The sequence below is a fragment of the Odocoileus virginianus genome, unplaced genomic scaffold, assembly GCF_023699985.2.
Source record: "Odocoileus virginianus isolate 20LAN1187 ecotype Illinois unplaced genomic scaffold, Ovbor_1.2 Unplaced_Scaffold_2, whole genome shotgun sequence".
Lineage (NCBI taxonomy): Eukaryota > Metazoa > Chordata > Mammalia > Artiodactyla > Cervidae > Odocoileus > Odocoileus virginianus.
Window position 1 is genome coordinate 4567277 of NW_027224264.1, and position 72089 is coordinate 4639365.

At 42.1% G+C, this 72089-nt stretch overlaps 1 non-coding gene and 1 pseudogene across 1 annotated transcript; both read left to right on the forward strand.

The window, feature by feature from the left end:
- The first annotated feature begins 13130 nt into the window (after window positions 1-13130).
- On the forward strand, window positions 13131-47886 carry LOC110134968 (formin-2-like; annotated as a pseudogene).
- TRNAC-ACA (transfer RNA cysteine (anticodon ACA)) lies at window positions 24409-24480 on the forward strand. Its single transcript has one exon. It is a non-coding gene; the product is annotated as a tRNA-Cys (tRNA).
- Window positions 47887-72089: the final 24203 nt, after the last annotated feature.

Sequence of the window (72089 nt, forward strand, 5' to 3'; positions counted from 1 at the left end):
TTTCTTTGTTTGGATGCCCCAAGATTTAGCTGTGGGATCTTTGTTGAGTCATTCCAGAACTTCCATTGCGGCACAGGGACTCTTGGGGCGTGGGTTTATTTGCTCCAAGGCATATGAGATCTTGGTTCCCTGACCAGGGATTGAACCAACGCCCCCAGCATTGCAAGAAGGATTCTTAACCACTGGACCACAAGGGAAGTCCTGATCATTTAGATTTTAGATATTGGAAATCAGTTTTCTCTTGGTAGTACAGTCTCTACCCCAAGGACCACATCTTCCCCCAGCTCCGTCACTTCAGCAGTTCATTTCTTCAGGGTGGGGTAACACCAAATAAAAGCAAGGAAAACAATCTTTCAACCTTAGTGTCCAAAAGATTAGGGTCTGAGGGCACTAAAGAGGATAGAGGGTAAAGAAACATGTTTACTGAAGACAGAAGTATTTCTATTTCCTCATACTAGAAAAGACCCTTCACTGTGATAAGGGAAGAGGCAGAGAAATATTAAAACTAGACTCTTTAGAGTCCCTTGGACAGCAAGGAGATCAAACCAGTCAATCCTAAAGGAAATCAAACCTGAATATTCACTGGAAGGACTGATGCTGAAGCTCCAATACTTTGGCCACCTGATGTGAAGAGCCAGCTCATTGGAAAAGACCCTGATGCTGGGAAAGATTGAAGGCAGGAGGAGAAGGGGATGACAGAGGATGAGATGGTTGGATGGCATCATCAACTCACAATGGACATGAGTTTGAGCAAACTCTGGGAGATGGTGAAGGACAGGGAAGCCTGGCATGCTGCAATTCATGGGGTCGCAAAGAGTTGGACACAGCTTAACTACTGAAGGACAGCAGCAGAAAGCTAAATTTGTGGGCTGAGATTTGAACATACCACCTGAATATGTAGAAGTTGACTACATCCCTGAATTCATCAACTTTATGGGTTCCTTAAATTTAGCTGATAATTGATTCTTTGGTGGTGGGGGTATCAGTGAATGGAGTCAACTCCCAAAATTATATCATATAGTTGATTAGGAAAACAGAGGTCCCGAAATGGAGCCTCACAGTTGCACATAATATCAACTTCTAGCTGCATGTAAAAATCAGACAGCAATTAAATGAGGACCACAATGCCTGTGGATGGTAAAACTTTCCACAGGAGAAGCTGTCGTATGGAGGTGACCTCAGATACTTGTACAGTGTAACTCATTTTCTTGCCAGTCAAATATCTGATCTTAGGCATACAGCAGTATGTAACTTATAGTTCTAAAGACACAGAAGCCCCAAAACATGTGTGCATGTCACATAGCTCAAAATCAAAGCCTCAAACCAATAAGGACCTACTGTAGGGCATAGGGAACTCTGCTCAACATTCTGTAATAATCTAAATGGGAAAAGAATTTGAAAAACAATAGATACATGTATAACTGAATCATGTAGCTGTACACCTGAAACTAACATAGCATTGTTAATCAATGATACTCCACTATAAAATAAAAACTAAAAAACAACAACAACAAAGCCTTCAGATGACGGCAAATATCCTCTCCTCCAGATCTGAGCTTATGCAATTCCAGGTATACTTTTAACATACTAACTTCAACAGCAATCATAAGTTTGTCTGTTGATTAGACATACGACTCTCTGTTCAATGTTTCTCACAAAACCTCCTCCCAGAACGATTTTGAGGGGCTGCCTGCTGTTGTCACACTGTCATTCTCCCTCTTCATGGCTTACCTCAACCAAACTCTCTCAAGTTTTGTCACCTTCAGTCTGGAAGTGACTCAAGGCAGACCACCCCCAACTTCTGATGAGACTGCCCTACTTTTCATTTCCTCAATTCTGAAAAGGCCACTTTTCCATACATTCCTCTTCTGACCATTTGTCAGTCTTCCCCCACAAAACAACCAGCACTGGGCATTGGGATGATTCATAATGCTTCCGCCATGGCTTTCAGATGTCTGCCTCTTATTTTTTCTGATTGATAAGGTTCAACTTAAGGAGGCAGCATAGTGTAATGATAAAAAGCATAAGACTTGAAGTGCTTACACTCTAAAAGCCTCAAGTTCAAGTCTCTTTCCGCCATTGACTAGCTGGGAACCTTCTGACCAGTCACTTCACAGTTCTCAGGCCTTAGCTTCCTCATTGATAAATTTGAGGGGTGAACTAGATCATGAGTCTGAAAGCTCAAGACCTGAGTGATGAACTGTGTGTAGTGCTTCATATTTTTTAAATGACTGTAGAAGGATAACACATGCTCTATTTTCCCAAAACACCCATAACTCTTTAATGCCTTCCACCCATGGGCTTCACCCATGGGCATTTGCATTCAGGAGTGCTTTGTACCTAATATTCTTTCCACTCTGATGGCTCCTCATGCCTTATCATTCCTTCACTCTTCCAAAAGACACCTCCCACTCCACAGCAAACTAGGATCTGAACTAGGTTTTAACAGATGATAGTTAGGACTGCAGATGACTGTCTGGCCATCATTCACAAAGAACATATCCCATCCACACTGACTCACAACTCCATTCCATCTCCCACCTCCTCTAGACCACCAGTCTGTCTCTCTGCATGGCACAGGCCATCCCAGAACACCTACTATCTCAGAACCCTCTGGAATTCTGAAGCCAGAAACAACAGGGAATATCACACAGGTTTCAATCTCTTCAAAGAGAAAAGCTTTGAAATGTTCACAAAAAGCAGCTCAGCAGGCTTTTCAGATATCAAATCTCTCTTACAAAACAACATTTTGATGTGTTAAATGTAAATCAATTGGATGCACATGGATTCAATAGGTCCTAAAATGTGCCCAGGCTTAAAAACGAAGGCAAACATCTTAGTGCAGCATCTGGGGACATTTGCTAGCTGAGAAATATCAGAGGGTCGAGTGTGTCTTAATAGTCCATAGAATCACAACCGCAATGAGGTTTCTGGCCCCTATCTGGTCCCATACCTTTGCTGCTCAACAATAATACAAAGTCACTAACCAGTAATAAAAGGGAGGGTGCTGATGCTATCTATGTCCTTGGGGAGACCTAAAGTCCAGTGGCAGAGACTTATAGCCACCTATCAGATAGCCCCATGTTGGATGGCAGACTCTCCTATAGAGCTGGGAAGACATTCTCTTCGATAACAAGTTTCATATCTAATGGAAAGAAATTCTTTCTCTCGGGAACTCCCTATCCAGCTAGTAAGACAGAAAACAATATCAAGAATATAGTCGATAAGGAGATCATATATATTATGCTCCTAAAGCTGGTACTGACAAAGAAAATGTAAACATAATTCAGACTGTCTTGAGATTCATATTCTTTGATACTTAAAACAATATAATTTAGGGATAACAATAACAATACTAGTACTACTACTACTAATAAGGTCTTCCATTTTTCAGTGCCCTTATGTGATAGGCAATGAACTAGGCATTCACCAATGCAACGGACATGAACTTGGGCAAATTTCAGGAGATGGTGAGGGACAGGGAAGCCTGGGGTGCTGCAGCCCATGGGGTTGTGAAGAGTCAGAAAAGACTTGGTGACTGATTAACAACAACAAATATACATTTTCTTATTTAATCCACCCAGTAATGCTATAAGGTAGATTTATTAATAGCACTATTCAGAAGGTATGGAAACAATCTCTAATGACAAGCTTATATGCAGTTCATAGACATTTAGGTTCTTTCTGGTCACATACTCTGTTGAGTACTGTATTTTGATTCCCCTTTCTTCACTGACAAAGCCAGATAAATACCATGTGTGTCACCTATTCTATATTCCCTTTCCAACAAAAACTTATATTCCTTACTTGGCAGAAAGCCAAGCCACAGCAGACTCTAATCACCCTGGGTGTTCAATCCATAGTGGTAACTAAATGACTTTGTCATTCAGGCTTGACTCTGTTAGAGCCATACTTAAGCTGCATTGCTGGTGCTCAGGTGTCACATGGAGTTTTACATGAACCAGTGCTCTTGATTTTGTGTGTACCTCCCTCCTAGTCTCCACAGCACTGAGGCGTGAGTCCATGGTTGTCTTGGCCAGGAGACAAATCTGGGATAAAGACAACCGTGCCGCACAGTGCTTAGTTTCCCTCCCATCTGACGACTGCAGCTTTCTCACTGGTGTGGCCCTGCTTCCCTGGGAAAGAGTCCTCCCCAGGAGGCCCACATGTCCCACCGGTTCATCAACTGTGTCCAGCAAACCCTAATCCCAGTTGATGCTCAAACTGGGTGGGAGCAGGGGATGAGCTGGTTTCTGTGTGTAGAAATGGTGTGGGAAGAGAGTCAAGGGCCAAGGACTTAGGTAGGGAAGGGGGAAGGTGAAAGTGTTAGTCACTATGGTGTGTCCGACTCTTTGTGACCCCATGAACTGCAGCCTGCTAGGCTCCTCTGTCCATGGAATTTTTCAGGAAAGAATACTGGAGTGGGCTGCCATTTCCTTCTCCAAGCTACCACTTACACTATCTGTGTGACCATGGACAAGTGTCTTCACTTCATGCCTGTTTTCTACCACCTGTAAAATGGCTAATAACAGTACCCACCTCAGAGCACTGCTTTGATAATTAAATGAATGAGCAAACAGGAAGCTTGAAAAACTGCCTGGCAAATGCTTAATAAATGTTGGCTATTGTTATCATAACAGATGGCCACTGAGTGGCTCAGATTAAAGGCAGGGTAAGTATGAACATCCCAGAGCCCACTCCCTCACTCGGCACACTTTGAAAATCATCACTTCACTACAACCTTCCACCCAGTTCCAGAGCCCCCTCTATAGCATCTGACATCTTAACACTTTCAAAGATGAGGACCTCATTACCTTAAAAATATGCTACCATCTCTAATTATCTCAGACATCAAAGTCTTCTCACAGTGTCTCAAAATTTACAACCCAATTGTGTGGGAGGTGCCACTAATGCAAGAGGCAACTGGATACAGCAGAAAGCAGTTGCCCTTTCATCACATAGACCTAGGATCCCATCTCTGCAATTTCTTAGCTGGGTAACTTTGGAGAAGTCACTTAACCTCTCTGAGCCTCCGTTCTCTCATCTGAAAAATGAGAATAACATCATCTAAGGCACAGGCTTGCTGCTATGGACTGAATTGTCTCCCTCTCCCTCAAATTCATATGTTGAAACCATAATTCCCAATGTGACTGCATGGGAGACAGTGTCTTTAGGAGGTAATTAAGATTAAATGGGTGGCTCAGTAGTAAAGAATTCGCCTGCCAATGCAGGAGACCCAGGTTCCATCCCTGGGTTGGGAAGACCTCCCTGGAGAAAGGAATGGCAACCCACTTCAGTATTCTTGCCTGGAGAATCCTATGGACAGAGGAGACTGGCAGGCTACAGTCCATGGGGTTGAAAAGAGTCAGGGACAACCGAGCATATACACACATACAAAAGGTGAAACGAGGTCATAAAGATGGCATCCTAACCTGGTAGGACTGTGGCCTTACAGGAAGAGGAAGAGAGAAAGTCCCCTTCCTCCTTCCTTCCCTCCCTCCATGAGCATAGAGTAAGTAAAGGTCAAGTGAGCACACAACAAGAAGGCCACTCACTGCCTCAAGCCAAGAAGAGAGCTCTCACCAGGAACTGAACTGACTGGCGCTTTTGATCTTAGACTTGCCAGCCTCCAAAACTGCAAAAAAATAAATACTATTGTTTAAGCCATCCAGTTATGGCAGTCCTAGCTGACTGATACCATTTCTGTGAGGATTAAATGGGGTAATATGTGTAAAGTCCCTGGCACAAAAGCAACACTCAAGAAGTGGACTTATTGTTAGTTTTAGTTCTCAGTTCTACTTTGGCTGGATAATTAAAGGCAGATGGCGTGAAGGACCCACCACAGTGGTTTGCCAGAGGCAGTCAGTACTTGCCTCTTAATTTGGACTCATTACATATGCCTGTCTCCATGACGACTGTAAGCTCCCTGAGGGCAGAGAATATGTTTTAGTCCTTTCTGTAGTTCCCTGCCTATAATAGGGTAGATGCTAGGGGTAAACACCAAGGTGATGAATGGATGAACACTAGGGGGTAAACAGCAAGGTAATGAGTAGATGAACACACAATCATACCTAATAGTGGGTATTTTGGAAGCTTCCTTGCCACAGAGACCTTGATTCACACACAGAAGCCTGAGAATGATTTGTTCTTACCTGAGGCTCTTTAACTGACAGCAAGCTTGCTGTCCCTCAGCCACAGAGAACACTGTAGCACTGAGCAGAAAAAAAATAGCCAGCCACACTTACCAGGCTCCTTTAGCAACAGAGCTCACAAGATTCCCACAATATTGATCCCACGTTTGCTAGTTTTCTCAGTTACTGGGAGACATAACGTGCTCCTACTTAGGAAACGTCCCCCGTGTCAAAAGTGGCAATTCCCAACAATGAAAAAGGATTGAGTTAGTTCAACGCTAACTTTGCAAGGCAGGTCTCCTCAGATTTATCATCTTAATCCATTACGTGAAATAACTGCAGCTGTTTTGTTTTTTTTTTTTAACAGACTTATCTCAGAGTTGATGGGCAGCATATTAGGAATAATTGTACTAAATGATTTTCTAAATCTTTTGGAAGAACGGAAGTCAACCGGGACCCTTATTATTGTTTCTGCATGTGTGTGTCGTTAAATTAGTCTTCTTTGTGTGAAATGAAGTTTGATTTGGAATGGTAGGTAATGAAGTTTGGCCCAGCGGGGCTTAGTAATAGAATGCAAATCCTTTAATAATAAAATGTGGCACTATAAGGCAGACACTGCCTTAGACCTCAGAAAAGTTTTCCCTGAACACAACAGGCAGAAGGGAAGGAGAGAGACAGAGAGAAAACATTAGAATGAAAACAGCAGTTTGATACGAGAAAAGCCATCCAGCACCTAGAAAAAGAGAGAGGACCTATGACCTGGACATGAATATTTTTATCCAACAGCAAGCAGTGGGTTTTCCCAGAGCCAATGACATTCCTGCCCAACTGCCCATGGGATCTATGGCAAACCTGGGAGTAGAATAATGATAATATAAGTAACAACAGCAACAGCTAGCATTCATCAAATGCTTATGATAGAGCAATCACCTTGCAAAAGTTAGTTCATTTAATCCTTAATATCCTTGTGAGGCAGGTGTTATTCCCGAGTTGGAGACAGGGAAACTGAGGCTCAGAAGGGTTATGTGAACCAGTCCAAGGTCCAACAGCTTAGGCACAGAGCCCTGATCTGAACCCACATTTGACAGACTAAAGGGAGGTGGTCTATTCAACTGCCTCTCACCTTATCTACTGATCAGGCTGAGGCCAGTACAGCTCTTGTCTGTCTTTCTCCAATCCCATCAGCGAGTGTATAAACTCTGACCATGCCCTTTCTTTCTTTGCCTTTAAAAAAGAGGCAGCTTCTGCAGTCTGAAATCTGTTTTCATAAGGCTGGGCTCATCCCTTTGAACATTTCCACTAAATGTGCAGCTCCATGGGTGTGGATTGGGGGGTGCTGTGTGGGAGACAGCAGTAGCGGAGGGAGGGAAGAGTGGGGTGGGGGTTAAACAAGGCTTAAACAAGGGTGGGAGTGGGGTGGGGGTTAAACAAGGCTTAAACAAGGGGTGGGGGTTCAAAGGCAGGGTTGGAAGCAGATCTCTGTAGCTAGATGTGGCATGGCATTTCTCTTTCTGTTAGTCAACTTTCAACCTACAGACTCCAGAAGCCCCCAGGGCCTGCAATCAGGGAAAGAGGAGGCTGAAATGGTCTTGCAAGCGCCTGATGCCTGCTCCACCGTATGGTAGACTGGGATTCAGGGCAACTCTGAGGCTTCCTTGGAGCCCTCCCAGGGAAGAGGCTCCCTTTGGAAGAGAGCTTGCTTCACTGTAGGTCGCTGGCTCCCCCTGCAGGCTGGTCCTAGGAATGACCTCTGTTTTGAGCTCTGCCGGTCTGTTCTTTCCAGTTGAGATGAAAGATCAACCTGGGGCTATCACCCTCCCCCTCCCACTTCTGCTCCCCTTCTAAGTGGGCGGAAGAAGAAAGAATCATCGAGAAAAGGGCCTGCCCCCCTTCCGCTCATGGCCAATTACTCTGAGCCTAAGCAGCAACCCTGTTGGAGGAAGGTTTGATGAACTATTCATCACACTTCTAAATAATTCATTTCCCTTTGAGATCCAGCAGCCCACAGGAGTTGTAAGGTTTTCTTTAGTTGACACCTTTTGAGAGATGAAAAATAAAGCAAAAGCCCACTTTTAGAGAAACCACAGTTGCTTTATATGCCATTTCCTGCATCTCCCTTCTGCTGTTTCAGGACTCCTCAGCTCTGCCCTAGTTCTCCAGATTGGTCTCCTATTGTGTTCTTTGCTTTTTGTTATTCAAACAACTCTACTTTGTAGGGGCCCCTGTGCAGACCCCTTCTAGCATTCTCTCTCTCTCTCCAGGCTCTTGGGCTTGCAGTGTGTAACAACTCAACTGCCTTTCAGTTGAGGATAGGGTACAAGATTGCGCGGGGGGTGGGGGTGGGGGTGGGGAGTGGATGAGTCAAATGAGATGTGGCCAGAGCATTTCAGGAGCTCTCCTTTGTTCTGACTCTGGCTGCCCTGACACAGCTTCACTACTTTCATTCTGCAAACATCTTCCCTCCCACATTCCTTGATTTTCAGCAAAACTTCCAGAGGGCTCTTCTCTGGACCGGCCACGGCCAAACGCATGGTATGCAGCTTCTCTGCCTCTATCCCCAGCCACTCATGTACTCCAGAGACCTATTTTATACAAGGGAAGCAGGCTGCAGGGGATTGTGAGGGTGGGTGATGGCAGGCTGAGACTGATTATCTTCTCTGGTACTGACCCTTGACTCCTCCTCCTGGCCTTACGGTTCTGGGGCTCTGACTGTGCCCTGACAACCAAGGTACCTGTCCTAATTTGCCTCGCTCCAGAGGAGACTGAGCAGAGCAGTTCTGAGCAGGAGTCTGCAGGCTCCCCAATCCACACTGACCTTTGCCTAGTATCTTTCTTTTTTCTCTTACCTGCACTTTTTAGATAAAATGTAACAGATTTGGAACCAGAGCAGATTAACAGGATTTAGGATGAAAAATGAAATGGACACATGCCCTGAAATAGTTTAACCTTCAAACTCACCCTGCTTCAACCAAACAGCACCCAAGAAAATTAATACAATTAGAAATATTGCTTACTGAATGAACAGACATCCTCACTGACCAGGGTGAGCAAGCAGAGAGCTTGAGAGATGCCTCCCTTTAAGCAAAGACAATAAGGAAATCCAGCTTTCGCAAATGCTTGTCTCAGTGTCCATTGCTCTAATTTTTTTCAAAAAACCATTTCAAAAATGCTTGTATTCATCAGCAAGATTTCTGTTTAAGACCAGGATTGTTTTAGTAACAAAAGTGGATTGATATAAAAGAAAGTTCATAAAAACTGAAGCACTAAAAGCACATAACAGTATAGAGTAGGTAGCCCAGGACATAGAGAGTGGCTTGGGGCATGCTATGAGCAGATCGAGAAAGTTGTAAATATTGGATGTCCACCAGCACCTCAGTGTTAGAGTTTACACGTCACCATCCATGTAAGACTATAATTTCATAACAGCACAGAGGACAAAACAGATTTACCTAGTAAGAGATATCCTGCCAAGTGATGGGTAATTTTATGTATCAACATGACTGGACCACAGGGTGCCCAGATATTTGGTCAAACAGTATTCTGGGTGTGTCTGTGAGGATATATTTGGATGAAATTAATGTGAGACTGAGTAAAGCAGATGGCATGCATTAATATGAGTAGGCCATGTCTAATCTGGTGAAGGTATACTAAGAAGAGAGAACTCCTATCTGACTGCTTAACCTAGAGTATTGGTCTATTCCTACCTTCAGACTTGAACTAAAATACTGACCATTCTTGGGGCTCAGGCCTGCCAGCTTCTGGACTGGAATACATCACCATCTCTCCTGGTGCTCAGACCTTCAGACTTGAATTATATGTATACAATCGGCTCCTGGATGTCCACCTAGCTACAGAATTTGGACTCCTTAGCCTCTGCAATCATGCAAGCCAATCCCTTACAACAAATCTTTTTCTATTATATATACATCCTATTGGTTCTCTTTCTCTGGGGAACCTTATCACAGTCTCTATGTTATAGATCAGAGCTCTCCACACTGTGATCCCATCCCCCATATGGAAATATTTTCAGTATGTTCAGTGGGTGGATATTTGACACTGAACTGCCTGTAATCAAATCTTGACTCTGTCATTCATAAGCTCATGATGTTAAACACGTTTTCCAACCTCTCTTTACCTCAGTTACCTAATCCAAAACTGGAAATACTAATAATATTATTATTAACACCAGGAGTCACATAAGTGTCATTATAATGATTACATGAGATTACAAAACTAGAAAATCTTAACAAATATTAAGTAAATAGAAATAAAAATTTAACATTATATTCCCATACGTCTCTTGACAGACCACTGATCAAACCATGTATAAGCAAAAACTATAAGCTAGGGGCCAAATCTGGCCCACAGCTTATTTTTATATAGCCTATAAGCTAAGAATGGCTTTTATAATTTAAAATGGTTGGAAAACAATCACAAGAAAAATATTTTAGAGGATTGTTTCAAGATGGCAAAGTAGAAAGACCATGAGCCAATCTACTGTCATAGTGCTGTCACTCAGTTGTGTCCGATTCTTTGCGACCCCATGAACTGTAGCCTATCAGGCTCCTCTGCCCATGGAATTCTCCAGGCAAGAATACTGGAGTGGGTTGCCATTTCCAGTTTCATAGGCACACCAAAATTACAACTATTTACAAAAAAACTTTTGATGAGAAAGATCTACCAGAAAATATCTTCTACAACTAAAGATATAAAGAAGGAATCACAAGGAGACAGGTAAGAGGGGTGGAGGTACAGTACAGTCAAGACCCACAACCCTCAGTGGGCAAACCACAAATGCGAGAATGAGAACAATTGCAGAGGTTCTCCCCAAGGAGGAAGGGGTCTGAGGCCCTCCTCGGGCTCCCCAGCTCAGCCTAGCAGTCCTGCACCAGGAAGATGAGCCCCAGAACATCTGGCTTTGAAGGCTATGTCTACTTTCAGGAGACCCAGGAGCTATGGGAAATAGATTCTACTCTTAAAAGTTATGACCAACCTAGACAGCATATTTGGAGAAGGAAATGGCAACCCACTCCAGTATTCTTGCCTAGAGAGTCCTGTGGACGGAGGAGCCTGGTGGGCTGCCGTCTATGGGGTCACACAGAGTTGGACATGACTGAAGTGACTTAGCGGCAGCAGCAGCAGACAGAAAATTAAAAAGCAGAGACATTACTTTGCCAACAAAAGTCTGTCTAGTCAAGGCTATGGTTTTTCCAGTAGTCATGTGTGGATGTGAGAGTTGGACTATAAAGAAAGCTGAACACAGAAGAATTGATGCTTTTGAACTGTGGTATTGGAGAAGACTCTTGAGAGTCCCTTGGACTGCAAGGAGATCCAACCAGTCCATCCTAAAGGAGATCAGTCCTGGGTGTTCATTGGAAGGACTGATGTTGAAGCTGAAACTCCAATACTTTGGCCACCTGATGCAAAGAGCTGACTCATTTGAGAAGACCCTGATGCTGGGAAAGATTGAGGGCAGGAGGAGAAGGGGACGAGTTGGTTGGATGGCATCACCAACTCAATGGACATGAGACTGAGTAAACTCCAGGAGTTGGTGATGGACAGGGAGGCCTGGTGTGCTGCAGTCCATGTGTTCGCAAAGAGTTGGACTCAACTGAGCGACCAAACTGGACCTAAAGGGTACACACAAAATATCACACACTCTAAGTCTCAGGGCAGAAGCAATAATGTTAAATGAGCCTGGTTCAGACCCACCTGCTGATCTTAGCCTCTCAGAGAGGAAGGAGGTAACTGAAGCCTCACCCTGGGACATAGATACTGGCAGCGCCCATTTTGGGGAGGTCCTCCTAACACACAGCACTGGTGCTGGCAAATGCCCTTTTGAAATCCTCCCTCTGGCTTGATAGCCTCAGGACCCAGCCCTGCCCACCCCCACCAACCTGTAGATACCAGTACTGGGATGTCTCAGGCTGAGCATCTAGCTGGGCAGGGACACAGCCCCACCCCTCAACATGGCCCAATCCACCAGAGGGCCCAGGACTCAGCCCCGCACACCAGTGCACAGGCACTACACCTGGGACCCTCTGGGCCCTACAGCCAGAGACCCCAGGACCCAGCTCCACCCACCAGTGGGCAGGCACCAGCCCAATGACCACCATAACCCTGCAGTCAGCCATGGAAGGACACAACCATTTCACCAGCAGGCCAATACCAGTTCTAAGCCCAGGATCTGGCCCCACTCACCAACCAGCCAACACAAGTATCGTGACATCCTGGACCCCACATCCAGCTGTGTCAGGACATAACCCCACCTACCAGTGGTCTGACACCAGATCTGGGACTCCTGGACCCTGGAACCAGAGATCACAGGACCAGGCTTCGTCCACCTGGCACTAGCCCCAGGATGCATGTTGACCTACCAATGGGTGGGCACCACCCATTGGATCTCTTGGACCCAGATCCACTAGCAGAAGGACCCTGGCCCAAGGAACACTGAAGCTCAGAAACCTGCCTTGTCAATACCCAGTCAACACACCAGAGGTGTGGCACCAGTCAATCAAGTGGGTATAGAGGAAGCATATCTCAACAAAATAAAGGCCATATCTGGTGAGCTCACATCTAACATCATACCTAACAGGGAAAATCTGAATGCATTTCCTCTAAGATCAGAACAAGGATGCCCATTCTCATCACTTTCATTCAACATAAAACTGGAAGTCCTAGCCATAGCAATCAGACCCAAAAAAGGAATAAAAGAAATTCAAATAGGAAAGGAAGAGGTAACTGTAGACAGTAGGATTCTATACATAAATCCTAAAGACACCAGCAAAAAATGACTAGAGCTCATCAGTGAATTCAGCATAAAGTTGTATGATACACAATATACAGAAATCTTTTGCATTTCTATATATTAAACAACAAACTATCAGATAGAGAAATTAAGGAAGCAATCTCACTTAGAATTGCATCAACAAGAATAAAATAACTAAGAGTAAACCTCCCAAAGAGTTGGACATGACTTAAGTGACTTAGCATGCAAGCATGCAAGGAGGTAAGAGCTGTGCTTGCAAAATGATAACACTGATGAAAGAAATCAAAGATGACACAGACATATGGAAAGATACACAGCGTTCATGGTTTGGAAGAATTAAGATTGTTAAAACGACCACATTACCCAAGGCAATCTACAGATTGAATACAACCCCTATTAAAATGCCAATAGCATTTTTCACAGGACTAGAGTAATATTAAAAGTTGTATGGAGACATAAAAGATCCCAAACTGTCAAAACAATCTTGAGAAAGAAGAACAGAGCTGGAGGAATTATACTCTCTAACTTCAGACTATGCTACAAAGCTAAAGTAACTGAAACAGTAAGGCACAGGCAGAAAAATAGACACACAGATCAATGCAACAGAAGTGAGAGCCCAGAAATAAACCCACACATTTATGGTCAATTCATCTATGACAAAGCATTCAAGAATATACAATGGGAAAAGACAGTCTCTTCAATAAGTGGTGCTGGGAAAACTGAACAGCTACATGTAAAAAAAAAAATGAAATTAGAACATTTTCTACATCATGTACAAAAATAAATTCAAAATGGATTAAAGACCTAAGTATAAGACCAAAGACCATAAAGCAGCTAGAAGAAAATATACATAGAACACTCTTTAAATAAATTATAGCCATAGTTTTTGGATGTGTCTTAAGGCAAAGTAAATAAATAGGATCTAATTCAATTTTAAAGCTTTTGCAAGGGAAACCACTGACAAAATGAAAAGACAACCTATGAACAGGATAAAATATTTGCAAATGATATAACAGATATCCAAAATATATGAACAGCTCATACAACTCAATATCAAAACAACAATTCTATTAAAAATGGGCACAAGACCTGAATATACATTTTTCCAAAGAAGGCATACAGATAGCCAATAAGCATATGAAAAGATGCTAAACATCACTAATCACCAGAGAAATGCAAATCAAAACCACAATGAGATATCACCTCACATCTGTTAGAATGGCTATCATCAAAAAGACCACAAATAACAAATGTTGATGAAGATTTAGAAACAAAAGAAGTCTTGTACACTGTAAGTGGTAATGTAAATTCATGCAGCCACTGTAGAATACAATATGGAGGTTCCACAAAAAACTAAAAATAAAATTACCATATGATCTAGCAATTCCAATCTTGGGTATATACTGAAAGAAAATTAAAATAGTAATTCAAAAAGATACATAAACCCCAATATTCACAGTACCATTATTAACAGCAAAGATATGGAAGTAACCTAAGTGTCCATCAACAGATGAATGGATAAAGAAGATACATGATTTGTGTGTATACACACAGTGGAGTACTATTCACCCCTAAAAAAGATAAAATATTGCCCTGGGCAGCAACATGAGTGGATCTGAAGGGTGTTATGCTTTGTGGAACAAATCATACAGAGGAACACTGTATTATATGTGGACTCTTCAAAAATAAAAATGAATATTCAAAACAAAAGAAAATATTTTATGACATGAAAATTATACACAATTTAAATTTCAGGTTCATAAATAAAATTATTGGGACACAGCTGTGGTCAAGCATTTATATGCCATTTACACTTCCTTCCCTGCTACAGTGACAGGGCTAGGATAGAATATATAGTTCAGAAACTAAAATATTTACTATCTGGACCTTAACATAGGTTTGCCAAACTCTGTCTAGATCTCTTTCTCAGTGTCAAAATCATCACCCAGATCATGTGATAGAAACTGCAGAGTTCCATATCCTGCCCTAAATGTTCTGAATATGTGATAGAGCCTAATAATATCCATTTTTCTAAATCACCTTAAGAACTCCAGTTTCACCAAGTCCCAGGCTTTAGACATCACTTAAATTCTAATGACAAGTCTGTCTCTGGTCCAGAATTCTCTCATAACTTCTAGACTCATAAATCCCAGACTTTTTCACATTCCACTTAGATGACTAATTGACATCTTTGACCTGGCATATCTAAAGCTAGACTTTTGGTTTTCTACCTCATATGCTCTGCCAATCTTTTCCACCTCCAATCTTCCCCACTTCAGTTAATGGCACTAGCAGTTACTTAGGCAAAAACCCCAGGAATCTTTCTTGATTACTCTTTTCTTGATCCTGTGTCCCATCAATCAGAAATCCTATTGCCTTTGCCTCCAACATATAAGGAATCCAATCACTTCCACTTATGTTCACACACCAGCACCCTAGTCTAAGACATCGTCAAGGCTCACCTAGATTACTGCAATTGCCCCCTAACTGTTCTGCCTGCTTCCACTTGTTAAAGTTTAATATTCAGTAAGATAAACCTGTGATTCAAACAAACATGTGTCAAAGATTGAGCAGTGCATTAATTAATGCAGGAACCAGTAAGATCTTAAATCTGATCCAAAGACCATTTGAGAAGCTAATTATTTCTAGTAATGTCAGGATATTATTCATGGATTAGGTGTAAAACTAATTACTATCTGATAAAGCCATAACTGTAAACTTTGGAATTTTTTTTTTTACAGTGGGAATTAAATCATTTGCCTCTGCAGTAGGCAACAACCTACAAGTTATACTCTGTTTCAAAAGGTTATACAATAGTCTAGACAATAGAAAGTCAAGTCCAGCACTGTACTGAAAAAAGTCTCAGTAACTTATTTTACCAAGTTCCAAGTCTTTTATAAACTTTTCTGACACACCCTCATCCTTCTCTGTATAGATTATTATTCCACACAACAGCCCAAATGATCATTTTAAAGTGTAAACAGGGTCATAAAACTAAAATACAAACTTCTTAGTACAGCCAAGAGATGGCTATGTGACTAGACCCCAGCCTAGCCTTCTGATCTCAAGTCCTACCACTCTCACCGGTGCACTAGGTTTTGGTTTCTCTGGCCACAGTTTCACTTCCTGGAATACATGAGGCTTATTCCTACCATAGGGCCTTTGCAGTTACTCTGCATCATACCTGAAACTATCTCTGCACAAATCTTCTGCTGGTTGTTTCCTCATCACACAGGACTCAGCTTGACTATCACCTCAGAAGACCTAAAATACCTACCTAACTCACCCTATTAGTCCTTCATTCACCCTACTTCCCTCATAATAATTATCCCTTTAGTTTTGTTTGTTTGCCTATACTTTTGTCTATGTCTCACCCCACCATTAAAAAGTAAATGGCATGGAAGGATCAGACTCTGTCCTGGTAATAGATATGTCCCCAACAACCAGCACAGTAATTGACACATAGGTGCTCCATAAACGTTTTAATTCACTGATCTGGAATACATTCCAGGTTCTGCTCCTGTATCTGTCACTAACTGGCAATTCTGGATTTGGGCAAGGCCTTCCCTCTCCCTTGAACCCCAGTGTTACCATCTAGAAGATGATGCTGTGGAACTAAATTATCTGCAAGGTACATACCAGCTTTACAATGCTACAAAATATTTTGCAAACTGATATATTGCAGCCACTTTCCAAAAGCAACCAAGAACAGAGCAGCAGGCATCATCACCACCACCATCACTGATATACACAATAAGCATTTATTCAGGCCCTCTCTCAGCTAGACTCTCTGCTAAAAGTTGCAAGATAGCAACTGATTTAAAAAAAAAACATATTCTTCCCACATAGAGATGGTAATCTAATTTAATTAGGGAAATATTCCATATATATGCAAAGCAAAGTAACAATACAAAGTACTATGTGTGTGTGCGCTCAGCTGTGTCCAACTGTTTGGGACCCCATGGACTGTAGCCTGCCAGGATCCTCCATCCATGGAATTTTCCAGACAAGAATACTGGAGTGGGTAGCCATTCCCTTCTCCAGAGGATCTTCCCAACCCAGGGATCAAACCTGCATCTCTTGCATTGGCAGGCAGATTCTTTACCATTAGTGCCACCTGGGAAGCCCCCACAAAGTACTATGGGTGCATGGTGCTAAGTCACTTCAGTCCTGTCCAACTCTGTGCCACCCTATGGACTGTAGCCCATCAGGCTCCTCTGTCCAAGGGATTCTCCAGGCAAGAATACTGGAGTGGGTTGCCATGCCCTCCTCCAGGGGATCTTCCCAACCCAGGGATTGAACCCACATCTCTTATGTCTCCTGCATTGGCAGATGGGTTCTTTACCACTAGCACCACCTGGGAAGCCCACAAAGTACTATGCAATTGCCAAATAAGTTGTAGTCATAATAATTTTGATAGCTAAAATGTATTGAGAGCTTACTATATACCAAGTATTAGTGTTAAAATGTATATTTATTAAGTTATGTAAACTTTATAGCAAACTTACATGATTATAATTTTTAAAGCCCTAGGAAATAGATACTAGTTATACTATATCTAGTCATAGATAGCAAGTGTTAATAGAATGTATAAGATCTCACCAAGGACTGAGTAACAGGAATTCTCAGAAAACAAACCAAAACAGAAGCTAAGCTGAGAATGGGACTTAGACCACTGAAGTGGAAGAGAGAAACCATCCCAAGAAGAAGGAACAACTTGAGGTAACACATTGAAGGGGAAAAGCATTTACCAGTTTTAGGGCATGAGGAGCTGACTGGTTTCACTAGAGTAGAATTGTCCGGTAAAACAACTGAGACACAAGTTTGAAAAGTAAGGTGGAACGTGAATTGTAGACGCCATGCTAAGAAGTGCGGCCTTGTTTCTGGAGACACTGAGGATTCACTGGCATTTTTTGAGAGTAGAGTTTCATTTTCAAAGTAACCACCTCGGAAGATTAATGGGACCATTAGGAGGCTAGCCCTAAGTTCAGGTGTGAAGTGATAAAAGGTCTATGTTAGGACGGTTACAATAGGAGAGAGGAAATTGGGGCTGTAAAGGAAATCAGAAGAAAAATTAACTGTAACTGGTGACTGACATGACATTAGGTGACAAGATAGACATGACAAAAATAACCCCAGTTCTTTTTTTTCTAGTGAGAAGAGGAGGAACAAGTGTTTTTAATTGAAATAATAGTTGACTTACAATGTTGTATTAATTTCTGCTGTACAGCAAAGTGCCTCAGTTATACATACATGTGTGTGTGTGTGTAGTTGTTGTTTAGTCGCTAAGTCATGTCTGACTCTTTGCAACTCTATGGACTGTAGTCCACCAGGTTCCTCTGTCCATGGGATTTCCCAGGAAAGAATACTGGAGTGGGTTGCCATTTCCTTCTCCAGACCCTAGTATTCTAGTCAGGGTGTTTCTGACAGAAATGAAAATGTCTTGAGGAGTGGGAGATAAAAATGAGAAGTTAGAGAAAAACTTTGGACACATTCATATAATGTCTGATGACCCTGAGAAGACACAGTAATGTAAATAAGTGCCAAGTTACTTGACTTCAATTCAACAGAATAAAGAAAATAGTGACTGCATTATCAAGTGCTCAAGAGACATTCAATAATAACTGTTATCAGCGTCTAGAAAGGCATAAAGCCCTACTGGAGACGGAGTTCATGTTTCCTGCTTGGCTGAAAACTGTGAAAAGCTATCTGAACCTAATCAGAGCACAGTGAGAGATGAGGACATTCTATTCATACTTGGAATTGTGGGATCCTCCCTTTGTCCCTCTTGATCTACTCTCCAGTCTTCATCCTGTTCTCTGCCTTCAGAAGGTGACCTATATGGACTTTAGCAACTGGCTCCCTTCCCTCTGGCTTCTGGATGGACTTGTCCAATATGATCTCCAGTTGGAGATCAAAAGGAGAAGAAAACAAGATCAGGATGTTAATTCTCTGGCTTCCTCCCTGCAAGGTTGCTCTGACCTGGCTGTGTCCCTTATCCAAAGGTCATTGCTCCTCTCAAGACTTTACACAAGTATTCCTTTTCAAGATCTAGTAACTGCTCCCTCCCTTCATTCATTCCATGGGTCTAGGACCGGTAACGTCTTCACTGCCACCATCCTTGAATTGTTACACAGTCCCCTGCAGCTTCTCCACACCTGCACCTCTATAAATAGTCCTGTTATAAATAAATCTTCCATGAATGATGCTAATTTTCTACTTTCTTGCAGTTGGGATCTTACCAATACAGTAACTATTCTTTAAGTGGCCCCCTTGAAACAGATTTTCACAGTGAGATTCTGAGATTAACTTGGTCATATTGAAGAATATTGGAAAAATCTTCTTGCTGAGGGGAAAAATAGGAGTAGGTAATCTACAGCATAGAGTGGCATCATAATCATTCAAATTATTACCTATCACAGCATGGAATAATGAGGGCAATGTCTTGGGACATCAAATGGCCATAGCAATTAGTTCACAAAGGCTGAACAACACTTCCTTCATCAGAGCATTATGACAAACATGGGGAACACCACCACCCTCTAAGATTCTGTGATAGCTGTCCTCTTCAGGTCATGGATGATGGTAGGGGATGCTATCGTGGAAGTGTATGTCCTGTTCTCTGGGAATATGGGATCCTGAAGGGCTAATGGCAGGAAGGTGTCATTTAACAATCAATCAGTGACATGGTAGGTACAATTTACACAGTAAAACTCAGGGACAAAGTGGGAATCAGAGTATCGACCTGCAGGGATCTGCAGTGATGGTTAATTGATCGTGGAGGTTCCAAAATGGAACACACAGATTGTACCAATGGGCTGCTTGCCATCCAGAGGCAGGAAAAAAAATCTTGGTCTACTAAACAGAAACTCACTGAAATGACAATTCATGGCCACTTGTACAATTCCCAAACTTAAGTCAATTCAAGGTGTGAAGCCCTTGAGGCCACAGGAGTAAACTGTAAATATTATCAAAGCCTGCTCCAGAAGTACTTGTAGCCATACACTATGAAAGGAGAAATAGTCAATTCTTTTGGGGATTATTAGATATAGATTCTAATAAACTTGCACTGACTCCCAGGAACCAAAATGCCACAGTGGCTCACCATCAGAATAGGGACTTTTGGAAAGTAGATGGAGTCTTGCTTGGCCTGAGTCTAGCAGGTTAGCTGGCCTGGGAGCAGCATAGATGGTAAACAGAAGATTCTCCTCTCTTATTCCCTGACCCGCACACTGAGGGCTATTATAGTAGAGTGAGTCAAATGTTGGCTCCTTGGAACTGCCTCTTTCCCAAATGATGGTAAACTAAATGACATACTGCATCTCTGGGGAAACTGGAAAGACTAGTGCCACCATCAAAAACTTGAAAGACACCAGGGTGATGATATTTACCACATCCTCACTCCACTTGCCTGTCTGGTTGTTGTAAAAGCTCAAGTGGGTCTTGGTGAAGAAAGAATTGTGATATAGAAAATATCACAGAATTCACCACCTGGTACTGCCAATCACAACTGCGGTTTCGGCAAAATCAGAATATCCTTTGGCACCTGATAGACAGCTATTGACCTGGAAAATGCTTTCTTTTCCATCTTGATCAGTAAGGAAGATTATAAGCAGTTGGAATTTACATAGTAGGAACAATAGTATATCTTCACTATCACACCCCAGGGTTGTGTCAATTCTCCTCCTCTCCATCATAATAGAGTCCAGAGGCCCCTTAACATCATGCTGCTCCATTACATGATAACATATGGCTAATGACTTGACAAGACTGAAGAATCAAGAATCCTATATGCCTCCTTAAGATATATGTACGCCAGAGGGTAGAAGATTAATTTTGCAAAAGTTCAGGGACTTGCCACACTGGTGATGTTTTTAGAAGGTTTAGTGATTGGTGATATGTCTGGGTATCCTTTCTAAAGCAAGGGACAAGTAGCAATACTTTATATTAATACTTCCCTCTCTGAAGAAAGAGGCACAATGCTTGGCAGGACTCTCTGGATTTCAGAAGCAAATATATCCCACATCTGGATGTACTGTACTGACACATTTGCCAGGAAATCATAAGACTATACTGTCTGGCTTAAATGTGGCTAATAGGGAGCTCAGAAAGGAGACTGGAAGGAAGTAGGAAGGTGTGGTGAGGTGATTTATTCCCCTGGCTTCCTCCCTACAAGGCTGCCCTGGTCTCATTGTGCCTCTAGACAAAGATGACTGGCCCCTCCTATCAGCCTCCTCTGAATGAGTCTCTTGTTCTGGGTGCCTATAACTTCTCCCTCTTGGTGTCTCTTCAACTTAGAGATAATAACTGCTCCCTTTGACATGACCATGGTACTGTTTGTGGATCCTTTATACCTGCAGCTCTGCCAACAGTCCATTTATAAAGAGTCCCTCTTCAAATTATCTTAATCTGAATGTGCCACGTGCTTCCTATTAGCACATATTGACAAACCCAGTTGGAAAGTAGGTTTTACATGTGTGCTAATAACTACATAATCTAGGTGTCATAGTTAAGCACTTAAATCACATGTCCACCATTTACTAACAGGTATGATTTTGGAAGGGCTTCCTTGGTGGCTCAGTGGTAAAGAATTTGCCTGCCAATGCAGGAGACATGGGTTCAATCCCTGGGTCAGGAAGATCCCCTGGAGAAGGAAATGGCAACCCACTCCAGTATTCTTGCCTAGAGAATCCCATGGACAGAGGAGCCTGGCAGGCTATAGTCCATGGGGTCACAAAAGAGTCAGACACAACTGAAGTGACTAAACAACAACACATGACTTTGGAAAGTATGTTTCATCTGCAGTTTCTTTTGCAGATGAGACTCAGTTTCATCTGCAAAATGGGAACAGTACTAGTATTTACCTCACAGAGTTGTGAGAATTAAATAAGACACTACATGTAAAGGGCTTGCCATGGTGCCAAGTGTGACATAAGCATTCAATAATGTGAGTTATGCTTTTATTTTTTTAAGCTCCTAGCATTCACAGAGGAGGGAAGTACAGTTTGAAAATTCATTAATTAGGGTCCTGTTTACAGTTTTATTGTTAACTCTAATTGCTTGTTTGAAATAGTCTCCTGACTTCATTAAAGTAATTATTGCCTGTCAGTAAATGATGGGTTTAAATTTCTGCACATATGCTAGAATTTCACACATTGTGCATTTCACAGCAGGAACCCAGTCTTAGTCAACACTTTCTTGCTCTGACATCTGCACTCAATGCATAGGGTCTTACTTAAGCACAGACATAATTATCCTTCAAAATAAAAGTATAAACAGCATTGCAGATCTTGGATTTGTTAATGTGCTCCCTTATTGTGAACATTCTAGTTACATTATCTGTGTTAGACTGTCAGCATCACCGCCAGCCAGCAAGTCGTGGTGCAAAATAACAAAGTGGAACTCCAGGAAACTGAAGCAAGGCTGAGGGTGGAAGGGAAAGATCCAAGCAGGAGAGCTTGCCAGCCCCGAGAAATCAACCAGGAGCATGAGTCCAGGGCAAAGTTTGGAATAGCAAGTCAAGGGTACAGGTCTTAGATGCCACATAAGCCTTAGAAAGCTCATGCAAGCAGGAGTCACAGAATGTATCTAATATTTAAGAAATTATTGATTCAATACCTACGATGTGCAAGAATTCATAATAGGTAGTAAGTTAGGCCGAAAGATAGGACATAGAAAATAAAGACAAGACAGAGGCCCAAAGTCCGAAGTCTAAGCAAATATCCTGAACAAAGACATTGCACAAAAAAGCAAGAGTTCAAGTAGTCAGACAAACCACTGGGGCAGGCGACATGGAGAGCTGCCCAAGGATTTAGTAACCAAAGTCAAAACCTCCTTTATCATTGGGGAGCTTCTCCTGTGCTTCCTTCCCAGGGAAAACCCATGTTCAAGCTCACAAATGAATCTTAAGAGTTGCAGAAGACTGGAGGGAAGCAGGAAGTTAAATTGAGAGCGATAAAGAGGTCCTAGGAAACATACATAAAATGTACACATATAAAAACTTTGTGTTATAAGTCTTCAGTCCTGCCCAGAAGCCCAACAGTTTTTTGCTTGTCTGGTTTCATTTCCCACATTATATTATTCATAGACTGGAATACTTTAAGTCTGATAAAAATCAGATGACTTTCTCACCACCAATAAAGGAAAGAAAGAAATATATGCAGTGAGTTTATGGGGCTGCAAAGGGAAATTCTAGATATTGTGTCTATTAAAACTAGGAGTAAGATTCCATTCAAGATAGAGGAAAGAAGCTGTATGCTGTGGGTGAGAGAAAATGGCAACAAAAGACAACAGAAAATGAACAAAGGAGGGGAGATGAGCTTTGGGTTATGTTGTAACCACCCAGGCCAACACTCTATCCCAAATTCCAAGAAGACCTGAGTTATAGGGGGAGAGGGATGAGAAGATATTAAAAGAGGTGGTGGTCATGGTTTAGTGCTGAGTTGTGTCTGGCTCTTGCAACCCCATGGACTGTTGGCAACCAGGCTCCTCTGTCCAGGAGGATTCTCCAGGCAAGAATACTGGAGTGGGTTGCCAGGCCCTCCTCCAGGGAATCTTCCTGACCCAGAGATCAAACCTGGGTCTAGTTTCTTCAAATTGTAGAGGGTACTTACTGGCTTTCAAAAAATTCCAATACGCAAAACAATGAAAGTGCCCATCCCAAAGTGGGTTCTATTATCCAAATCATAAAATAATTTTACTTTTTCTCAAAGACTTTCCCAAGTACATTTAATTAGCTAATCATGTCCAGCTAAATGGTTTAACAAAAATAAACAATGTGATTATATTTGTCTATGAACACTATGTATTTTGTGTTATATGTGATTTTCAAAATAAATCTGCCCATGAATATACAATTCTATCATGTATTCTTGGAGAGCCATGGGTTGATACATGACTTAGGTTGAGTTCCCCAAGAAGCTGACCCCTGAGATAAGAAATGATACAAGTGGTATATCTGGGGTGGGAGGTGATCCCAGGAAGCACAGCAAGCACTTGTAGGAAAGTAGGGAAGCATTTCAGAGAGAAAAGAAAGTCAATGTAGAATGAATACCGAGCAGGTTATCACTGTGAGTAACTGGGGCTCAATCCCACTAGGGACCTCGGAAAGATAGTAAGAATACTCCTCAAAGTTATCCCAGAAAAGTGGGAAGGAGTTGTGGTATTTATCCACCAACTATTGAGAGCTGCTTCACTAGCTGGGAGAGATGTGTTCACTCCCTAGCATAGGTCACATGGGCAGCAGCATCAGAAAAAGCACGTAGACAAATACTCAGTGCTTTCAGTTCAGAGATGTCAGATGGATATACACAGAAATGATGAGTGCCCAGGAGACATGAGTTGGGTCCATCTCTCAGTGTAACTGCAATACACACACACCTTTTTCTAGCTACCTGAAGGATGGAGGAATAAGTTGAATGGCATTTCAAGGCATATTCCAACTGTGTCTTTCTTTAATTATAAGAAGAAAATATCTAACATTTTTATAATTACTATAATAGTCAAACTTCCCTGGTGGCTCAGATGGTAAAGTGTCTGCCTACAATGCAGGAGACCCAGGTTCAATCCCTGGGTCGGGAAGATCCTCTGGAGAAGGAAATGGCAACCCACTCCAGTACTCTTGCCTGGAAAATCCCATGGACAGAGGAGCCTGGTAGGCTACAGTCCATGGGGTTGCAAAGAGTCAGACATGACTGAGCGACTTCACTTTTCACTTTCATAATAGACAAATACACATTGCTAGAGACTGAATGTTTTTGCTCCCCCCACCAAAATTCTTCTGTTGAAACCTAACTCCCAAGCTGGTGGTATTAGTAGGTGGGGCATTTGAGAGGTGATAATGTCATAAGGGGTGAACACCCTTATAAAAATCACCCCAGAGAGCTCCCTCTCCCCTTTTGCATGTGAGGTTATAGCAAGAACAGCCATCTATGATTCAGGAAGACAGTACTCATCAGAGAGTGAATCTACCAGCACCTTGAATTTGGACTTCCCAGCCTCATATTGTGAGAAATGTTTCCTATTTAAGCTGCTGAGTCTAAGATATTTTTTGTTACAGCAGTCCAAAAGATCTAATACACACAGATACACACTGATGACAGAACTTGGATTAATGTAAGTTTCAAGAAGGCAAGGACAACTGATGTCTTATTCATTACTGTAACCTCTTGTGCACCCTGTACCCAGTACTGTGTCTGTCACATAGGAAGCTTTTTGATCTATAGTTGAACAAATGAACAAGTAGGGAATCAAAGTACTCAATTCAGTTCATGTTTACATGTCTCTGGTCAACTAGTCATCTACAATCTTTTGCTTATTTGAACAGAAGTCTCCTTTCTAGCAGAGGTCAGCTAATACTCCACAGATCACAATGTTCTGTAAGGGAAAGAGTTCCTCTTTAAGCTAACAAATGACTGTTTTACAATAGCATGACAGACAGGGTCTTAATTGATTTGCTAATAGTTCTTCCCCATATATGGTTATTAACTCCAGCTGACTCTCTAGCCATAATGCAGTGCGTGTATATCTGTGCCACATACAGGTGTATTTCCATATATATAAATAAACAGGAGCCCATGCAAGTAGGTTGACTTTATCTGTATCAATTTTCTTTTATGGTACACTCCCAAGTTTTGACAACTTGTTTAGCACAATTTAGCTGCAAGCACTTAAAATATTCTTGAATGTGGGAAGTAATAAAATGCCTTTTCACAAGCTGCAGAAAGACAGTTCACAAGAAAATTAGGACAATTCTGCATAGCAACTTGTGTATTTACATACCAACAATCCATTTAATGAAGAACACCAAAAATAGCAGATCAAGTAAGTCCAGAAGCTGCAAACACAACACATCCTGCTAAATTCAAAACAATAGAAGTTGAGCAAGCCTGGTCTGTGTTCTAATAGTGGAAAAATTCAATGCTTCTTAAAAAAAATCCTGGCTTGCCTTCTTCAAACTAGGAGTAACTGTATGCTGATCACATAGGATGTGGTCCTTATCTCCAAATCTCAGCCATCCTACTGAACTCACTTCTCTTCTGAAGTACTGTCCCGGTCCTGGCAGTGAGTCAATTAGCCATCAGTGACAGAGTGCCCACTGTGAGCTGAACATTGAACTAAACATTATTGAGGGCAGACCAAAGAAACAAGGCTTAGTTCCTGCCCTTGAAGAGTTACAACCCTGTTGCTTAGAAAGGACATACCTTTTAAAAATGAACTGTTCAAAATGCTTACAAAGCAGCATCAAGGAGTGCCAATTAAGAATACAGGGAGGAAGAGTGAAAAGGATTGTGGCTGAAATCTAAACATCCATGAAGTGGCTAGATGGGAAAATACTTATTGACAAACATTAAAATAGTTGTGCCAGCAAAGGGATTGCAAATCAGTTGCCCCCAATGGAAGCAGTTTGTAGCCCACTTGGCGAGCAAAGTGCATTTTAAAATATGTAATCAAATGCCTATAGGCTCTATCGTGACATATTCATATTACCTCTGTTATTTCTACATATTTACAATTACTTACTAGCTTGGCCATTGAAGACACATAAATTTGCTATCCATGAACTACAGGCATACCTCTAAAGCTTGCAAAATGGTTTAGGATCATGCTACTCAAAGTTGTGGTCCAAGGACCAGCAGCAGCCACAGCATCACCTGGGAGCCTGTTAGAAAGGTAGAATTCCATGCTCCACCCCAGACCTGCTGAATCAGAATCTGCATTTTCACAAGATCCAGACTAAAGTTTGAGAACTACTGGTTCAGGATACATGAAAGAAAGCCTTACTTCAGCCAAGAATAGTTATAACTGGAGACTGTGCTACCCAACAAGTGAAAATACAGGGTGAAAATAAAGCCAGCTTCAAAAACATTGAGATCATATGAGCTGCATGTAACATACTACATATCATATCATACTGGAAGTGATTCTTAAACGTCAGTGTTCATCACAACCACCTGAAATGCTTAGATTCCCTAGGTCTACTCTGGTGGAGATCTTGATTGATAAGTAGGGTGGAGCCTTTCAAACAAACATACACAGGTGTTGCTGAGTGCTATAGTTGGAAGTGTGTCTCTGCCAAACACAATGTTGAAGCCCTAGCCCCCAGTGTGACCATATTTAGACATAGGGCCTTTAGGAGGTAATTATAGTTGAACAGGGATAAAATGTGGAGTTCTAATCCAAGAGGATTAATGGCCTCATAAAAAGAGGAAGAACTCTCCCTCTTGAGTGCTCGGAGGAAAGGCCACATGAGGACAGAGTGGATGTGTATGAGAGAATCCTTGTCAGAGCCTGACCATGCTAAACGTTGAGCTCAGACTTCCAGGCTCCAAACCTGTAAGTGAAGAAATGTTGAAGCCACCCAGTCTATGGAGCTTTGTCACGGCTGCTCCTCAGACCTCACTTTGCCCTGGACAGACCTTCTTACAGCCCGAGTCTCACAAGGAATGGAAACAGCTTCTCAGTATTTTCTCCCCCCAGGGGCCTCTGAGGATCTCAACAAATGATCCCAGCAAAGTGCACCCTTGTGCTGCTCAAAAGAACGGGGCTGGGAGAGCATCAGGAGGGCAGTTGTTATGGTCAAAGCGGGGCGGCACAAGGCAAGGCGCTGTGCTACCAAGGATGGGACAGGGTTCCCCCAGGCAAGGACAGCAGGGAAGGGGGAGCCAAGCTGCCTGCTCCCCACCCTCCACCTGCACTTGTCAGCTGAGCCTGCACTGGTCTCACTTTCCACTCCAGAGCCCTGCCTGCTGTGACTCCCAATATTCCATCCCCAAACCTGATTGCTGTGGGGCTTGAATTCATGTCTGAGTATAGATGTCTGGCCTGAGGGATTTGGGGGTTTGTCTTTCCTGGGCTTCCTGCCTTTTTTCAACCTCAAGTGCACAAATTCTATGTATAAACCCTGGGTCCCCACCCCATCTCAAGTTGCTGCATGTTAGTGCTCCCCAACTCTCCCCTGCATCCCAACCTCAGTGTCTCCACACATATCTCATCTCCATAGCAACAGACTGGGTTGCATCAGCTGGTTTAAGTAGATCAAGGATTTCCACAGGCAGAAGTGGAGGCAGAGAGACAAACACTGTAGAACACTGCCTTTTTGTTGTTGTTGTTCCCAAGCTTTAGTTATTTTTTTTCCTTTATTTTTATTAGTTGCAGGCTGATTACTTTACAATACTGTAGTGGTTTTTGCCATACGTTGACATGAATCAGCCATGGATTTACATGTGTTCCCCATCCTGAACCCCCCTCCCACCTCCCTCCCCATCCCATCCCTCTGGATCATCCCAGTGCAACGCCCCAAGCACTTGTCTCATGCATACAACCCGGACTGGCGATCTGTTTCAAAATTGATAATATACATGTTTCGATGCTGTTCTCTCAGATCATCCCACCCTTGCCTTCTCCCACAGAGTCCAAAAGTCTGTTCTATATATCTCTTTTTATAGGGTTATTGTTACCATCTTTCTAAATTCCATATATATGTGTTAGTATACTGTATTGGTGTTTATCTTTCTGGCTTACTTCACTCTGTATAATGGGCTCCAGTTTCATCCATCTCATTAGAACTGATTCAAATGTATTCTTTTTAATGGCTGAGTAATATTCCATTGTGTATTGCTTTTCAAACTTTATTAGACATCAGTGTCACCTGGACTGCTGGTTACAATGCAGATTGCAGGGCTCCCATCATTCTGATTCAGTAGGTCTAAGGCAAGACCCAAGAATCTACATTTTTAACCAGCATTTCAGTTGATTCCAATGTGATCAGAGGACCACACTTCGAGAACCACTAGTTTGAACCACTGCTACAGAATCACAGTCCGTCACAGAGACGAGACAGTATACCTCTGAGCTTCAGTTTAAACAGGAGAGCTGAGCTCTTTCCCTGTGATGGACATAGGTCCATGAACAGCCTGTAAAATCTCTCTTAAAACAAAGGATAGAAAGTTCTAGCAGAGAGGCTTGAGGAGGCATTTCATAGACAGCAGCCATTTATTCCACACCTCCAACCTTTTCCCTAACATCTAAAAGCAGAACCTTCTACTGGTCTCCCACAGATAACCTGTTATTTTTCCCCCTCCTACAAATGCAGATGGTGACTGCAGTCATGAAATTAAAAGATGCCTGCTCCTTGGAAGAAAAGCTATGACCAACCTAGACAGCATATTAAAAAGCAGAGACATTACTTTGCCAACAAAGGTCCATCTAGTCAAAGCTATGGTTTTTCCAGTAGCCATATATGGATGTGAGAGTTGGACTATAAAGAAAGCTGAGCACTAAAGAATTGATGCTTTTGAACTGTGGTGTTGGACCACAGTTGAAGAACTGTGATCTTGCAGTCTCCTTGGACTGCAAGGAGATCCAACCAGTCCATCCTAAAGGAGATCAGTCCTGAATATTCATTGGAAGGACTGATGCTGAAGCTGAAACTCCAATACTTTGGCCACCTGATGTGAAGAACTGACTCCTTGGAAAAGACCCTGATGCTGGGAAAGATTGAAGGCAGGAGGAGAAGGGGACAGCAGAGGATGAGATGGTTGGATGGCATCATCGACTCAATGGACATGAGTTTGAGTAAGCTCCAGGAGTTGGTGATGGACAGGGAAGCCTGGCGTCCATGGGGTCACAAAGAGTCGGACATGACTGAGCAACTGAACTGAACGACAGCCTACCTGAATCTTTACTTTGCCCCAGGCCAGAAAACCTTCACATTGTCACCAGATTTTTTTTTTTAAAAAAAGGTCTGATCATGGTTCTTCCCTGCTTGTGAACCTTATGACAATAGTTCTCAAATTTCTGTGTGCAGTGTGTAGGAAGTTTTTTTAAATGCAGATTCTTGAACTTGCTTACCACCCTCTGCCCACAAGCTAGCAATCACACACAAGCCACTTTTATTTTGAGGATTTAGGGTAGGGCCCAGGAATGTGCACTCTAACAAGCTCTACAGGTAATTTTGATACAAACTGCAGACAGACCAATACTTCTAAATTCACACAGAAACTATCTCAAGAACCATTAGAACATTTAGGGCCTTCAGGAGACACCACTCAGTTTTTAGGACTCCAAGCTCTGTGGGGCCTAAGGAGGGGAGACATTGGGGAGCTGAGAAGCTTCTTAAGTTCCAGAAATGCCTTGCGCTGACTGGTTCCTGAGCAGAGAACAGTGGGATAAAATACCTGGAAGTGATTATTTCAGCAACCACATCTGAGCACAACCAGAGAGCAGATGGGATTCGAGACTCAGAAGAACTTAGAAGGTAAGGAACTACAGGAAGCAGATCAATGGGTCTCTGAGTAGACTACCTCGGTTCCAGGTTTTTGCTCATTGTTTGTTTTGCTTGTTTGTTGCCTTCACGAACTCTCATGACAGTGGAATCCTGAAAAATGACAGCAGGAGAAAAACCACCAAAAGCCTTCGTCGGAAAAGGAATGGCCGGATCTCAGAGATCAGCTGCTTTGGGAGAATTCAAGTATGGGGCGTGCCACTGGGCTTCCCCCTCCAGCTGCACTTTTAAGTCAGAGGAGAAAGGTTTCAAAAAAGAAAAGACAGGCAAGAAGCGAGGCAGAAAATACACTCAGTGTCTAGGGGATTGGTGGGGGTGGGGGATTGTGGGGAGAAACAGATGAGGATTTAGAGCAGGGTGTTTTTTTAAATTGAGTAAGGAAATAATTCCACAGCATTAAGTGCCACATCACACCAGAGACCAAGCAGAGCAGCCCGGCCCAATACCGCATGCCATATGGTGAATTAGAAGCCAAGCGTGCCTGGTGCTCCAGCTCACAGGAAAAGCTACCTTCCTGAAGTTGATAATTTTGCAGACCACCTGGGGTTCTTTCACAGTAGCATCCCTTGGGACCCAAGGCTGCATTATCCTCCCCCACCACCCCCACAAGGACCGATGGCTGACTCAAGCAAAGGGAGATTTTTTTTTCCCCAAAAACTACATATTTCAGTGCAGCCAACAATGAGGCAGTCAGCCTGCTTCCAGGGAAGACTTTGCTCTGATTTCAGTCTTTGAGCCAGTGAAGCTACTTGATGAGAAATAGCCAGTGACAAAACCTAATTTCAGAGACAGTCATGATGCCCCCACTGATGTTCCTCACTGCAACTATTGACGATTTTCTAGTGTTACACTTGAATAGATGAGGTGTGGATCCTTGCGCTGGACTTATCTTTCTATATGTACAGACACACATACACACACCCCCTTCTTAAACTCCCTTGTCCCATGTGCCATTAAATCAGGCACACAGGGGAGTGATTGTTAATCTGATATCTGAATCCAGCCTAGTGTATTAATGGGCACCAGTGACTGCAGGATCACATTCAAATATGTCAGGGAAGTGAAATCACCATTAGGAGTCAAACAGGACTGGGTCCCGATTCCAGCCCCATCACCTACAAGCTTCCTGACCTTCAGTGAGTCATTTACCCACTGTGAGCCTCCAGTCTCCCAACAACAAACCTGGGAAATACTGGTATAGATCTCAAAGGGAGGGGTTAGCAGCACTCAACGAGGTAATATAAGCATAGCATCTAGCAGAGATCCCATCACAGAGCAAATGTCCCATAATTTGTCATTTTGATATTGCCAATGTCACACCTCTATAGCACTGTAGGCATTTCAGCAAGAAAGTTCTCGGGGCAAATTAACAAGGACTTCCCTAAGTGGTCCAGTGGTTAAGACTCTGCCCTTCGAGGGCAGAGGCTGCTGTTTTGATCCCTGGTCGGGGAGCCAAGATCCCACATACCACGCGACCATGCCAAAGAATACAAACGGAATAGAGACACATTAACAGTGGTCATTCTGGGTGTTAGAGAAGTTAGTCGAGCGCAATTGAGCTTGGGACCTCGCTGATTTCCAGCACACCCACAACAGAAGTCATCAGAAATCCTGGACCCTGCCTTCCTGCTGGCGTGTCCCAGGCCTCTCAGTCCTTGTCTCCTGGGCACTGGGATTGGTGGCCTCCTCCACGTGACAGACAAGACAATGGGCCTAAAGAAAACACAAGGCAGGCTGCTCTGGCCCTTGGCACTGCTCAGGGGGCCGTTTTTGGCACTGTGTCCCCATGGGGTGTCTCTGTTCTTCATTTCACACCAGAACCAAATTCAAATTAGGGGTTCATCGACAGGAGGAATTCTGCCATAGAGACTAAAATAATTGTGACATGTTTCTTTTAAAGGTGATTTTTACTTAATAAACTGTCTGTTGGGGATAAACTGGTGCCATAAAACATGTCCTTTATAGTTTAACCAGTAAGTTTAAAGGTCCAAGGCAATATCTGTGCTTAGGTAACTGTTATGCTCATGGCAGAGGATACGTTTTTAACATGTCAGACAACATGTAGAGCTGCCAATTAAATGTCCACTCTGCACAGTGAGGAAGTGCCTTAAACCTGGTCTATCAAAGTGATTCTCTGGGGACGACTAGTGTAATATAAGATATCTACGTGGGCAATGTGAATAAGTGAACTGTAAGTGTACAAGGACCAAAATTAAAGAGGGAATCAGAAGGGATCTATCTGCTAGAGAGAAGACACTGCACCCTCCACATGAAGCAATCAATAGCCCTTTCAGGCAAAGCCTGGGTGTCACCAGGGGCACAGAAGCCTAAGCAATCTACTAATTCTTCTTCAGTGGGGGCCCTCTGAAGCTTGCATTTACCCCACCATCCTTACTCTAACATTGGGTTGCTGATCATAATTAAATTAATCTGGTCAATTAAATAATAGTAATGAGAGAGGAGGTGTTTCCCAGGTGGCTCAGTGGTAAAGAATCTGCCTACCAATGCAAGAGACACAGGAGATGCAGGTTCAGTCCCTGGGTGGGGAAGATTCCCTGGAGAAGGAAATGGCAACCCACTCCAGTATTCTTGCCAGGAGAATCCCATGGACAGAGAGCCTGGTGAGCTACATTCCATGGGGTCACAAAGAGTCAGATATGACTGAGCAGCTGAGCATGCATGCACACAATGAAAGAGGAGGCAACAATCCAGTTTCATTTAGTTTTACCATAACTAGGAGCCATTGTCCCCACAGCCACAACATCTAGGATCCTGGGATAATAAATGCAAAGAAAATCCAAGAACTGAGACTGACCTAGAAAAATCTAACAGTGTTATTGACACATGGCCAACTCCACACCATAAATGTTAATGTTTGCGCTTCAAGCCTGTTTCAAGCAGAGAAGCTTTCATAAAGTTTTTATAAGCCCCATTTCCTCTGTCCCTTTCCATTGAATATGACCCCTTCACAGAAACAATAGGCATATGACCCAGGGGTGGTGGTAGAGGAAATATCAGAAGTGATGGTATAAATTTGCTGACTTAACAAGTTTCCATTTTTGCCCCTGTCTCTGATACCACCTTTTCCAGTGTCTTATCTCATCCACTAACAGACTCAGTCATGACAGGACTCCTTGTCACCATGCCAAATCTCAAAACTCCTAAATTCCAGATGCTTATGTACCACATAGGAAAAATGTCAATTTTTGTCTTTTTCCACCTTTACCCTTATTTACAGGGAGGTAGTAGTTGGGTCCAAGTCATGAGTGTGTGACATATGAACCTCTGCTCAATTAGATGAGGAAGAAAGGAACAAAGGCATGCCATAGATGGATGGTCATCCAAAGCCTTTCTGATAAATCAGGATTATGGCAGCAAATGAGTTGAGGCAAAGTTTAAAAGGTTTCTGCACCACCACCACCCAATTTCACTGGTAACTCTACCTTAGACTTACTATTCATCACAGTAGAATTATTCATCATGATGATGATTATATAGTGGTGGTCTTTGGAATCATACACCTGAGCTTCTGCTTGCAAACTGCTCAGTAAAAGAACGGTGGGTGTTCTGGGAAAAGGACAAAAGGATAGTGGTGCAGGCCTTCTACTCTCTATCAAAAAGGCCCCAGTGTGGCACCTGTTCAAAGATAAAAAAGGCTGGGGGTGCCCTAATTTGTGTGTATCTCATCAGGCATCTTGTAGGTCATATCTGCTACCTAGCCTCAAAAACAAATGCCAACTGAGAATCTTTGCCTATGTTTATTTTGCCCAATTTTGTTATTTTGTGATGTCAGCAGCCAGGTCCACCTTGCACATCTCACTGTCACTGCCCCCTCCTCTTTTTTTTGGCCATGCCACACAGCTTGCGAGATCTTAGTTCCTCCACCAGGAATTGAACCTGGGACCACCACAGTGAAAGTACAGAGTCCTAACCATTGGATCACCAGGAAATACCCTAGCACTGCATCTTAGACTCTCATTAAAAGATCTATAAGCACCATGGGTGATGGGGCCTCAGCCATCATGTCGTGAGCCGGCTGAGGGCTGTTTTGCTAGCTTCAATTCTTGCTATAAAGTTTTCCATATGAGCTTTCAGCACAGAGACAAACAAAAGCAAGACTCACCTGCAGCTGTAGAACTAATAGTCCCCCAACAACTGAAAACTAGTGCACAGTTGGCAGAGGCTTCATCTTTAGCTTTGGCAACACACAGTGCCCCGATTACAACCCCAAACGATTCAGAGGCTCAGCTACCCAAGAAAAGGAAGCACACTAAGATAGCTCCTCTTGCAGACTTTCCCTGCATTGCGATCTCTGGGTCCATGATCACAGATGAATCCAGGGGCTGTTTTTATCCCCACCCCCACCCCCAGGCCAAAGAGGAGACAGTGGTATCCATCAGGAATCTAGAAGCTATTAATCTCAGGACTTTCCTTTCAGCCTGAAGAATGCCCCTTCACTGGTTCCTGTTATTAATGTATAGAGCTGATTCAAAGCACACTGCTTCCGTGCCAAGATTTCACTTTTGGATTTCTTTATCTCTTCCAGCCTGCTCTGTGCTGCACATCAGATGACCTGGTATAGGGAGGGGTAGAGCTAAGGGGAAGGATGAAGAAAGAAAGAAGAATCAGTGTTGTTGGGTTGGTTTCTTTTTTGTAGATAGAGCCTGCCTTGTGACACATATAGAGCTCCCTCCCACCTGCGCCAGGATTTGAAATTTACACCACCATTCATCCTTTTGACTTCATTTCAATGTGACAACGATGTATGGGGCACTGACTTAAAGTAAGGTCCTGCGGAGTTCCCCGGTGGTCTAGTGGTTAGAATTCCAGGTTTTCACTGCCATAGCCTGGGTTCAATCCCTGGTCAGGGGACTGAGATCCTGCAAGCTATGTGGTGTGCCAAAAAAAAAAAAAAAAAAGTAAGATCCTGTGGTAGACTGCAGAGGATGTGGTCCCTAGGCTTTAAGAAGATTCTGGTATGGAGGGAAAATGAACAGGAGACAAAACTAACTAGGAAATACAAGAGAAAGGAGTATACTCTAGTAAACAGAGGGAAATCAAAGATAGGGGAGTACAGACAACTTGTGGGAGAGCCCTAGGATTTCAGAGCATGGCTAAGGGCAGAGCAATGCAGAGTGGGAGGGAAATCAATAGCACAGGGCTCCCATAGCCCTTCCTGAGCTCCTTCTCCAAATGGTAAGGCTCCAAATACGTTCAGCATGATTCCCAGCCTAGCCTTACACAGGATTAGAGTAGGCACTCTCCTGGTCATATGATTTAGGAGCAAAGAACACCTCCCCACCTCAAGTCTATGCCTGCAAAGGAACCATATAAACCAAAAGATGATATATAAACGTGGAGATCACTCCTCCTGACATGCATTCCTCCAGAAGAGGGGAAAATGTAAAAATCATCACCCACAGTGCCAAGAAGATCCTGATTAAACCCAGGGGTGCCAGGTTCCGAGGGAGGAGGAGGAGAAAGGAAAAGGGGTGAGGGGAGCACCAGTTGGACCAGACTCTGCCACATCAGCTCAGCACAGTGCTGATCAGGGACAGCCTTAGCTTTGACTCCTAACTCCACCACCTAATCCTGGACAAGTGACTTAACCTTTGTGGGTATCCATTTCCTTGCCTGTGCCATGGTGGTAACCATGACATTGCTTATGCAGTGCTGCAGGACAGCACATGCTCAGAAAAACTCCACAGTTCTGTTGACAGATGGCCCTGACAGTGAAGAGAAACATGAATGAGGGAAAAAATGACAGCTGTGTGCCTTGTAGGGACTCCCCGATAAAGGGGAAGGCTGTAAAGGGAAGAAATATAAGCTTGTCTCTCAGAGCATAGCAGTTGGTTGTAAAAACTTCCGGAAGAGAATTTCAGCAGGAGGTTGGGCCTGTGGGGTAGAAAGAAGCCTGAATGGGAGTAGCTGAGGTGCATCTGACAGGAAGAGGCCTCATGGGAGTCACTAGGGCCATCCTAGGGGCCAGTAAGGTATACCCCCTCCCCCTGGGTATTTGTCAGAGAGAAGCACAGAGGATGGAACTTTCAGGAATCCTATAATGAATAGTAACCAAAGGGAGGTTGTTGTGTGTGTGTCTATATAGGGGGCGCTGCTTAGGCTACAGGGACGAAGCCTGTGGTTACAGGTTCTAGTGATCATTTTAAGACTTATAGCCAGATGGAAGGGCTTCCCTGGTAGCTCAGTGGTAAAGAACTCGCCTGCAAATGCAGGTGACGTAGGAGACACAGGTTCGATCCCTGGATCGGGAAGATCCCCTGGAAAAGAAAATGGCAACCCACTCCAGTATTCTTGCCTGGAGAATTCCAATGGACAGAGGAGCCTGGACAAGGGCTATAGTCCTTGGAGTCACAAAGAGTTGGACACAACTTAGTGACTGAAGAACAAGTCAGATGGAAAAAGCAGGAAGTCTGTGGAGGGTAAGAGGGGTGGAATCTCTATTTGCCTGCACCCCAAGCAAGACACTGGCTTCCCTACCTACCCCTTACCTTACCTTACCTATCCCTTCGAATTTCTCTCACTTTATTTTTTTTGGTAATGCAGATTTTGGTTACTTGGGACCGTGGTGTGAATGTCTTTATATGGAGGTTTCATGCAACCTCACACCCTTCAATTCCCAAATGAGATGACTTGTGTGGCGGAATCTGTGTGATGGGCACCATAAAAGTCAAAACCAAAAGTTGCAACTAGAACCTTCAAGGAAGAGTCTTTTGAAGCAAGCAAACCAAACCCCACAGGGGGTCTGCACAGAAAGTCGGTGGATCTGGATCAGTTAGGGGAAAATAGAACAGCTCCTCTGGGGTGGAGCCATCCATGGCTGATGCCTGATGCACAAGAAGGAGGCAAGACTGGAATTTCTGGCAACAAGGTATGACAATGCCCCTAGATGAACCCTGAATTTGCTGCCTCTGGAGAGAACTCTTTGGTCTCAGAAGGAAGGGGTCCAGGGAATACAGGCCTCACTTGAATAAAAGAAACATCCCTCCTATTTTCTCAGGGAGAAGAACAGAAAGCATCTGTTCTGCTACCTGGTTTCTTTTCCTTCTGTATTTACCATTCCATGTTCATAGTCTCACTCATAGTTGAGAGATAAGCTTTACAGCATGTACATAATACAAGCCCACAGCTCTTCGATTTCTAGAACATTCTCTGGCCATGCATATTACAAAAATGAAAGATCCCATGTCTTTTTAATCAACTATTTTGAGAGCTGTTTCATCAAGATTAAATCCTGGGACTTCCCTGGTGATCCACTGGTTAAGACTCCACACTCCCAATGCTGGTTGGGGAACTAGATGTCACATGCTGCAACTAAAGATTCTGCATGCCACAATTAACCATCACACACATGTACCTAAGACCCAGAGCAGCCAAATATATTTTACTTATGGAAAAATAAAAAGAAAATCCCAATTATTTAGTCTTGCCATAGTCTGATTTTCACTTGTTTTGTGACTCTTGCAAGATATTCGAATGATCACATGTGGAAATGTGGCAGGGAAGACACCATGGTCCAAGCACCCAGAAGGGAGCAGGGAAGAGACAGACAAGACGACAAAAAGGAACATAGAGAGTAGGGGCACAATGTGGTGGGAGGGATGGAAGGGGGAGAGAAAGATTCAGGGAGATAAGCTTTAGCAGATCCATGCATACAGTTCCCTAAGCCAGCAGGGTCAGTTTGGAATTGATCAGGAAGACAGAAAGTTTGAATGCATTCTGTACTTGTTTCTACTCCCCACCAGCACTATATGTTTTGATGATCGGTCTTTTGGCACAAGCCTAGAAAATGCGTAACTGTGAAGACAGAAAGCACTGCACATATTAAACAGTGGTTGGTGCAGCACACATTTAGCGTAGCTCCCAGTGATCTGCAATTTTTGCTCCATTTCAACCCATTGGACTGCTAGATAATGGGCATCGGAGCCTGAATGTCCAAGTTGGGGCAGAATACACCCCCTGGAATTTTTTTTTTCTGAATCTCTATTTATCAAGTTCCCTGACTGATGTGAAAATCCATACAGCAGAGTCGGCATCAACTTTTTTTTTTTTCCTTCCAAAGAAGAATACTCTTTTTTTCAGGTAGTTCATCCTTGAGGCTGCAGACTGAACACAGGTTTGTTTTTTTTTTCTCTCTCTTAAGTCTAAGCATTAATTAAAGAGATAAAGAAATGTATCTCCCTTTGTTCAGAAGGAGAGTTCTATTGAGCCTCTGACAATGAAGCTGCTTAAGGGACAGCCTGAGTTGCTCTTTCTGCACAGAGCTTCTGTAGAAGGAAGATAAAGAGCTCACTCATGGAGGACTCTGGCTTTGTGCCATCTTCTTGCTGCTTCCTCTGGACTCCAGTGGAAAGCAGAGTCCAAAAAGTAAATAAAAGGTCTGCCAAGGCCAAGATAAAGCCTGTGACTTGAAGTCACAAACCAGAATGCTCCATCGGGGCACCTAATTGCCTCAGAAAGCCTTTGTGAGCTCATGTTCTCATTTTAGACCCTGCTGCTCTCCCTGAGCATCAGCTGAGAGATTATGGTGAGCTCACAAAAAGACAGGCCACTCAGGAACCCAGCCAAGATAGGTTTCTCATAGGCACAGAAGGCTCCTTGAAGCCATACCACTAGTCTATCAGGGACCTCTAGGGGTGAGGGTCTGTTTTGCTCATCTGTACAAGTTTCCTTTTACAAAGGTCCTTGGTAACAGGGGGGAGCAGTAAACATCAGCACCCTCAAGGTCCCTCCATTGGAGACTGAATTCAGGGCTTGGGGAGCCCACCCCAGGTTGTAATCCCAGGTTCTGTTCCTGAACAAATTGGCCAGTTCCCTCTGCTACAACCCCAGGCTGCCCTTAGGCCATTCTCACACCTCTTACTGGATTCCACTTCTCAAAACCTTTTTTCTTTTGGTGGGGGGGGGATATAAAAGAAACTTTTTAAATTGTTTATTTATTTTCACCACACTGCCTGGTATGCAAGATCTTAGTTCCCAGACTAGGAATCAAACCTGTGCCCACTAAAGGGGAAGTGCAGATTAACCACTGGACCACTAGGGAAGTCCCAAGGGAAGCTTTTAATTGAGGCATAATATATAGAGAGGATAATGTGCAACTCATAGGCATCCAGCCAGGTGAATTTTCACAAACTAAACACATCCATGTAACCAACACACAGATAAAAAACGAAAACATTGCTAGCAACTCAGAAACACCCCAGCTCCCCTGTAGTCAGCTATCACCCAAAGTCATGACTGTGCTGACTTTTGCCAGCACAGATTAGTTTCATGTTTTGGTATTTGATTCAGAAAACTAAGACCATGGCATCTGGTCCCATCACTTCTTGGGAAATAGATGGGGAAACAGTAGAAGCAATGTCAGACTTTATTTTTGGGGGCTCCAAAATCACTGCAGATGGTGATTGCAGCCATGAAATTAAAAGACACATTTCTTGGAAGGAAAGTTATGACCAACCTAGATAGCATATTAAAAAGCAGAGACATTACTTTGCCAACAAAGGTCCATCTAGTCAAGGCTATGGTTTTTCCAGTGGTCATGTATGGATGTGAGAGTTGGATTGTGAAGAAAGCTGAGCACTGAAGAATTGATGCTTTTGAACTGTGGTGTTGGAGAAGACTCTTGAGAGTCCCTTGGACTGCAAGGAGATCCAACCAGTCTATCCTAAAGGAGATCAGTCCTGGGTGTTCATTGGAAGGACTGATGCTGAAGCTGAAACTCCAATACTTTGGCCACCTCATGCGAAGAGCTGACTCATTGGAAAAGACCCTGATGCTGGGAGGGATTGGGGGCAGGAGGAGAAGGGGACAACAGAGGATGAGATGGCTGGATGGCATCACTGACTCGATGGACATGAGTTTGAGTAAACTCCAGGAGCTGAGGATGGACAGGGAGGCCATTCATGGGGTTGCAAAGAGTCGGACACGACTAAGCGACTGAACTGAACTCTACTGTATTCCCTCCTGGGTCTAGTTTCTTTTGCTCACTATTACATCATAACTGCTAATTCAAATGATTGAATACAGTTTTAGAATCTTCCTTCTCATTTCTGTTAATCGTATATTCATCAAACCCAGACCTCCCACGTTGCAGGCCGATTCTTTACCAGCTGAGCCACAAGGGAAGCCCATATATTATTCATCCCAAGTAACACTAACTTACTGATCCATTCCACTGCTGAGAGGAATTTGGGTAGTTTCCCAATTTTCGGCTGTCAACGAGAGTTGCTATGAACATTGTAGCATGAGTATTTTGAGGAACATATGTAAGTTCTCATGGACTTTCGCTTTCCCACTTCTGCCAAGCTCAAATCTGGATTCTAAATCTCACTAAACAGCAGCAAATAGGTCTGATGAATTATTGTGATTTTTTAACATGAGATGTGGCCATCAGGCCTTAGAGTGAACCCCACGTTCACACCCTGTATAATACCCTCCCACTGAGTGTGGGTGAGACCCCCGATTTGTTTCTAAGTAACAGAATACAGCAAAGTCTGTCACACTTAGGATTAGGCTACATTATAGTTACAGGCACTGGTAGCTCCATCAGCAGAGAATCTGCCTGCAGGGCAGGAGATCTGCATTCGATCCCTGGGTCTGGAAGATCTCCTGGAGAAGGAAATGGTTACCCACTCCAGTATTCTTGCCTGGAGAATTCCATGGACAGAGGAGCCTGGCAGGCTATAATCCATGGGGTCACAAAGAGTTGGACACAACTTAGCAAGACTATAGCTATACAGCAATGGGGACCAGATGTCACTCCTGGGATCCAAATTACACATACCCACATGAACATGTACAAAGTCCGACAGAGAGGGCCATGTGATGAGCAACTACAGATGGGCTCCAGCTGCTGAAAGCAGCCTCTGGTTTATACCCAAGAGGGCATACAGTAGAGTTCAAAGTCTATCAGACACCAGCAAGAAAATGGAAACCCAAATTCCACAGCTGCAAGCTGAAGTCTCCCAACAAAACAAACAATGGTCTTAGAAATGGTGTATTCTCCCAGTCAGGAGTTCAGATGAGAACACAGCTGGCCTTTATTACAGCCTCATGAGACACTGGGCAGAAGAACTACTGAAGCCATGCCCAAACTTGTGACCTGTAGAAACTGTGATAATAAATGTGTGCTGTTTTAAGTCATGAGCTCTGTGGTAATTCGTTACACAGTATAGAGGTTTCCTATCGCTGCTGTAACATATCACCACAAACAGTGATTTAAAACACACATTATCCTGACAACTCAGAAGGTAGAAATCCTAAATCAAGGTGCTGGCAGGACTGCATTTCTTATGAAAGTCCTAGGGGAGAAGCAGTACCCTTGTTTTTTGCCAGCTTCCAGTGGCCACTTGCATTCCTTGGCTCATGGCCCTGTTCTCCACTTTTCAAGTCTCTGATCTTTACTTCTTTAATCACATCTCCTACTCTGACTCAGACCTTCCCACCTTTGTCTTATCCAGATCCTTGTGGTTCCCCTGGGCCTACCAAAATAAACTGGAATTACCTCCTCAAAATCCTTAATCATATCTTCAAAGTCCCTTTCACTGTGACAGGTAATGTGTTCATAGGTTCTGGATGTTAGGATATTAACATTTTTGGGGTCCATTATTCTACCTGCTACTTGCTTCAATAGAAAACTAATACACTAAGTAGGGGAATCAGTTTTCTCCCATAATGTTCATCCCATTACAGCAACAACCCCCCCCCCATACCCCCTATTCTCTGAAAAGTGAAAGTCGCTCAGTCATGTCTGACTCTTTGGGATCCCATGGACTATACAATCCATGGAATCCTCCAGGCCAGAATACTGGAGTGGGTAGCCTTTTCCTTCTCCAAGGGATCTTCCCAGCCCAGGGACTGAACCCAGGTCTCCCACTAGGTTCACATATTATTTCAACAAGTCACTTAACACCTTCTCTGAGTTCATTCTGGTGGATCACTAGTAGATTAAAAGCACATACTATTGAAAAAGCCTATAAGTCTCTCTTTTCCCAGTTTTCATGAGGTGGAGAGTGTATTTACATGGGAGCATAGCTGAGCATAACTGCTTCCCAGGTGGCACTAGTGGTAAAGGACCTGCCTGCCAGTGCAGGAAACATAAGAGCCTTGGGTTCGATCCCTGGGTTGGGAAGATCCTGGGAGGAGGAAATGGCAACCCACTCCAGTATTCTTGCCAGGAGAATTGTGAACAGAGAAGCCTGGTGGGCTACAGTTCATGTGGTTGCAAAGAGTCAGACATGACTGAAGTGATTTAATGGGCATAACTGAGAAAGCGTCTTTCTTTTTATAGGCCAATGTTTTTGTTTTTTAATTTAGACAAGATAAAAAAGTGTGCTGACTGCTCTTAATATACAGTGACCTAGATGTATCAACTAAAAACTAAGTTTGGCTGTAATTTGGACCCAAAAAATACCTGTGGTTCATACTAAATAGTTCATTTGTCACATGAAAATCTGGAGATGAGCAATCTAAAACTCACTGTGGCTGTAATCCATCAAGTCCTCCACCACCTCACATTTATCCAGGAATTGAAAGAGGATGAGAGGAAGAAGAAAGACAGTAAAGAGAACATGCCAAGTTTCTTTTAAGAAAGGTTCCCCCAAACTGCCATGTAGTTCTACTGTCATCCCATTGGCCTTATATAACCAATCCAACAATATAGTTCTTTTTGTGAATGGTCATAAGTCCAAAACTTAAACTACAGTCACTCAGTCGTGTCTAACTCTTTGCAACAAGGACTATACAGTCCATGGAATTCTCCAGGCCAGAATACTGGAGTGGGTAGCCGTTCCCTTCTCCAAGGGATCTCCCCAACCCAGGGATCAACCCAGGTCTCCCACATTGCAGGCAGGTTCTTTACAAGCTGAGCCACAAGGGAAGCAAAAGTCCAACAAGAAGGTAGTGATCCTAATACTGAGTACAGAATGAAAATTGGAGATAACGCTGCCTCTATGGCAAAGTCAAAGATATGATTTCAACCTGATGACTTCAAGTAGCCACACTGGAAGCTGAGGGCTTTGGGAAGACCATTACTGTTATAAAAGACTTAAATTGAAATGACTTACTTGAAATTTGAGCATACACATATATTTCTTGGATGTTCAAAAACATCCTAGTCTTCTGTTCCTTTCCCTCACATCACATTAGTCACTAAGTTCTTTTGATTCTATCTTCTTTATATTAATTTCATTATTTTCCATTGCCAGTACCATAGTAGAACCTCATCAGCTACAATATGGATTATTACAATAACATGTAGGTTAGCAGAGACCTTGCTTTTTATTTCTCCTGTCCTCTTCCACACCATACCATGCATGCTCAGTCACTGTCATGTCCAACTCTTTGAGACCCCATGGACTGTAGCCTACCAGGCTCCTCTGTCCATGGGATTTTCCAGGCAAGAATACTGGAGTGGGTTGCCATTCTCTTCTCCAGGGGATCTTCCCAACCCAGGAATTGAACCTAGGTCTCCTGCATTGCAGGCAGATTCTTTACCATCTGAGCCACCTGGGAAGCTCCTCATACCATACCATACACCACAAATATACATACTGATCAGCTGGCTGAATTTACACAAACTTACACATTGCACTGCTCAGAATTATTTTGCCATGTTTGAATTGGATGAATACTTCCCAAATGGGTCATGTCAGATAGTCTTACAGACTTATTTCTCTCATAACCATCCATTGCTCTTTCCTTTGTTTCATGAAGGTAATCATATCTGGACCCCTATGAACAGAGTTCAGACTTTCTACCCCTCCTGAGTAAAGGTTATGACCCATCCCTAAAGGTCATTAACCCTGAAACCAAGCCTAGATTTTTATGTGTGCAACAATCATTATTTATTCCTCATCCCCAGGTGCCTTCTTTGGGACTGACAGAACCTTACTAGTAGTCAGTGTCAGGAAAATGGAAAATGATGCCAGATGAAAATCTAGATCTAAACAAAGGGGAAAAAACAATGAAAATGTAACTATCTGGGTAGACATATGGAACATTTTTTATTTTAAAAAATCTCTAAGTTAGGTTAAAAAATCTCTTTAAAATATAGCACCTTATTTTAATAGTCCATTATAAGTTTATACCATATGTGAAAGTAAAATGTATGACAATGAAAGCACAAAGGTTGGGATGGGAGAAATCGAAGTAACTATTATAAAATTCTCATACTATACATGAAGTGGTATAACTTGAAGGTAGACTCTGGTTAAAGACATGTACTCTAAACCCTAAAGCAACCACAAAAATAAAACAGAAATATAGCTAATAAGCTAACAAAGGAAATGAATATAATTGTAAAAATATTCAATTCATCCAAAACAATGCAGACAAAGAGGAAATGGGAACAGAGAACAGATAAGACAAATGGAAAATAAATAGCAAGATGACAGATTTGAAGCTAACCACATCAATATCCACATTATGTGTAAATGGTGTAAATACCTGAATTAGAAGGGAAAGATTGTCAGATTGAACACAAAAGCAAGATCCAACTATATGCTGCCTATCAGAAACACATTAAGTATCTAAATAAGTTAGAAGTAAAAGGATACAAATATGTGTATATGTGTGTTAGTCATTCAGTCATGTCCGACTCTGTGACTCCATGAACTGTAGCCCGCCAGGCTCCTTTGTTCATGGAATTCTCTAGGCAAGAATATTGGAGTGGGTTGCCATTCCCTTCTCCAGGGGAACTTCCTGACCCAGGGATCGAACTTGGGTCTCCCACATTGCAGGTGGATTCTTTACCATCTGCACCACCACGGAAGCCCATGGATGGAAATATATAATGTTAAGTAGGTTAGATGTGTTAAGTGCATTTGACTTGGCATTGTCAATTTAGAGTGGGTTTATTGGGATATAACCCTATCATAAGTTGAGGACGATCTGTATGTGAAACAGACTGAAAGAAATGCAGAGACAGAGACAAATCCACAATTGTAGCTGAAGATTCCAACACCTCTCTCATGCAACAACTGATCGAGCAAGTAGGTAGATAATTAACATATATTTTAACACTGCCAACCAATTTCAACAAATTGCTATTTATAGAGCACTCCACTCAACAGGCAAATACAAATTCTTTTCATATGCATGTGGAACAGTTACCAAGACAGACCACATTATGGACCATAAAACAAGTCTTTGACAGGCTGGCAGCATCCGTGTTTGCTGTGTGTTAGGAGACTTTGACCTCTGCACTGAGTGGATTCTTTACCAGCTGAGCCACAAGAAAAGACCAAGAATACAGGACAAGATCAACTTTACACCTGGGCTGCAGTTAGTCAACCCACACACTCACTGGATTATATCCAAGGGCAGTTTCCCAGGAGAGTCCCAACTGCTTAGCCATCATCTAAACCTCCTGATAAAGAACACAGGCCTAAGGATGCTGACACAAGAAGTGCGCAGTGTGAAGCCTGAGGGTCAGGCCACTGTCATCCAGTGGCTGGAGTGGACCATCGAGGATCTGAAGACCAGGATAGCTAAGCTGGAGAAGCAATACCCCACCCTAGAGGCGGGTCTGGAAGCCCTCAGTTTGGACAAAAATGACGTCAGATATGAAAGGATAGTACAGGCCAAGTCCATCCAGACGTCCCCGATGGAAGAGGGTGGTGTGCTGGCACTTCCTCCTGGGGGGGCCGCACCAGTGGGCCCCCCACCCTTGACCGCACATGGAGAATCAGCGGGGCTGCCCTTGCCTTCAGGACCTCAGACCAAGTTCTGCTCAGAAATCTCTTTGGTCATGTCTCCAAGGAGAATATCAGTTCAGCTTGATGCACAGTCATCCCTCCAGCCTGCATCCCTCCCCTGGTCTGACAGTCACGGACAGGCCAGGTCCCAGCCTTCCCATCCTCCTCTTCACACTGGGTTTGAAACCAGCCACGAGCACTCTGCAAGTAAGTAGAAAATCGACATATATTTTAACACCGCCAACCAATTTCAACAAGTTGCTATTTATAGAGCACTCCACTCAACAGGCAAATACAAATTCTGTTCATATGCATGTGGAACAGTTACCAAGACAGACCACATTATGGACCATAAAACAAGCCTTTGACAGGCTGGCAGCATCCGTGTTTGCTGTGTGTTAGGAGACTTTGACCTCTGCACTGAGTGGATTCTTTACCAGCTGAGCCACAAGAAAAGACCAAGAATACAGGACAAGATCAACTTTACACCTGGGCTGCAGTTAGTCAACCCACACACTCACTGGATTATATCGAAGGGCAGTTTCCCAGGAGAGTCCCAACTGCTTAGCCATCATCTAAACCTCCTGATAAAGAACACAGGCCTAAGGATGCTGACACAAGAAGTGCGCAGTGTGAAGTCTGAGCGTCAGGCCACTGTCATCCAGTGGCTGGAGCGGACCATTGAGGATCTGAAGACCAGGATAGCTAAGCTGGAGAAGTAATACCCCACCCTAGAGGCGGGTCTGGAAGCCCTCAGGTTGGACAAAAATGACTCAGATATGAATGGATTGTACAGGCTAAGTCCATGCAGATGTCCCCAATGGAAGAGGGTGGTGTGCTGGCACCTCCTCCTGGGGGGACCCTGCCAGTGGGACCCCCACCCCTGACTGCACATGGAGAAATCAGTGGGGCTGCCCTTGCCTTCAGGACCTCAGACCAAGTTCTGCTCAGAAATCTCTTTGGTCGTGTCTCCAAGGCGAATATCAGTTCAGCTTGATGCACAGCCATCCCTCCAGCCTCCACCGCCTGCATCCCTCCCCTGGTCTGACAGTCAAGGACAGGCCAGGTCCCAGCCTTCCCATCCTCCTCTTCACACTGGGTTAGAAACCAGCCATGAGCACTCTGCTTTCCCCTCCTCTGGAAATGGCTATGACATCCCCACTGCACCACCTCTTCCCCAGAGACCTCCCTGCTCTGATGTCTGGCCTGGGTGCCGAGGCTTCCCTAGCACCCCTGACCCCCGGTGCACCTGGGCCTGCACTGCCCAGCCCAGCAGGCTTCTCACCTCCTCCTTCTCTAGGTCCAGAGATCCTGCCACCCCCCTTTCTCCACCTTTGCCTGGAGTGGGAATTCTCCCCGCCTCCTCCTCTTCCCACCATGGGAATACTTCCTCTCCCACCTCTTCCCGGGGTAGGAATTCCTCCCGCCCCCCCTCTTCCCAGGGTGGGGATTCCTCCCGCCCCCTCCTCTTCCAGGGGTGGGAATACCCCCTACGCCCGTCTTCGCAGAGTGGGAATTCCTCCTCCCCCACCTCTTCCCAGTGAAGGAATACCTCCTGGCCCACCTTCTCCTCCTCCTCCAGGTGTGGGGATTCCACCTCCTCTAGCCCCTCCCCCACCACCAGCTCCTGGGTCAGGCCTTCCTCTCCCACGACAAGTTGGGAGTAGCACTTTACCGACACCTCAGGTGTGTGGCTTTCTTCCTCCTCCGTTGCCTCTTGGCTTGTTTGGATTTGGGATGAACCAGGAAAAAGGGAGTAGGAAGCAGCCAGTAGAGCCTTGTCGGCCGATGAAGCTTCTATATTGGACAAGAATTCAGCTGCACAGTAGAAGAGACTCCAGTGCTTCACTTATTTGGGAAAAAATTGAAGAGCCATCCATAGATTGTCATGAATTTGAGGAATTGTTTTCTAAGTCTACTGTCAAGGAAAGGAAGAAACCCATTTCTGACACCATCACAAAGACCAAGGCTAAGCAAAAAGAAAAATAAGCATGAAAACCTGACCAATGAAAAGCAGAACAAAAATGAGTCACTGCAGCTGCTTCCACAGAATTCAGCTGGCCTGAGGGCAGGAAGGAAACTCATCATTTTGATCACGTTTCTTCTTGGCTTCTTGCATAATCTTTATGTTTTCCAGTTTACTGATTGTTGAATTCTACACTGTATTCATATAAAAATGCAAAAGCAGTAGGCCAGTGGAGAATGTGACACCTTTTCTTTTTGTAAAAGTTTATGGTATTTTACCAATAGACCAAAACAGCATGTGTAAGAGGCAGTATCTGCATTAATTCTGAACATGCTAAACAGTAACCTCCAACTTACTGTTGTGAGAATATTCCCTGTCACAGCGAAACACTCTTTCTCCTGACGACCAGTACTCCACGTCACTGCATTTAGATTTATGGTTAACATGATATTTCTAGTGACTTGTTTGTATCAGTTTCACATCTACATATAAATTTTCTATTTTAAAATTGAGGTACCATTTATATATGTCATAGATAAGGCTTTCCCAGCTCTTGGGTTGGTCTCTGTAACTATATATTTGTGAAAGAAGATTATCATTTTTTTTAACTCATCACACAATGAATAGGAAAAAAATATAGCAAAAGGAAAACCCTTTCTATACATCATTTAATATAGGCAGGAATCATAATTTTAAGTTAAATGAGGGCCTTTATCAACCATGTCCTTTAGGACCTACATAAAGCCAGTCTGCAGCAAAGGTCAATTAAACCAAAGTTGTGCCTCTCTGTAACTTTTACCATTGCCCTTCTCAAAGAAAATGACACAGTGCTTTTAAATGATCCTCATAAAATTGCCAAACATGACTAACTGTTGTAAAAAAAAAAAAAAAAAAGAGTAACTTTTAGATGGATTGATATCTACCTAGGACTTGTCTATTAAACCCACCTGCCTGAGTACTGTGACTTGATTGGAGTTTTCTTGAAGTCACTCCTGAAGCACTGTGATGGCTTTGTCTAACATTAATAGATTTTTTAAAATGATATGTGTTGGGGTATGGCCATGAAAAGAGGGGAGAATCTGTTGCGATTGCAAACCAATTATGGAGGCAACTTCAAAAGGAAATCTGAATTGTAACTATGTTTCTATTTATGTAAAATACTGTCCTTACCTTGCAGTCTGTAGTTGATGTGCACAGACACAGTAGTGGCTCTCGGGTTGCTCTTCTGCCATCTTCCTGTCTCCTTCAGTCCCTGCATGTGTATAGGAACTTCAGTGAGATAATGGGGCATTGAACAGAGATTGCTCTGTGCAATACTGTATTTAGTGTTTCTATTTTAACGTTTCCAGGATGTTAATTTATATGCAAATAAAATACATAATAAAAGAAAAAAAACAAGTCTTTGATAAATTTCAAAAGTTTCAAATCATAAAAATTACATTCCTGTCTACAATGACATTGCTATAAATAGGTAACAGAAATATTCCTGGAAATTCTCTAATATCTAGGAAATAAATACACTTTGACTATTTGAAATCCATGGGTCAAGGAAGAAATCAAAAGCGAAATTTAAAAAAAATAAACCAAATGAAAATACAACCTATCCAAGTTTGGAGTTACCAACAAAGCAGTACCCAGAGAGAAATTTGTAGCATTAAAGTCCCTAAGTTAGAAAAGAAATTTCTCAAATTGGTGTCCTCAGCTTCTACCTTAAAGATCTAGGGAATTCCCTGGTGGTCCAGTGGTTAGGACTTGGTGCTTCCACTGCCAGGCGCACAGTTCTATCCTTGGTTTGGGAACTAAGGTCCCACAATCTGTGCAGTGCAGCCAAAAAAAAAAATCAGGGGAAGGAAAGCAGGGATTAATTACAAAGGGGCATGAGGAAACTTTTGAAAATATTAGATATACTCATCATCCTGATTGTGGTGACAGTTTCAAAGATATATCCATATTTCAAAACTTGAATAGTATGCTTTAAATGTGCAATGATATTGTTTATGTCAAATTACATTTCAACAGATCTGTTGTTAAAATGCATTACAGGGCCAAGATGGTGGAGAAGGAAGATCTGAATTTATCCCCTCCCACAAGCACACCAAAATTACAATTATTTACAGAGCAACTATTGATGAGAAAGCTCTGAATACTAACAGAAGATTTTGCACAACTGAAGATATAAAGAAACCACAACAAGGCAGGTAGGAGGGGTAGAAACATGGTATCATCAAGACCCAACAACCAGGGAGGTGACCCACAAATGGGAGGATAGTCACAACTACAGAGGTTCTCCCCAAGAGTGAGGAGTCTGAGTACCATATCAGGCTCTCCAGTGCTCTCCAGTACCATATCAGTGCTCTCTTGTCTAGCACTGGCAAGACAAGCCCCCAGGAACATCTGGCTTTGAAGATCAGTGGTGATTGTATACGGGAGAGTCAGGAGGCCTTAGGAAATAGAGATTCTGCTCCAAAATGTAATATACAAAATCTCCGAGACCCAGGACAGAAATAGTAATTCAAAAGGAGCCTGGGCCAGACCTACCTGCTGATCTTGGAGAGCCTCACAGAGAGGCAGAAGACAATTGAGACATGTCCCTGGGGACACAGATCCTGGTAGCAGCCATTTGGAGGACCTACTCTACCACAAGGATACTGATCCTAGTAAGCACTGATTCAGAGGCCCCTCTCTAAAATATGAACACTGGAAGAGTAACCATCCACCAGCCAGGTGGCACCAGTTCAGGGACAACCCAGGAAAAGCAGCAAGCATTCCAGGACCCATCTCCATCCACCAGTGGGCCAACCTCCTGCACACGAGGCAGGGCCTGGAAGCCAACTGGTCCAGGGTACAGCCCCACCTACCAGCACACCCAGACTAGTAGATCCATTCACAAGAGAGGGGCCCATGAAGCCAACATAGGCTGCATCCCTACAGCATACACCTCTGGTGACCAGAAGCTATACCTCCTAGAAGGTCTCCTATAGAAGGCCACTTCTCCAAGATCACAAAACATAATATGTAAGAATATACTCAGAGAATTAGATACAATTAGGAAACAGACAAATATGCTCCAAATGAAGGAAAAAGATAAAACCACAGAAGAACTAAGCAAACAGAAGATAAGCAATATACTCAATAAAGAGTTTAAGGTTATGACAATAAAGTTGCTCAGTGAACTTAGAAGAACAAAAACAGTAAGAAGTTTAAGAGAGAGTTAGAAAATATAATGCAAAAGTAGGAAGTCAAGAAACACCTGGAGTAACAGGCAAATTTGGCCTTGGACTACAGAATGAAGCAGGGCAAAGGTTCATATAGTTTTGCCAAAAGAACACATTGATCACAGCAAACACCCCCTTCCAACAACACAAGAGAAGACTCTACACATGGACATCATCAGATGGTCAACACCAAAATCAGATTGATTATATTTTTTGCAGCCAAAGATGGAGAAGCTCTATACAGTCAGCAAAAACAAGACTGGGAGCTGACTGTGGCTCAGATCATGAACTCCTTATTGCCAAATTCAGACTTAAATTGAAGAAAGTAGGGAAAACCACTAGACCATTCAGGTATGACCTAAATCAAATCCCTTATGATTATACAGTGGAAGTGGGAAATAGATTTAAGGGATTAGATCTGATAGACATAGTGCCTGATGAACTATGGACAGAGGTTCGTGACATTGTACAGGAGACAGGGATCAAGACCATCTCCAAGAAAAAGAAATGCAAAAAAGCAAAATGGCTATCTGAGGAGGCCTTACAAATAGCTGTGAAAAGAAGAGAAGCAAAAAACAAAGGAGAAAAGGAAAGATATACCCATTTGAATGCAAAGTTCCAAAGAATAGCAAGGAGAGATAAGAAAGACTTCCTCAGTGATCAGTGCAAAGAAATAGAGGAAAACAACAGAATGGGAAAGACTGGAGATCTCTTCAAGAAAATTAGAGATACCAAGGGAACATTTCATGCAAAGATGGGCACAATAAAGGACAGAAATGATATGGACCTAACAGAAGCAGATGATATTAAGAAGAGGTAGCAAGAATACACAGAAGAACTGCACCAAAAAAAATCTTCATGACCAGATGATCATGATGGTGTGATCACTCACCTAGAGCCAGACATCCTGGAATGTGAAGTCAAAGTGGGCCTTAGGAAGCATCACTACAAACAAAGCTAGTAGAGGTGATGGAATTCCAGCTGAGCTATTTCAAATCCTAAAAGATGATGCTGTGAAAGTGCTGCACTCAATATGCCAACAAATTTGGAAAACTCAGCAGTGGCCACAGGACTGGAAAAGGTCAGTTTTCATTCCAATCCCAAAGAAAGGCAATGCCAAAGAATGCTCAAACTATTGCACAATTGCACTCATCTCACACACTAGTAAAGTAATGCTCAAAATTCTCCAAGCCAGGCTTCAACAATACATGAACTGTGAACTTCCAGATGTTCAAGCTGGATTTAGAAAAGGCAGAGGAATCAGAGATCAAATTGCCAACATCCGCTGGATCATGGAAAAAGCAACAGAGTTCCAGAAAAACATCTATTTCTGCTTTATTGACTATGCCAAGGCCTTTGATTGTGTGGACCACACCAAACTCTGGAAAATTCTGAAGGAGATGGGAATATCAGACCACCTTACCTGCCTCCTGAGAAATCTGTATGCAGGTCAAGAAGCAACAGTTGGAACTGGACATGGAACAATGGACTGGTTCCAAATTGGGAAAGGAGTACATCAAGGCTATATATTGTCACCCTGCTTATTTAACTTATATGCAGAGTACATCATGAGAAATGCTGGGCTGGATGAAGTACAAGCTGGAATCAAGATTGCCGGGAGAAACATCAATAACCTCAGATATGCAGATGACACCACACCCTTATGGCAGAAAGTGAAGAACTAAAGAACCTCTTGATGAAAGTGAAAGAGGAGAGTGAAAAAGTTGGCTTAAAGCTCAACATTCAAAAAACTAAGATCATGGCATCTGGTTCCATCACTTCATGGCAAACAGATGGGGAAACAGTGGAAACAGTGGCAGACTTTATTTTTGGGGGCTCCAAAATCACTGCAGATGGTGACTGCAGCCATGAAATTAAAAGACACTTGCTCCTTGAAAGGAAAGTTATGACCAACCTAGACAGGTATTAAAAAGCAGAGACATTACTTTGCCAACAAAGGTCCGTCAAGTCAAGGCTACGGTTTTTCTAGTAGTCATGTATGGATGTGAGATTTGAACTATAAAGAAAGTTGGGTGCTTTAGAATTGATGCTTTTGAACTGTGGTGTTGGAGAAGACTCTTAAGAGTCCCTTGGACTGCAAGGAGATCCAACCAGTCCATCCTAAAGGAGATCAGTCCTGAGTGTTCATTGGTAAGGACTGATGCTGAAGCTGAAACTCCAATACTTTGGCCACCTGATGTGAAGAACTGACTCACTGGAAAAGACCCTGATGCTGGGAAAGCTTGAAGGCAAGAGGAGAAGGGGACAACAGAGGATGAGATGGTTGGATGGCATCACCAACTCAACAGACATGAGTTTGAGTAAACTCCAGGAGTTGGTGATAGACAGGGAGGCCTGGCGTGCTGCAGTCCATGGGTTCACAAAGAGTTGGACACAACTGAGCGACTGAACTGAAAGAATATGAAGAACCACCAAACAGTGTGAAGAATACTGAAATAAAAAATACACTGGAAGAAAGCAACAGTAGATTGTACAGAGGAACAGCTGCTCAGCAAACTAGAAGACCGAGTTGTGAAAATAACCCAAGCTGAACAGAAAAAAGAAATAAATAAAAGAATTTTTAAAAGTGAAGATAATGTTAGAAAGTTCAAGAACAACATCAATCAAACTAATATTTGCAATATAGGGGTCCTAGAATAAAAGAGAGAAAGGGGGTCACACAGTTTAGTTAAAGACATAAAAGCTGAAAACTTCCCTCAGCTGGGAAAGAAAACAGAGATCCAAGTTCAGGAAGCACAAAGTCCCAAACAAGATGAACCCAAAGAGATCCACTCACTGTAATTAAAATGTCCAGAAAAAGAAAGAAAAAATCTTAAAAGCAGTAAGGGAAGAGCAACTAATCACATACAAGGGAACTCTCATAAGACTATTAGCTGACTTTTCAGCAGAAATTCTGCATGACAGAAGGAAGTGGCACAACATACTTAAAGTGATGAAACAAAAAAACCTACAATGAAGAATAACCACAAAGGTTATCACTCAAATTTGAAAGAAAGATCAAAAGCTTTACCGATAAGCAAAAGCTAAAAGTTTAGCATCACAAAACCAGCTTTATTAGAAATGTTAAAGAGACTTCTCTAAGCAGAAAAAGCCACAATTATAAATATAAAAATTATGAAAGGAAAAGATCTCATTGGTAGAAACAAATACACAGTAAAGTAGATCAAATAATAAAACTAGTAGGAAGGTTAAAAGACAAAACTGTTGACATTATTTATATCCATAATAAGTAGTTAAAGAATACACAGAAAAACATAATATGATGTTAAAAGCATTAAACGTGTAGTGAGGGGACTAAAAATACAAGGCTGTCAGTAAAAATACAAGGCTGTCAAAATGTGTTCAACAAAAGAGATCAACAAATCACATATACACACACACACACACATATATATATATATAGTGTTAGTCGCTCAGTCGTGTCTGACTTTGTGACCCCATCGACTGTAGCCCACCAGGCTCCTCTGTCCATGGAATTCTCCAGGCAAGAATACTGGAGTGGGTGGCCATTCCCTTCTCCAGGGGCTCTTCCTGACCCAAGGATTGAACCTGGGTCCCCCACAGTGCAGGCAGACTCTTTACCAACTTAGCCACTAGAAAAGACTTATTTATATATAGTTTTATTTATAAACCCCATGGAAAACACGAACCAAAAATCTATAATAGATGCACTCATACAAAAGATTAAAAAAATAACACTAAAAATAGTCATCAAAACACAAACCAAAAGAAACTACAAAACAACCAGAAAACAATAAAGAAAATGTCAATAAAAGTACATATTTGTCAATAATTACTTTAATGTAAATGCACTAAATATTCCAAACAAAAGACAGAATGGCTGAACGGATTAAAAAAAAAAAACACACAAATATGCTGCCTACAAGAGATTCACTTGAAATTCAAAGACACACAGAGACTGAAAGTGAGGAAATGGAAAAAGGTATTCCATGCAAATGAAACAAAAAGACATCTGAGGTAGCAATACCTATAAAACAAAGACTGTGACAAGAGATAAAGATATTATATAATGAATCAAGGATCAATCCAAGAAGAAGATATAACCATTGTAAATATACATGGATTCATTATAAGCAGCTAAATATATAAAGTACACATTAACAAATGAAAAGGGAGAAATTGATAGTAATAGCAAGGAACTTTAACATCCAAGTACATCAACAGACAGATCATTCAGACAGAAAATCTATAAAACACTGGCCTTAAATGGTACTTTGGATCAGATTGATACTTATGTGTATTTTTATAAATGTAAATCTGTCATACACACACACACACACATATATTCCATCCAAAAAACAAAATACACATTCTTTGCAAGTGCACATGGAACATTCTCCAGAGTAGATCACACTCTAGGTAACAAAACAATCTTAGTGAATTTAATAAGACTAAAATTTTATCAAGCATGTCTTCTGACAATACTATGAGACTAGAAATCAACTATGAGGGAAAAAACTGTGAAAACACAAACATGTGGAGACCAAACAGTATGCTACTAAGCAACCAATGGGTCACTGAAGAAAGCAAAGAGGATATTTAAAGATACCTGGAGAGAAATGAAAACAAAAACATGATCCAAAAATCTATGAGATGCAACAAAAGCAGTTCTAAGAGCAAGTTTATAGCAATACAAGCCTACCCAGGGAAACAAAAATCTCAAATAAACAACCTAATCTTACACTGAAAAGAATTAGAAAAAGAACAAAGTCCAAATTTAGTAGAGGGAAAGAATAAAGATCAGAGCAGAAATAGAGTCCAAAACAAGTATGAAAGGAATAGCTGGTTCTTTAAAAAGATGAAATCAATAAATCTTTAGGGAGACACATAGTAGCAGGACACAAAATTGATATACAGAAATCTGTTGCATTTCTGTATAATAATATACCAGAAATAGAAATCAAGAAAATCTCATAACTGCATCAAACAGGATAAAATACCTAGGAATAAATCTAACCAAGGAGGTAAAACACCTGTACTTGGAAAACTGTAACACTGATAAAAGAAACTGAATATGACACCAACAAAATGAAAGATATACCATGCTTGATAAATTGAAGAATTAGTATTTTTATAATGAAATACTAATTGTAAGACAATCTACAGATTCAATGCAATCCCTATCAAAATACCAATGGCATTTTTCACAGAATTAGAACAATCCTAAAATTTGTATGGAAATAAAACAGATCCTGAGTAGCCAAAACAAACTTGAGAAGGAAGAATGAAGCTGAAGGTATCACAACCCCGGACTTCAAACAATACTACAAAGCTACAATAATCAATATAGTGATTGAGTGAGTGAAAGTTGCTCAGTCACGTCTGACTCTTTGTGACCCCAGAATACTGCAGTGGGTAGCTGTTCCCTTCTCCAGAGGATCTTCCCAACCCAGGGTCGAACCCAGGTCTCCCTTATTGCAGGCAGATTCTTTACCAGCCAACCCACCAGGAAAGCCCAAATCAATATAGTACTGGCACAAAAACAGACACATATATCAGTGGAACTAAACAGAGAGCCCAGAAAAACCCACACTTATATGGAAATTAATCAATGACAAAGGAGGCAAGAATATACAATAGGAAAAAGATAGCCTTTTCAGTAAATTGGGCTGGGAAACTGGACAGTTACATGCAAAAGAATTAAACTGGACTACTTTCCCATACTATAAACAAAAATAAACTCAAAGTGGATTAAAGACTTAAACGTAAGACCTGAAACCATAAAAATCCTTGAAAAACATAGGCAGTATGCTCTATGACATCAAGCAGGCAGCTTACTATTGAACAGTTCAGTTCAGTTGCTCAGTCACGTCTGACTCTTTGTGACCCCATGAACCTCAGCATGCCAGACCCCCCCTTTCCTTCACCAACTCCAAGAGTTTACCCAAACTGACGTCCTTCAGTCAGTGATGCCATCCAACCATCTCATCCTCTTTCGTCCCCTTCTCCTCCTGCCTTCAATCTTTCCCAGCATCAGGGTCTTTTCAAATGAGTCAGCTCTTCACATCAGGTGGCCAAAATATTGGAGTTTCAGCTTCAACATCAGTCCTTCCAATGAACACCCAAGACTGATCTCCTTTAGGATGGACTGGTTGGATCTCCTTGCAGTCCAAGGTGACTCTCAAGAGTCTTCTCCAACACCACAGTTCAAAAGCATCAATTCTTCTGGTGCTCAGCTTTCTTCACAGTCCAACTCTCACATCCATACATGACTACTGGAGAAACCATAGCCTTGACTAGACGGACCTTTGTTGACAAAGTAATGTCTCTGCTTTTCTATATGATGCCTAGGTTGGTCATAACTTTCCTGCCAAGGAGCAAGTGTCTTTTAATTTCATGGCTCTAATCACCATCTGCAGTGATTTTGGAGCCCAAAAAAATAAAGTCAGCCACTGTTTCCACTGTTTCCCCATCTATTTGCCATGAAGTGATGGGACCTGATGCCATGATCTTAGTTTTCTGAATGTTGAGCTTTAAGCCAACTTTTTCACTCTCCTCTTTTACTTTCATCAAGAGGTTCTTTAGTTGTTCTTCACTTTCTGCCATAAGGGTGGTGTCATCTGCATATCTGAGGTTATTGATATTTCTCTCAGCAATCTTGATTCCAGCTTGTGCTTCATCCAGCCCAGCGTTTCTCATGATGTACTCTGCATATAAGTTAAATAAGCAGGGTGACAATATACAGCCTTCACATATTCCTTTTTCTATTTGGAACTAGTCTGTTGTTCCTTGTCCAGTTCTAACTGTTGCTTCCTGACCTGCATGCAGGTTTCTTAAGAGGCAGGTCAGGTGGTCTGGTATTCCCATCTCCTTCAGAATTTTCCACAGTTTATTGTGATCCAGAGTCATAGATTTTGCCATAGTCAATAAAGCAGAAATAGATGGTTTTCTGGAACTCGCTTGCTTTTTCGATGATCCAGCGGATGTTGGCAATTTGATTTCTGGTTCCTCTGCCTTTTCTAAAACCAGCTTGAACATCTGGAACTTCATGGTTCATATAATGCTGAAGCCAGACTTGGAGAATTTTAAGCATTACTTTACTAGCATGCAAGATGAGTGCAATTGTGCAGAAGTTTGAGCATTCTTTGGGATTCCCTTTCTTAGGGATTGGAATGAAAACTGACCATTTCCAGTCCTGTGGCCACTGCTGAGTTTTCCAAATTTGCTGACATATTGAGTGAAGCACTTTCACAGCATCATCTTTTAGGATTTTTGAAATAGCTCAACTGGAATTCCATCACCTCCACTAGCTTTGTTCGTAGTGATGCTTCCTAAGGCCCACTTAACTTCACATTCCAGGATATCTGGCTCTAGGGAAGTGATCACACCATCGTGATTATCTGGGTCATGAAGATCATTTTTGTACATTTCTTCTGTGCATTCTTGCCACCTCTTCTTAATATCTTCTGCTTCTGTTAGGTCCTTACCATTTCTGTTCTTTATTGAGCCCATCTTTGCATGAAATGTTTCCTTGGTATCTCTAATTTTCTTGAAGAGATCTCTAGTCTTTCCTATTCTATTGTACAGGAGAAGGTATTTGAACAGGAGAAGGTGTTTGCAAATGATCAACATGTCATAGGGTAATATCCAAAATATACAAAGAAATCACACAATTCAACATCCAGAACAGAAACAACCTGATTTTAAAATGGGTAGAGAACGTGAATAGACATTTTTCCAAAAGACGACATACAGATGGCAAATGGACACATGAAAGGATGCTCAACACCACTAACCACCAGGAAAATGTAAATCAAAATCATGATGATATATCACCTCACCTGTCAGAATGGCTACTATCAAAAAGATAAGAAATGACAAGTGTTAAAAAAAAAAAAGAAATAACAAGTGTTGGGGAAGATGTTGATAAAAGGGATCTCTCATGCACTGTTTCTGGGGATGTAAGTTGGTGCAGTCACTATGGAAAACGTTATGGAAGTTACCCCAAAATTAAAAATAGAGCTATGGAATGATCAAGAAATTTCACTTCTGGTTATTTTTCCACAGAAAACAAAAAGACTAACTTTAAATTATATATGTACCCTTTTAGAGTTCATTGAAACATTATTTACAATAGCCAAGATATGAAACAACCTACCTGTCTATCAATACATGAATGGATAAAGAAGATGTGGTATAACACAAACATGTGATGAATTACTCAGCTTTAAAAAAAAAGAGTGAAATCTCACCATAAGCAAAAACATGGATGGGTCTAGAGGGTGTTAGGATAAGTGAAATATGTCAGGCAGAGAAAAACAAATACCATACGATTTCACTCATGTGGCATCTAAATAATAAATGAACAAACATAAGAAAACAGAAACAAACTCAGAACAAACAGGTGGTTGCCAGTGCGGAGAGGTGAAAAAAGAAACAGGTGAGGAAGCTTAAGAGGTAAAATTTCCAATGGAAAAATACATGTCATGGAGATGAAATATATACAGCATGGAGAATACAGTAAATAATATTGTACTATCCTTGCATGGTGACAGATGGTAACGAAATTTATCATGATGATCATTTTGCAACATATAGAAATCAAATCACTATGTTGTGCACCTGAAACTAACAGTGTAGTAGGTCAGTGATACTTCAAAAAAAATGATACCCAGATATAGGAAACACCCTGTGTTCAGCTGGCACTGTATTTCTTTAAGTCCCTACCCAGTTCTTGAGCCTCTTCCCTGCTTAAGAATGGGCCACCACAAAAATAGAGGAGGGTGCAAATGCAAGTAGCTATTTGCCAAACGTACAACAAAGCCTGAACCTGAGAATTTCATAGGGTTTTGTGAAGATCAAAAGCAATAAGAGCTCATTACAAAGCTAGAAACTGATATGAAAATGTTAATGACTTCTCTCTCTAGTTTCAGGTTTCCTGGTAAAGTAAATAGTAGGACTTAACTAGAGCCAGGTTTGGAATTGGATAAAGTTTGTTGTTGGTCCTCTGTGCCCTAGACTTTGATACCCTCATGTTGCGACTCCTAATGCCAGGGAGAGCCAAACAGGACTCCATCTTGCAACTCTTTCTCCTCTGCTCTCTGCTAAACCCCTAGCAAGCTTCCTGTCTCTCCAAGAGAGCCTGCTCTCAATGAAATGACAGTGAATGTTAAATAAGTGATTCAGATAAATGACTTTCTTAAAAGCCATTTACCCATATGTTATCTTTGACCCTTAGTGGCTTATGATGCCTTAAAGCTGGTTTAATACTAATTTCAACAAAATCCCTCATTGGCTAGCTCTTACAAGGGGGTGGCATTTGGAGGTAGATGGCCCCTTATTCAGTTAATCTTTTCAGAAACTAAAGACTTCTTGAAAACCCCTTCTGTTGAGTTAACAATGCTGCAGTCTTTCTGCTCTAGTTATTTTATTATAAACTGGGGATCCATTACAAGAGTATGTCTAAAACTCATAAATTTCCTTCCTCTTCCCCCACCCATGTATGTACACCTTTAAAAATAAGAAAGCAAAGCAGCTCTGATTACTAAAAGCAACACAATGTACAATTTCATCCCTTGTATATCACTTTGGGATTATAATTAAATCGTTAAAATGCATTGCTAATCTATAAATCTGGTCTCATTAGCATAAGTGTGCTCCATAGTTGCAAAACACAGTGAACGCTTGTGACTTTGACTTCTGGACTAGTAATCCTGCGTGAATGCCCCTCCCCCCATCATGGCCCAAGAGCTTCTGGGCCAGCTTTCTCCAATTTTGTTCTATATGCCAGGCCAGTGGTCTTGGTTTTCCTTTCTTTTGAATAAACTTTCAAACACTATCAGACCTCCAACAAACTCTCAATTGATTTGTTTTTAATGTATCTAGTCTGAGATAGTTCCTCCCCTTCTTTTGGAATAAAGTACAAAATATAGGCTTATTGATAGGATCAATCTCCTAGGGCCTTTGAGAAAAGTATAAGCTGATCTAGTCAGCTGACATCTTTACTTGCACTGATGTCCTCGAGTTTTTTTTCTTACTCAAGTATTTTTTGGGAAGTGACAGTCACTGCCTCATTGCATTGGCTTTTTGTTTCCATCCATTAATTTTTAGCTTATCATTGCTGTCCTAGGCTGTAGCCATATCTGGGCATCCAAGAATATCTGTTTTTTTTTTAAGATATGCATGCACACACACAAGTACTATGCAATGCTCAGCATCATTCTGTTAGGTGCCCATGTTCTCCCCAGGCTAGCCTTAGCTTACTCTTCCCCTGTATTACGGCACACATTCCTTTCTGGGATATCAGAGCTCTTCCCAGGCCATGGGGTCTGGATACAGATACCTACTCCCCTCCACCTCACCTAAAAAGTCGTATAGTCAAAGCTATGACCTTTCCAGTAGTCATGTATGGATGTGAGAAAAGGCTGAGCGCCGAAGAATTGATGCCTTTGAAGTATGGTGATGCTGAAGACTCTTGATAGTCTCTTGGACAGCAAGGAGATCCAACCAGTCCATCCTAAATGAAATCAGTCCTGAATATTCATTGGAAGGACTGATGGTGAAGCTAAAGCTTCAGTACTTTGGCCACCTGATGCGAAGAACTGACTCACTAGAAAAGACCCTGATGCTGGGAAAGATTGAAGGCAGGAGGAGAAGGGGATGACAGAGGATAAGATGGTTGGATGGCATCACCGACTTGATGGACATGAGTTTGAGCAAGCTCCAGGAGTTGGTGATGGACAGGGAAGCCTGGCAGTCCATAGGGTCACAAAGAGTTGGACATGACTGAGCAAGTGAACAACTCCACCAGGAGACACCATCCACCAGCCTTTTGGGGCCTGTTCGCAAAGCTGAAAGAAAAGGTTTTCAGTAGAAAGGAAACTTTCTGTCTACCTTTCCTAGAGTGATACTTTAACATATAATCTGCCACTGCATGTTGGGGCAACAGTGGGGGAGGAGAGAGGTCCTCACGACTCACGATAGTTCATTCTCCTTTTCTGCAATGTCAATGGATGGGTGGGTAAGATTCGAAAACTTGGCTTTTCTTTCAAATATTCCCTAATAGCTGGAGAATCCTCCTTCTCTTTTTCCAACAACTTCCTCAGATAAGGAGGAAAAAAGTAATCCAACAGGAGATAAATGGCCTTTTGGAGTAGTAAAATGTTGAATACAACTTCTAAATCTAGCAAGAAATCTTCCTGAATTCTCCCTATAATGGCCAGTTGATGTGCTTCTTGCTTTAAAAAAAAAAACTTAAATCCACAGGACTTCTTCTCACACCATTTTAATGGATGCAATCCCTCCTATAGGCCTTCATTTCCAAAGGGCCTGGGCTTGGATGTGTGCCTGTGATGAGTTTTTTTATTATTAATCTAGGAGGTGGGGCAGACCCCCCTGGCATTTTGATCCTTCCTTTCCCTTTATTTAAGCAAGTTAATTGCTCTGTGCTTATGTCAAAAGAGGCATGTAGCAAAGGGTGCTCTCCACCTCACCTTCTGACCCTGCCCTAACCCTGACCCTCACCTCCTGACCCTGCCTGCTGCATAGCAGCAAGATGCCAGTGGATGAGATGTGCAGGTCTTCAAAGTAGAGACTGGAGACCTCAACTTTCCAGTTGCAGGCCAAGAAGCCAACCAAGACTCCACAGAAGAAAAGGCAACACAGATCCACAATGACAGGTGGGGTGCACGGGTGGACACAGAGAAAGTACCTAGAAAGGCCTATTCTTCCTCACTTCCCTTCTTATGCCTGGGAATCTTGACTATACCTGAGCCCTTTTCAGCTCAGAAAGTCTTTGCCATTTCAAGTAGGAATCTAGGCTGCCAGTGTCATTTTGCTGTGAACATTCCCCATTAGGACCTCGAAGACTTGAGGTGGACTCTTCTGTCTCTTTATTGGATTAAATGGACTTCCTATGGGTACTCCTCAGAAAGAGATCAGTGCCCCAATTTTCTGACAGAAAGTACCAAAAAAAAGGCACAGATGGACTACAGGACATGGACAAAATCTTCTGAGCCAGTTTATCTTAAATTTCTTTTGGCATAAAATACTCATTTTGAATCCTGGTTTTTAATATGTGGGAATTTAGTATTGAATACCTTTTAAAAGCACATTGTACAACTGAAACAGATGTCTTTTGCTTACCTTAATATTAAAGAATGCAATTTTGTGCAGCACCTACAGAAAGCAAAATCAAGGATGGGGACATGGTGTATTTGCCCCCCATGCGAGGATTAGGATTTCTGCACTGAAATGAAAATATCTAGAGCTTTGTATAAACACTAAGACTTGTGATCCCAGTGGAAATTGTTATAACTCTAAATTAGTCTCAAATTCTAGCAGACGCAGATAATCTGGAAAGGTTTCAAATCCAATCGAGGCTTCTGTATAAAGATATGCTTTCCAGTATTTTTATTTTTTTTCCATTTATTTTTATTAGTTGGAGGCTAATTACTCGACATCATTGCAGTGGTTTTCGTCATACATTGAAATGAATTAGCCATGGATTTACATGTATTCCCCATCCCAGTCCCCTCTCCCACCTCCCTCTCCACCCGAATTATATACTAGTTGTATTTTCTGTTTTAACTGGCTTCTTGAAGTTTGAATGTATATAGCATTAAGATACTTATCCAAAAGCCTCTAAGAAATGAAAATTGTACAAAAGAAACATATACAATTAAATAAGAATACTGGCAATATAAAATAAGAAATCTGAATTATGACGCATCGATCAAATGAGTTTAGGGCAAAACCTCCAGAACTTCTCTTTACTGGTATTTTTTTTAAAGTCATATGGAATTCTACTAGGTATCACCTTGAACCTCAATAGGAAAATTCAAGATAATGCTATCTCACTAAAATAATAGTAATTATTATTTTAGTGGCATATAGTTGGTTTACAGTGTTGTATATTATATGCCAATAAAAATAGTAAAATAAAAAATAAATAAAAGTCTACAAATAACAAATGCTAGAGAGGTTGTGGAGAAAAGGGAATCGTCCTATACTGCTGGTGGGAATTTAAACTGGTAGCCACTATGGAAAATAATATGGAGATTCCTCAAAAAAAAAAAAAATAGAGTCACTATATGGTCCAGCAATCCCACTCCTATGCATACATCTGGACAAAACTGTAATTTCAAAAAGATACATGCATGCCTATGTTCATAGCAGCAGTATTTTCACAATAGCCAAGACATAGAAACAACCTAAAAGTCCATCAACAGATGAGTGAATAAAGATACATATATACAATGGAATACTACTCAGCCATAAAAAGAATGAAATAATGCCATTTGTAGCAACATGGATGCAACTAGAGATTATCATACTAAGTGAAGTAAGTCAGAAAGAGAAAGACAAATACCATATGATATCACTTATATGTGGAATCTAAAATATGACACAAATGAACCTATGAAACAAAAATAGAATCACATACATAAAGAACAGATTGGTGGTTGCCAAAGAGGAGGGGGCTGGGGTTAGCAGATGTAAGCTATTATATATAGAATGGATAAACAAGATCCTATCACATAGCACAGAGAGCTATATTCAATATCTTATAATAAATCATAAAAGAAAAGAATATTTTTAAAAAGAACACATAGAACTACTTTGCTATACAGCAGTAATTAATGCAACATTGTAAATTAACTACTTCAATAAAATAAAATAATAGCAATTGGAAAGATCATTTTATAAACTACAAACTTTGAGTAAGATTACAGAGGATAATGTATGTAATTGTTAAGGAAATGTTGCAATGTTATGAAAAGGGGAAGTTTGCAGCTCAGAAAAGAGCAAAAAATAAACTAGTTTCAAGATAAGGACAGAATTCAGTAGAGTTAAAAGATATTTGAAAATATGAAGTTCTAACATTACTTGAAATTAAACAGAAGTCAGAATTGGCTTATTCAGCCAGAAATCATATACGTGAATGTTGTACCATTGTATATGGAACAGAATCTTGTAAACAGCATCTGAAATTTTCCAACATCTTCAGGTAGACAGGTGAGTGGACCCTCCCCTTCCTTTAATTTCTATCTTCACCAGCAAAAAAGTAGTAAGAACTTTCGTAAAGAACTATCAACTCCTAAAAGTCAAAGCCTTCAGTTTGAAAGCAAACAAATAACAGAACAAAACTATCAGACTAATTCTTCTTTAACCACACAGAATGAGGAGCTGAGTGATTTTAGAATAAAAATTCTACACGTTCTTAGTGGGATGCAGCTAATAACTAAAGGAACTGTACTGAATATTGAACTTAATTCAATAATTTTATCATTTGTTTTAATACTGTAATGTTACTTCGGAACTCCTGTTTTCCAAAATTAAGCCAAGAAGTAATTCTACTTACTGTGCCAGGAATCAAAACTTTATGAGGGAATTCTATACCATTAGAAGAGAATTGGAAATATCAATATGAAATAAGAAAAAGCACATGTCCTTTCTGGCTCTGTTCACTGAAATGACCCAAAAGCAATGAAATCCCCACAGCGCCCCCTAGTGCTCAGATTCTGGCCTCTCATACTGTTTTTACACTAAAAGGAACCAGGGCTCCTTGGAGAAGAGTGATTCTTTGGAGCAGAAAGGCACAAGATAAGCCTGGGAAATTTTATTGTGGCAGAAAGCAACAAAATTTTCAATGATTATTGGGTCATGTGAGAAGGCCACAGGAGCAAATTTAAAAGACTTCACGGGCCAAAGTTGTTACAATTTTGTATGTCAATCATACCTCAATGAAGTGATTTTTAAAAGCAGAATAATGACTATAGTTAATGTATGAGAAGCCATATGTCCATAATGATTGACACAAAGAAAAAAGGCAACAAATGATTATAAAAGGAGGTTAACAGAATAGAATGCATTTCTCGTTCATGAAGCAACACAGATTATTGTATCAGTGGAAAATATCAAAAGTAGAATGGTAAATACATCAGTTGGAGGGCATTTTCTGACTCCAAACAAATATCAGAATGACCATGAACTGTGGCCCCCAACTGGGCAAACCTAAGTGAATTATGTAGAACTCAATTGGTATAAATTTTAGTATTCTTAAGATTTATATGGTTCTAAGATTGGGGGCCCGAGGAGAAGGGGACGACAGAGGGTAAGATGGGTGGATGGCATCACTGACTCGACAGACATGAGTTTGAGTAATCTCTGAGAGTTGGTGATGGACAGGGAAGCCTGGTGTGCTGCGATTCATGGGGTCACAAACAGTCAGACCCGACTGAGTGAGTGAACTGAAATGAAGAATATCAATGAATGTTGGAGAGTATTAACATATCTCGGGATCCCAATTTCCAAGTTTTTTAGATTAAAAAAAATACATTAATATATCATAAGGTTTTATCAACCAGATAGAAGCTGCAGATTTATTACATAACGTGTAAAACTTTACTCAGTGGAGTAGGCTGAATGCTCACTGCTAAGGGTTATTGAATCACTCACAGAAGCGCCACAAACAGGATTCAATACGCCTTTCAGGGTCATGAATGAGAATCTAGCCTCCAGGTCTAAATCTCTGTGGGTAAATACCCTAACTTATCTGGTATGGTGATTCTTTCTGTGGGATGATTCAGAAGTATGTACAGAGATATTTAAGACAAGTAACCCATTATAGCTATCTTTGTGTTAAGAAAGCTGTACATATTTTTTTTTTTTTACATATTTGTGATACATGAAAGAATTTAACCATCCTCTTCTCAGACAAGCTTCTTCGGGCTTCCCTGGTGGCCCAGATGGTAAAGAATCTCCCTGCAATGCAGGATCAACCTGGGTTCAATCCCTGGGTCAGGAAGATCCCCTGGAGAAGGGCATAGCAACCCACTCCAATATTCTTGCCTGGAGAATCCCATGGACAGAGGAGCCTGGCGGGCTGCAGTCCATGGGGTTGCAAAGAGTTGGACACAACTGAGTGACTAACACTTTCACTTAAGAAAGTACTGCATATTTGATATTTTTCCATATTTGTGATACATGAATTTACCCTGTTAGTGATAGCCTTATAAATCTAATTTTAAATGGGTAATTTCAAGTTATGATTTGAAAGCAAACTCTTATTATTTTCAGTGTTGAAAATCTAAGACCCTTAGGCTTGTCATTTTTATATAAATTTAAGAAATTTTTAGTTCCCAGGTAGATTTGTTTGGTAGATCACACAGCTAAAATACTAAAAAGGGACATGCTTGAGGTGACATGGCTGTTAACACTGCTCTCCCTTCAGACTGTCAGCCCACAACAGACACCCACTGCTCTATCCCCAGGTCCTACCTGTCCCATCTATTCGAGGGGGCCTCACTGAGAGAACACCAGCTTTGACAGCAACCTGTCTCCTCTACCCTGTTCACTATATCCTCACCAGAATCCTATGTCCTTCCTTCCTTCCATCCCAACCCAGCTTTCCATTTAAAGTACACATAGGTGTAATGGGGGAAGGGGTATAATGGAATAAATTTAAAATGCTGAAATGATATTGAGATTTTCCAATATATCATTTTCTCAGTGTGTACATGCTACCCTCTCTGTGCTGCTTATAATGTGAAGCTGCTAGAAATGTGACATAGAACCTTCACCTACCTGCAAATTGATTTTATTGACTGTTTCCAGGAAATGGGACACTCTCATGGCTTAGCCGTGTGACTTTTTTTTATGGATGGCTCAAAGCTTCCCTCTGCAGTAGGGAGGTGTTATTACCATTGTTTTTAAAAAGTGCTCCAGGAATTTCTTCTCTGTGGAATTCCTCTTAACATGAACTCAGACCTAGATTTTTGTTTTATGGTTCAAAATTTCCAACATGTACTTAGAGCTGTAAAAAAAAAAAAATCACATTTCAAACACATTTTCTTCACCACTCTCAAAGCTCTGGCAAAATAGAAGCAAAACAAATTGTGACATTAGGGACTAAGTACATTTAGCCATGAAACAGGCCTTAAATGACCTAAGGCCCTTCAAATTATGATGAACCTGTGAGCTGCAAGTCACAATTCAGCCTACACATAATTGTCCTCCAGCTAACAGCCCAGCCACTTACCCTCAAATGCCAAAGGATACATTGCAGTCTTCTCATCAAAGGCAACTGTTTACATTTCCTTTCAGAACGTGTGCAGGCTGCCAAACCAACACTGAATTCCACAGCAAAGTATCCATGCCAACCAGGAGACTAGGTCCAGGCAAAGAAATTCCAGAAAAGAAACCACCTTAAACTCAGAGGTGCCAGGTACTATGAAATTCCCTAGTTCAGACAGCTACAACAGAATACTATACTCCAGGTGGCTTAAACAGAGGCTGGGAAGCTCAAGGCTCCAGCAGATTTAGTGTCTGGTGAAGACCCGCATTCTGATACATAGATGGCCATCTCCTTGCTGTGTCCTCACACGGTGGAAAGAGGTGAGGGAGCTCTCTGAAGTCTTTTATAAAGACACTAACCCCACTCATGGGGGGGGGGTCCACCCTCATTACTTAATTACCTTACAAAGAGCCAAATACATGTAAAATATATCCTTCTGGTTCAGTTTCAATCTAAGGATTTGGAGGCAGACACAAATACTCAGCCTGTCGTGCACAGACATAGCTTTAAGGTCTCCAGACCACCAGACAGAAACATATCTAATTGCAAGCCTGCCTCATCTGTGAACCACAGCACCAAGAACTCAAGCCACAAGCCCATAAAATGGAGCAAACCTAACCCCTCTGCAAAACACAGACACAACTGAAGATCTCAGGGCCCATATGGAAACCCTTAGGTGTCCAAAGCCAGTGGCACTATTAGCCTAGAAGGGAAATGGGAGTCATTCTTGGCATCCACAGCTCGCCGAGGTGAAGACTACAGTGAAGTCTCAGAAATGCATGGGCAGATAACCTCAGGGCTCATTACACAAACTGGGAAACAACTAAGCCAATTAATACCAACCAAAGTCTTAACCTCATTCACCTAGCTTACCACTGTAGTTTGCCATCATACACCAGGAAGAGCTTCCATACCTACTTCCACCTTGTGCATCTCCCCTGAGCATCTCTTACAGTAAGGATGAACAAGGGTAATCCTTGATGAAGCATACTCATAGCCAAGTTCATGTACAAGTAAAAATATGTGAACTCAGGGCGTCCCTGGTGGCTCAGCGATAAAGAATCCACCTGCCAATGCAGGAGACACAGGTTCAATCCCTGGTCAGGGAAGATCCCACATGCCACGGAGCATCTAAACCCATGCACAACTATTGAACCTGTGCTCCGCAATAAGAGAAACTACAACAAAGAGTAGCCCCCCCACTCTCCACAACTAGAGAAAAGCCCATGCAGCTGTGAAGAACCAGCACAGCCAAAATAAAAAATAAATAAAATTATTTTTTAAAATGTGTGGACTCACAATCCACAGATGAGAGAATATGAGGAAGAAACTAGATGCTCCATTAAAAAGGCACTGTCCCAAGTCAGCAATTAGAAGAGAAAGTGTGGGCAGAATGATCCCTAATATTTCACTAGACAAACAATGTTTCCTCCCTTTCAAATTCAGGTTAACAGCCTCTTTTAAATAGCCCTTTGGAAATTCACTAACTTATGACTTCTTAGGCCCTGCTGAATGTCACAAGGTCTCACCATCTCCATCCAAAGACCACAAGAACTTTCATCCCCTGCTACCACAAGACAATTCTTAGGAAGGACTCTTAGGTTGTACTCATATATAAAACGAAGCCTGTGATTTGAATGTAAGGGTCAGGGATGGGCTTCAGTTTCTGGCTAATGAGTACTTCTTCACTTCCTTCTTATAGAACCAACACACTTCTTACAAATGACCAAGACTTGATTAAAAACTGAGACTGCACTCTTTTTCCCCACAACAACTTAAATCAAGAAAGCTACCTTTTATGCACACCTGAGTTTGGGACCTAGCTCCATTGCTGTTCCAGGTGCATGCGAGCAGAGTTTCTGAAGGTGGGAGAGTGGGGCAATTCCTACTGGCAGCTTCTATGGGAACCAGGCTACCAAGTCTAAAGAAAGTAAGGTGAGAAGGGAGACTCAAGACAGGAACTCAAGGGTCGCTTAAAACACAGAGGCATGCAAAACAAGGCATGACTCAGGCACTAAGAAGGTAGAATGGGGCAAAAAGGCTTAATCCCCTGAGCAATGAATGCAATGCATTTTTAGGTGCTTCCTGTAAAATTGGTTCACAGGGATTCTTTGTGCACATTTTTAAAATATTTGTTTAATTTAGTGGAGGTGGGGTAAAACTGATTTGCTATTAATAAAAAAGAGTCACTGATTACGCCGGGGGCCAAGGCTATTATAGCAGCATGTTTTCTACTTCATTCTCACTCTCCATTTTTCCTTTTGCAAATTTCTGAACTAAACAAATTCTTAAGAGTCATATGGAAGGGATTCAGGTTTGGTCAGTGCATCTTCTGTTGCTATTATCTGCACTGATTAGGGGTCAACATTTCCGCCAACTGACTGTAAAGCAAGTTTGCGGTGGCGGTGTGTTCGGGTTTTTTCATTTTCTTCTTTTTTTTGGGGGGGGGGTCATTTTCATACAAGGCTGTTGTCTACTTTGAAAGGAGCAGAACCAATTTTTATGTCCCTAGTTACGTGAAGCCAAGAATGAAAACCTTAAGAAATGAGCACTACACTGCTGGTTTATCCCAGTCACATTTTAGGGCCTGGCTAGATTGGCACCATGGAAAGTTCACAACTGGCTGCGTCTTCATTGGCCACCTGGCCTCAGTATGGGGGAGAATGCCCTGAGGGCTTGTAGGTACTTCTAACAGGCAGATACTCCATCTCCCAGACTGGCCTTTGGAAAAAGGCCAAGTGTGCTGGCCCATTTCTGCAGTGGGAAGCAGGTTCTCATGATGGCCGCTCTGACTGGTGGATGCTGGAGTTGACAGTGGCATGACCATGCAATCAGTGCCTCTTTCAGTCTGCATTCTTGCCTGGAAAATCCCATGGACAGAGGAGTCCAGTGGGCTACAGTTCATGGGGTTGCAAAGAGTTCATGGGGTTGCAAAGAGTTGGACACAATTGAGCAACTAAACTTGCTTTCATGCTTCACGAGGAGTGGAAATGAAATCATTCAGGTTAGGGGAGTGAAGACAGGCTTGCCATGGACCTGTTATGAAAGAGAGAAAGATTCACAAAGAGGAAGGAAGTTGGAGCAGAAAGGAAGACTTCTGTCCAGAGGTAAATTCATTCAGCCAAGACTGTTAACTCCAGGCCAGATTGTTAAGTCCCTCTGTTCTCCTCCAAAGGGCACTGAGGTATTTAGGGTGCTCTTAGCGGGGAGGGGTAGGCAGCAGCTTCTGTACTGCTCCCGTCCCTTACTCCCTCCTGAGTGATGCCACTGTCTAAATCCCCCACCAACTCACTCCCTGGGGGACAGGAAAACTCAGATCACTCTTTGGAAAAGTTAGATTTTGTACCAAGGCCAGGAGCTGGGGCATTAATCATGGGTGGCTAAATGAACTGTTAAAACAAATCAGGCGTTGAGCTTATTATCTGCCTAGCCCGAGACAGAATATTTGGGGATAGGAAATATACATATGAAACATTAAACGAGGCAGCATGCTAGAGGCCATGAGGTGCAGACTTACTCTTAGTTACTTTTATGTGATGTGTAAACCCCCAAGTGAATTAAAGAGACAGTTCTAGAGAGGGCAAGGTGAGCGATTTGAACCCTTAGTTCAGTGGCCCACAAATGGGAATGATTTGTCTCCCTGGTGACATTTGGCAGTGTCTGGAGACATTTTCAGTTGTTGCAACTAGGGGATGCCACTGGGGCATCCAGTGATCAGAGGCCAGTGGGCGGCTGAACAGCAGAGAATGCGCAGGACAGCCCCACAACAAAGAATCGTTTGGCTCAAAATGTCAGTAGTGCCTCGCTTGAGAAACCCTGCCCTGGGGCCGTGGTTGTCCATTTCTAGTAGGTGTCAGAATCCCCTAAAGGACTTGTTAAAACACAGATTGTTGGGCCCCACCCCCAGAGTTTCCAATTCGGTAGCTCTAAAATGGAGTCTAGGAATCTGCTT